Source organism: Panicum virgatum, chromosome 2N (assembly GCF_016808335.1).
Source record: "Panicum virgatum strain AP13 chromosome 2N, P.virgatum_v5, whole genome shotgun sequence".
NCBI classification, from domain to species: Eukaryota; Viridiplantae; Streptophyta; class Magnoliopsida; order Poales; family Poaceae; genus Panicum; species Panicum virgatum.
This window is the reverse complement of record NC_053146.1, coordinates 33,996,448-34,068,536: the sequence shown is the minus strand read 5'-3', so window position 1 is coordinate 34,068,536 and position 72,089 is coordinate 33,996,448. Positions and strand designations below refer to the sequence as shown.

The following is a 72,089-nucleotide window of genomic DNA, read 5'->3' as shown; positions in this document are numbered from 1 at the left end:
ATTTCTGTTGTTTGTTGGTTGTCGCAAGAAGCTTGGTAGCCATTGTTGAGCTCCACCCAACCTCTTTTTGTGAGATTGCCTAACCTTGATAGATCCTCATGTTGGATTTGAGAGAGTGACTGCTTGAGAGCACCAAAGAGCACAGAAACCTTGAGCACTTGAGTTTGGCCGAAATCATGTGATTCACATTTGTTACTTTTGGATCTTGGCTCCTAGACGACTAGGTGATGCCCGGTGAACACCCAAGGTTGTGGGTTGTCGCATGAAGTTTGTGCAGGTTGCACTTCGCCTCCGCAAGGGAAGAAGCAAGCTTAGTGAAGTGGGGAAGTGGTTAATAAAAGATCCGACTCGGTGGAAGTGAGGTGAAATAGACTCACATCCTAAAGAGTAGTAGGCTTCACTGTGCTTTAGAAGCAGTTGGTCTTAAGCAGTGAATCCAAACTTCGGTAAAACAAATCTTTGTATCCCTCGCTATCTTACTTCTCATTACACTCACTATGGTATTTGTGTTTTTGCGTAATCTACTTGGTTGGAAGCGTTTTTGTGTGCATGGACTTTGTGAACTTGCTCAAGAAGCTTCACTGAGCCTACTCTACATTTGGAGTTTTAACTTGCATTGCTGTTTATTTTGTTAAACCCGGAAGTTCTGAGTTCACTTATTGTTCTACTAAAATCCGGAGGGTTGCAAAACCAGAAGTTTCAATTTTGGCAGACAGTAAATTTTATCCGCTGCATTTGAGTAAAAATTTGTAGGTGCATCTATTCACCTCCTTCTAGGCGACATCACGATCCTTGCGTGTAGATGTGCAGGATGCAGGGAGCAGCCATCGCTGGAGTAGGAGCCTATTCGGATCCATGTGCTAATTTTTATGATTTAAACAAGAGGATTAAAGGTTTGTTGAAGTATAAGTATATTGTCCACCTCTACCCATCTGCTTGAGCTTTTGGGTTAAATTAGTTGGTGCATGCAACTGGTATCAAAGGAGAAGGTCTCGAATTCCGGGTGCGATTAAATAAAAATAATTATAGCTGACTGTGTTGAAGTATAAGTGAATTGTCCAGCTATTCCCGTTTAGGTTAAGCTTTTAGGTGGAATTGGGTACTTATTCCCGTCGAGCCGCCGAGCCCACGCCGCCCCTCTGTTAGATTTCTTGCCCGTCTCGGTGGGGTTTTCAAAAAGATTTGGTTAATGCTTTTTTGTAGTATTGGGATCCACGTGCATAATTTTTATTTTAGGTGATGATATATTTCCCATGACCATAGGGTCGTTATATATGTTTTTGCCGTACTCAAAAGAGACCTCCAACTGCAATATCGCATTATTATATATAGCACGACGGAGACAGGTTCAGAAAAGTAGCGACAACATATGAATCTCTAGATGTGCACCCCCAACTACTCCGTACAGGACATTGGACAATGCATTTAATGACGATTATTAGCCCTAGCTGTGGAATTAGTAGTCGACCTTTTCATCATTAATCCCAGGGCGGCATATCCAAATGGTTTTTCAATCAAAGGCACGTTGTCCAGCTTTATTGAAATTAAAGCTTACTCCCTCCGTTCTAAAATATAAGTCATTTTGCTTTGTCCTAAGTCAATTAGTCTAAATTTGACTAAATTTATAGAGAAAAATATTAACATCTAACACATCAAATAAATAAATTAAGAAAATATAATTTATAATGGATCTAATTATTCTCATTTGGCATTCAAAATATTATTACTTTTTTCTATAAATTTGGTCAAATTTGGAACAGTTTGACTTAGGACAAACTAAAATGCCTTATATTTCCGGACGGAGGGAGTAACTTATAGCAGCTGTTACAATTGGCCGATGCTTTGCAGGGAAGCCAGGTATCATTACAGGTTCAAACAAATGCACATGGGACGATGCTAAAAACATCATCCCGGAAAATAACTCAGTTCTACACCCTCCATCTTGAAATGTATGTCATTCTAAAGTCTTTAGAACAGATTATGAATGTGTAGAAAAGACTCTCCTACATTTAATTATTAAGCATTGGGACTCTATTTTTGCCACTAAATATGTGCTAATTAAAATAGCATTTTCCATGCACTCCCCACATGCACTCCCCTACATGATTATATGCATATCTTTCTGTTAGGAAAGACCCGAAAACGATGCACAATTAAGATTGTTGAAGAATCCACTCTCACCCTAGAATACCTTATATTTGTGCACAAATTTTGAATCCTAAAATACCCTACCATTTCATGGTGGAGGGAGTACTCATCAACTAGCTCTCATCAACTTATCTCCAGGTTCACACCACACACTAGGAGTCCAAATTGTTATCATGCATGATAATAGCATATTCTTATCATCTTATATGACGATGGCCTATTTTTGGCCACCGATGAAGCAAATAATATACATCCACGTAGTTATACGAACAATCTAACAATCTATAGATTACATTGTCTCTAAATCCAGGGCTCCGCAGTTTGCATCAGTCGCGGATGGAAAAGGGACAATGCAAAAATAATGACTTTGGAGGGGAATTATATAATAAGCATTAGCAGCAGCGACAGATTAACCACCCAATCTCTAAAGAATCTGGTCATAGTGGTCACCAAATAGCCATTACTAGGCCGGCCAACATTCTGATTGCATTAGCGACACGTACGTCATTGAAGGTCCCAGATTTCATTTTGTAGTTGAAAAATGCCTTTATTATCTCCTTTCGGGAATGACATGCGTACCTGAAAGAAAAATGATGTCTTAAGGATGCAAATGGGTAACTAATGTGTTTTCTGGATCAGCTAATTAATTACAATGGCATGGCACTCTAGTTCATTTTTCCTCCCAAATTATTTACGTATAATGTCATTCTAGCTCATTTTTTAATTTTTTTGGGTCGACCCAATGACTCAAAAATTATCTATCTTACATCCCTATGTCTTAGGGATGGGACAAGAGGTGGTGACTCTACCCGGGTCGGTATGATTTGTTATGGTGGAACCAATTCATCGAGATTCGGGTCATCGATATATTTTTTCAGGATTTAACCGTCAATCTTGAGATCTGTTGTCAAGGCGCCTGTAGTGACTTTACCAATCTCGAAATCTAAAGATCGTAGAGTTGTTAGAGCGAACAACATTCTGTAATTGGGAAATTTTATTCATTTCAAGCACAATACATCAAGGTGATACATTGTCATGAAAATTCCCGACCTCTGCCCAAACAGCACACATCCCATGAAACAGCCTAACACACTAATGGCTGTCAATCCTAAGACTAGACCGCCACCCATGTGCCCGGGCAAAAAAAATCCTTGGCCACCTGCGCCAAGAAGTGAGATCCCGCTACAAGCGTGTCCGGCAAATAATGCTGTTGAAGGATAGCCCACGAACGGAGCCAATGCGTTGTCAAGTAGTTAATCTTCAAAAAGGAAGCTTTTTTGTTATCAAACACCACCGAATTTCTGCATAGCCAAACAGACCAACACAAGACCGACGCGCCCAGAAGGACTAGTGGTTTAAGATCTTTAGGAATTCCATTAAGCCAGCTCCCGAACATATTAGACATGTTGTGAGGTTTTGATATGAAGTCGCATAGATTGAAGCCCATACCATTCTCGTGAATCGGCACTAAAAACAGATATTGTATCGTTTCATTTTTATGACAGAAACAATATTGTTGATTCCCCTGCGAATTCCGTTTTGTAAGATTATCCTTTGTGAGAACTACACCTCATCTAAGGTACCAGAGAAATATTTTTATCTTGAGTGGTGCTTTCAACTTCCATATCCTCTTATTTAAGTTTGGAGTGTTCTGATTAATTAGACCCAGATAATGTGATTTCACCAAGAAAACACATGTCTGATCTAACTTCCATTTAAAGTTATATCTGTCTTGGCCTAGAATAATAGTTGGTAAACGTGAGACAAGGTTGTTCCACATAACAAACTTTTGGCCAATTCGATCTCTACGCCAGGAGATGTTCGGGATTTGTGTACTTAGTACAGCAGTCACCGTGTCCTGCTTCTTCCTTGTAATATTATAGGGTTGTGGATATTGCTCCCGTAAAGGCCTAGTTCCTAACCAAGTATCCTCCCAAAATCTCACTTGAGACCCATCGTTTATTATGAATGATCCGAATCTTAAAAACTCATGTTTCACCTTCATCAAGCTTACCCAAAAATGTGAATCTCGGCTATTCCAATGGACCTGTACTAATAATGTGGGCTCATGTGAGACATGATACTGAACTGACCCAACACGAGATGATGACTTCTCATTACACAATATGTACGCTGTCTCCTAAGACCTGAGATCGTCGTATGTACTCAAGATGTTAACTAACTTACTTAGAAGCCATCAAACGCTGCACCATAACAGGGTAGTCATAAAGGTGGCTTTCGGGTCTGTCAAAAAGCATGCTGTGAGACATAGTCGGTCAAGATGGGATTTGCCCCTCTCTACAAGAGAGATATCTCTGGGCCCCTTGAGTGATTCGGATCAGGAAATGCATGGCCATGCTGGGGTTAAGAGTTAATCAATGATTCCGAATCACAGGATCGAGAAAGAGTGGTCGGCTTTAAGCTAGACCAAATATCGTGAGGCAAAGGGAATAGCATGTATATGATATTGTGGCGGCTCATCTAATATGATCTTTGTGTGTGTGTGTGTGCGTATAAGATTTGACATGTCTTGCTAGAGGCCACTGTCTACTATTGGGCCGAGTAAGAGTACTCGGGCCATATCTATTCGAATGTGAGCCCATAAGGTCACACACTTAAGGAAAAGAAGCCTGATAAGGATGAGATCCGAATTAGACTGGGCTTAGGTGCACTAATGGGCCATTTAGGCCCAAAAGGGGGCACCCAAGGCAGCCCACCTAAGGGGCTAAATAAACAGAGGAGGGGGCACCTAAAAACCCTAATCCTAGCTACTGTTCACGTGTGTTAACAGTACTTGCTACAGTAGCAGCCCCCTTTTCTGGCCGCCCCTCCTGTGCGCCAAGCCCTAGGTCGCCCTCGCGGACCTAGCAGTCCGGATTGCGGCGCTTCTTCCCATACGTGTGGATTTCATGGAGGTGCTACGCTTGCTGCATAAGGACGAGCCGTTCGTGAGGTGGTTCACGCAACTGCACTGCTGGCTTCCATCTGCACTACACCGACGCGCTACAGAAGTTCCGCAACCGCGCGTCTAATGGTAATCCCGTGATCTATAACTGCAGTAATCCTGGTTTATGCGGTAGAAAATTTTTGTTTTTGCTACCCCATATTCCTATAGTGGTATCAGAGCCAGTGATGTCTCGTTATAGATTCGGATATGTGCATATGGAGATATGCGTAGTTTCAGATCGATCTATGACCTAGTTATGTAAACTAGCTGCGAAGGTTGTGCAATGACATACTCCTACCGGTCGGTTTTCCGCCATCGGAGTTAAGTGATGCACATAAACCCGGTCGCTGCGGTTGGAGATCAATGTGATTGGTCGAATCCAAACTTAGGGCATAAGCCAGATGCATAAGATGCATAGGGCAGTAGATTGGATCTACTGCGAATTCCGTTTTGTTGCAAAAGCGTGTTTTACAGTAAAACAGTCATAACTTTTGCATACGAACACATATTTAGGCGAATTTTATATCGATTTATATCTAAAGAAAAAGTTAGACTTGGTTCAAAATAGTATTTCTATTTTTGCAAAATTTAGATTTGCGAAATTCGGCCCTGAAGATAGAGTTTTCGGCGTTCTAAATTCGGACGTCGGAATCGCATAACTCTGTTTTGCAGATTTTGTGATTGGTATGACCCCTATGTGTATGTGATGTATGTGTGTAATTGTTCCATGACCTGCGTGTCGTGATTATGACAATTCTGCTGGAGCCATATGAATTGTTGCATTTGATGTAATGGCTTGCGTGCCAACCTGTGATGATCCAAGTCGTGGATGTAATTTTATTTACTAGCTATTAGGTGTAATAGCAAGTTCTAGTTCTTGGAGTTTTCATCACATGAAGGATGGTGCACATGTACATGGAGATGGAGATCAACATGGTGAACAAGTTCCATGAAGATGGAGATCTACATGGCAAACAAGTTTTATGGAGATGGAGATCACCAGAAGAACAAGGGTCATACTGATTCACAATTATGTGCTTGCCGTTCTTGATGTTTTTCTACTACGTGCGTCAGAGTAGAAGTAGAACGATCCCTCACAAATTTCGAGCTATCATGCCCTACCAACTAAACATTGCACTGTCACATGTCTTGTACGATTGGTGGTGTGTCTATGAAATTAGGGCGCCACTGGTTTTCCTTGACTAGACAGGCTATATCGGATACATTCACGCATAAAAGGTTGGTTAGCTTGACAAGGTCATCTTAACGGTTAAGGACCTAGGGGCATAAAGGTTGGGAGCGAGACATGGAGATGTCACCCAACAACAAAGAGTCATATGTAATATGATTAGCAAAGACTTGCTTACCGATCTATCTAGTCTTCTAGCGGTGATGCTAAAGCTCACTAGTCGACTTGATAGTTGTGGGTCTTGAATTGATAAGAATCAATAGAGGGATATTGATTTTAGTGGGAGTAAATTTTGTTAATTGCTTAATATCGTTTACTCCATCATGAATACGTTTGTCTTAGTATTTTGCATTAGTATTTTGTTATAGATCATGGTCCGCAATAACACCCAATCATTTTCATTGCGTTCAGTCCTTGAGAAGGACAAACTGAATGGGACTAACTATGCGGATTGGATCCGCAACCTGAGAATTGTTCTTAGGGCAGAGAAAAAGGAAGATGTTCTAGATACCCCATTACCAGAAGAGCCTGCTGATGATGCACCTGCTGAGGAAAAGACTGCTTACAGGAAGGCTTGTGACAACAACCTTGAAGTAAGCTGCTGTAATGACCCGTCCCAGGATAACGGCTAAGATCTACTCTACACGTTGAGTAAATCACACCTGCTAAATAACTCTCTTGCGCTTTCGTCCTCGCTTCGCGCAAAAGGTTCGAACCGGAGTTACTAGCTTCCCAGGGACCGGGTATTTAAGCTAGTTCGGCTCCCTCACCATTTCCAGTGTGGGACTCAAGGTCATGTGCCGCGCCGCTACAGTAGCAGTGCGCTACAGTAACCTGCGCGGCCCAGTCGGCCCGTGGGCCGTGACAGCTGCCTTATGCTCACTTGCATGGAACCTGACATACAGATGCAGTTCGAGACAAACCATGAGGCACACGATATGATCGTGGCACTTCAGGACATGTTTCAAACTCAGGCCAGGACTGAAAGGTTCAATGTGTCCAAGGCCTTTGTCGAGAGCAAGCTAGCAGAAGGCGCTGCAGTGGGTCCGCATGTAATCAAGATGGTTGGTTCCACACAGAGGTTGGAGAAGCTGGGCTTCCCACTTGGCCAAGAGTTGGCCACTGATTTTATTCTCGCCTCTTTACCGCCAAGCTTTGGGAACTTCATGTCGAACTACCATATGCATGGGGCTGAAAAGGGCCTGACTGAACTGTGTGGAATGCTCAAGATAGAAGAGAGTGACATCAAGAAGAGCACAAGCGGCGGCCATGTGATGGCTGTCCAGAACAAGCCTGCTTTAAAGAAGAAAGGTTCTTCTTGGAAGAAGAAGGGCAAGGCTAAGGTTGCGAACCCTAAGCCAAACCCTGCAACCAAGGCTAAACCTAGACCAGCTGCAGATATTGAGTGCTTTCATTGTCACGAGAAGGGACACTGGAAGAGGAATTGCAAGCTGTACCTCGCCTCGTTGAAGAACCGTTCTTCCACCTCGGGTACACTTGTTGTTCATATTACAGAAATATTTCTCGCTGACTCTTATGTTAATTCTTGGGTATTTGATACCAGATCGGTTGCTCATATATGCAATTCGATGCAGGGAATGACAAAAAAGTAGAAACGTTGAAAGAGGAGAAGTTGACTTCCGCGTCGGCAATAATGCAAGAGTTGCTGCTGTGGCCGTCGGGACGATGCAACTTCACCTACCGTCAGGATTTATCTTGGAGCTTAGTAATTGTTTTTTTGTTTCTAGTTTGAGTCAAAACATTCTGTCTCCTTCATGTTTGATGAAGGATGGTTATTCTTTTGCGAGTGAAAACAATGGTTGTGCTATCTCTAAGAATAATATGTTTGTGGCTTTTGCGTCCATTGTGAATGGGCTATTTGTTTTAAATCTTGATGATTCACCTATCTGTAATATTAATGCTAAAAGGCCTCGGCTTGCTGATTTGAATCCTACCTATATGTGGCATTGTCGTCTCGGTCATATAAGTGAGAAACGCATGAAGAAGCTCCATTCGGATGGACTTCTAACTTCGTTTGATTTTGAGTCATACGAGACATGCGAAACTTGTTTGCTAGGCAAGATGACCAAGACGGCATTCACAGGTTTTCCAGAGAGAGCATCGGACTTACTGGAACTCATACATACTGATATATGTGGACCAATGAGCTCGATTGCTAGAGGTGGATTCCAATACTTCATAACGTTCACTGATGACTTGAGTAGATATGGCTATGTCTACTTGATGAAGCATAAGTTTGAAACTTTTGAAAAATTCAAAGAATTTTAGAGTGAAGTTGAAAATTAGTGTGGCAAGAAAATTAAAGCTTTACGATCTGATCGTGGAGGTGAATATCTGGGCTACAAGTTTAGCAATTATCTAAAGAGTTGCGGAATTGTTCCACAACTTACGCCGCCTGGAACACCTCAGAGAAACGGTGTGTCTGAGCGACGTAATCAAATTCTGTTGGACATGGTTCGATCAATGATGAGCCAGTCGAACCTACCGTTATCGTTTTGGGGTTACGCTCTAGAAACAGCAGCTTTCACATTGAATAGGGTGCCATCAAAATCCGTAGATAAGACACCATATGAGATATGGACTGGCAAGACTCCCAGTTTGTCTTTTCTAAAGATTTGGGGTTGTGAAGCATTTGTCAAACGACTCCAGTCTGACAAGCTTGCACCTAAATCGGATAAGTGCATATTCATGGGATACCCAAAGGAGACCTTAGGGTATTACTTCTACAATCGATCTGAGGGCAAAGTGTTTGTCGCTCAGAACGGAGTTTTCCTAGAGAAAGAGTTTCTCAAAGGAGAGAAAAGTGGAAGAACAGTGCAACTCGAAGAAGTTCGAGATGAGCCAATAGGACAAGACTCTACAAGTGATGCTAATGTAGCTGAACAAGTTGAGATGCCTATGGCAACAGAAGCACCTCCGCAACCACGAAGGTCAGCAAGGCTCCGCGTAGCGCGGAAATTATTATTGTTAGACAATGATGAGCCTGCAACATATGCAGAGGCGATGGCAGACCCTGACTCTGAGAAATGGCAAGATGCCATGAAATCCGAAATAGAATCCATGAAGGAAAATCAAGTTTGGAACTTGATAGACCCTCCTGATGGTGTGAGAACCATCGAGTGCAAATGGATCTATAAGAAGAAGAAAGATATAGATGGAAATGTTCACATCTATAAAGCTCGACTTGTAGCAAAAGGTTTTCGACAAGTTCAAGGAGTTGACTACGACGAGACTTTTTCACCCGTGGCGATGCTTAAATTTGTTCGGATTATTCTAGCTATTGCTGCATATTTCGATTATGAAATATGGCAGATGGATGTCAAAACAGCTTTCCTTAATGGAAATCTGACTGAGGACGTGTATATGATGCAGCCCGAGGGTTTTGTCGATCCGACCAATGCTGGAAAGATATGCAAGCTTCAAAAATCCATTTATGGATTAAAGCAAGCATCTCGGAGTTGGAATATTCGTTTTGATGAAGTAGTCAAAGGGTTTGGCTTCATTAAAAACGAAGAAGAAGCTTGTGTTTATAAGAAGGAAAGTGGGAGCTATGTTGCATTTCTAATCTTGTATGTACATGACATACTGCTAATTGGAAATAATATTCCTATGCTTGAGTCCGTAAAGACTTCATTGAAAAATAGTTTTTCGATGAAGGATTTAGGAGAAGTAGCATACATACTAGGCATCAAGATCTATAGAGATAGATCAAAGAAACTTATAGGATTAAGGCAAGATACTTACATTGACAAAGTGTTGAAGCGGTTCAACATGGAAGAGGCAAAGAAAGGGTTCTTGCCTATGTCACATGGCATACATCTTAGCAAGACTCAGTGCCCTACAATGACTGATGAGCGAGAGCGCATGAGCAAAGTTCCATATGCCTCAGCAATTGGATCTATCATGTATGCAATGATAAGTACACGCCCAGATGTTTCTTATGCTCTAAGTGTTACGAGCAGATACCAGTCTGATCCGGGTGAGAGTCACTGGACAGCTGTGAAGAACATTCTTAAGTACTTAAGAAGAACTAAGAATGCATTTTTGGTCTATGGAGGTGAGGAAGAGCTCGTTGTAACGGGTTACACCGATGCTAGCTTCCAAACTGATAAAGATGATTCAAAGTCCCAATCAGGTTACGTGTTCACAATAAATGGTGGTGTTGTTAGCTGGAAGAATTCCAAGCAGGAGACGATGGCCGATTCTACGACAGAGGCTGAGTACATCGCAGCTTCGGAAGCTGCGAAGGAAGGTGTTTGGATAAGGAAGTTCCTTATTGAGCTTGGTGTGTTTCCTAATGCCTCTAGCCCGCTGGGTCTCTACTGTGACAACAGTGGAGCCATTGCGCAAGCCAAGGAGCCAAGGAATCACCAGAAGAGCAAACACGTTATGCGGCGATTTCATCTCATTCGAGAGTTCATCGATCGGGGTGAGATCAAGATATGTAAAATACACACGGACCTGAACATTTCAGATCCGTTGACAAAACCCCTTCCACAACCCAAGTATGAGAGGCACACAAGAGCAATGGGTATTAGATACATTGTGGATTGACTCTAGTGCAAGTGGGAAACTGTTGGAAATATGTCCTAGAGGCAATCATATTTCCTTGTATTCATGGTTAATAAAGTGTACCTTGAATATTCATGGATGACAACTTGTATTGATTAATGCTTATGTGAAGTATTTGTGAAACTCTATACTTGTATGAATATTTTAAAATGTTCCTAGTCGGAGTTCATGTGAGGACACACATGAATATTAGACTAGCATATGTATTAGTTGATTGACTACGTTTCACAAGTCATAGACATGGGGATGTCAAACTAATAATGTGGGCTCATGTGAGACATGAGACTGAACTGACCCAACACGAGATGATGACTTCTCATTACACAATATGTACGCTGTGTCCTAAGACCTGAGATCGTCGTATGTACTCAAGATGTGAACCGACTTACTTAGGAGCCATCAAACGCTGCACCATAATAGGGTAGTCATAAAGGTGGCTTTCGGGTCTGTCAAGAAGCATGCTGTGAGACATAGTCAGTCAAGACAGAATTTGCCCCTCTCTACAAGAGAGATATCTCTGGGCCCCTCGAGTAATTCAGATAAGGAAATGCATGGCCATGCTGGGGTTAAGAGTTAACCAAGGATTCCGAATCATAGGATCGAGAAAGAGTGGTCGGTTTTAAGCTAGACCAAATATCGTGAGGCAAAGGGAACAACATGTATATGATATTGTGGCGGCTCGTCTGATATGATCTTTGTGTGCGTATAGGATTTGACATGTCTTGCTAGAGGCCACTGTCTACTATTGGACCGAGTAAGAGTACTCGGGCCATGTCTATTCGTATGTGAGCCCATATGATCACACACTTAAGGGAAAGAAGCCTGATAAGGATAAGATCCGAATTAGACTGGGCTTAGGTACACTAATGGGCCATTTAGGCCCAAAAGGGGGCACCCAAGGTGGGGCCCAAAGCAGCCTACATAAGGGGCTATATAAACAGAGGAGGGGGCGCCTAAAAACCCTAAACCTGCGACCGAATTGACCCTGATTGTTGCCACTTTCATGAAACATTTGAAACTCACATTCAGGAGGCATATCGGTCTGTATTGATTGATTTTGCTGGCGTCTTGTGTTTTGGGCAGTAGCTTTATGACCCCAAAATTTAAGCTAAAAAGAGGAATGTCGCCCCTGTGTAGATCATGGAACATTTGCATCAGGTCGCCTTTGATTATCTCCCAAAACTGCTTATAGAACTCAGCTAGAAAGCCATATGGCCCTGGTGCTGTGTTATGATCTATCTCGAAGATTGTGTCCCGAATCTCCTTTTCTGTGAAAGGAGCCATGAGGAATTCATTCTCTGCTACACTGACATGGGGGAAATCTTATGTCCTATCACCTAGAGAAAAGTTGTTCTCCTCAGGAGGACCGAATAAATCTTTGTAAAATTGGGTGATATAACCTTTTAGGTTATGCTGACCCTCGATTTTTCCACCCTCATGTTCCAGGGAGAAGATATGTTTCTTATGATGTTTGACATTGGCAACCATATGAAAGTATTGTTATCCCCCAAAAGAATGTCATTTACCTTGGCCCTTTGATAGTACTTGAGTTCCTCCTCTCGCAAGAGTTTAATCAAGTCATCACGAGCAGTTTCTAGATGATTCCATGTGATTCCTCTCCTCATCCATGAGTAGTCTGGTTTTAGCTTGAGTGTCTAAGTTCGTTACTACCGCTTGGAGGTTTTCATTTTGTGCTTTATACACTCCATGGTGGTGGCGTGCCCACCCCCGCAAGTGCTATTTAAGCCCCCCCCCCCCCCCCCCCCATTTCCTGTTCCAGCGTTGCACTGAATTTTGCCCGCTAACCGGTTTGTTCCAAATTTCTATGACCTAATCTCTAAAGTCCTCATGGGAGAGTCAGCTAAGTTCCATTTTGAACTGCTTTGCATATCCCGCATAAGATGGGTCGCCCGTATCCAATATTAACGGGGTATGATCTGAGACGCCTCTGTCCAGCGCATACACCGTTACCATCAGGTATTTGAATTCCCATTCCGATGTCATTAGAGCTCTATCGAGCTTTTCATAGGTCGGATCCGGTAGAGAGTTTGCGAAGGTGAACTGCCTTTCGGACAAATCTATCTCCCGAAGATCAAAACTATCAATGCATTGAATAAGAACGGCCAGCGAGGGTTAAAATTATCTTTATTCTTCTCCTTACTATGCCTCATAATATTGAAATCACCCCCAATTAAGGTGTGCGACGGATTCTGCTGGCAGTTCCACCAGAAAGGCTGATTTAGACTCATTCTGTGCCGGACCATATACTGCCATCAGAATCCACTTGAAGTCATCGCATCTATTTCGGAGATGGAATTTAATAAAAAATTCCCCTTCCACAATTATGGATAAATCAAGGACTGTTGAGTTAATTCCCAATAGGATACTGCCCGACCGTCCCCTAGGCGGAAGACAATGCCAGATAAAATCCACGTCTCCTGAAAGACGGTTTAAATTTGATCTAGACATATCCTATTTCCCGGTTTCCATTACGGCAACAAAGTCGAGTTTGTGATCCCTGATTGCATCCGAAATCCACATCAGTTATATCCTTGATTAGGCGAGATAGAAGTCTGTTGTCATTTTCAGACTCCTCCTCATCACTCCAATCAAAAGGATTTATCCCCGTATATCCACTCTTTTCCCTTTAGGCTGAACCTTAACTCTATCGACTTTTATTAGTTTTAGTGCATTGAAAGAAACACTAATCTCTTTGGAGCTGGTGCCCATAGAAATTCCTATATAATTTAATTTTGCATTGCAACTGTCCATGGGTAACTTTAAATTAGGAGGAACATTACCTGAAGGAGATGTCCCTGCCGGGTTGTCCAAGTTCCGAATAGCAGCACGCCTCTTGGCTTTATCCAGAACTAGCTCATCTGCTACAGGTTACCATCAGCAGGGTATGAGTAGTTCGCGTGAGCGCTTCAGCGCTTACCATCTACGAAAACTGATCCAACACCAGAGTTATCATGCCATTCCGTACCTGTGAACGTGTTGGTAGGTGTTGTAAATGCCACCGGCGAGAATGCCCCCGGCTGCACCGACTTCAACACGTATTGCTGCTTTTCGGGAGTCGTCTCCCCCACCTTAGTAGATGCCTCCATATCGGCCACAGATATATCATATGATGATCGATCACGACAATAATTTGTGGATGGAGATGGAGAGGGAGGCTCACAGATAGGCGTTGCTGCAGTTTGGTCCCGAGCGCTGCTGCCTGATGAAGCCGACAGGGCTGGCTGCTGCTCCCCAGTGGACCTGCCCTCGTCCCTGCCCGCAGCAGCCATCACTAGCTCCTCGTGTTGCCCAGCCGACATGTCCCTGCGCTTGGCAGATGACATCGCGGCCTGCCCAGCCATGGGAGAGACGCTCCGCACAGGAGAGGGCACTGCTTGCCCATCCGGAGCCATGCAACACTGTGCAGCAGGAGCTGCAGCCGGCGCAATCTGCACAGCCATCGGAGACGACACTGCATGCCCAGCCAGCGCCTCACTACGCTGCACCACAAGAGAGGCAACGTCCTCAATAACAGGCTGCTTATCTGCATCAGAGTGAGAAAATTGTGATTTGTCAATAACATCACAACCAGAATCTGATGAAAAATAGGTATGATACTTACGAACCATACTCCCGGGACTGGCCTAAAACCATCTCTTGGTTCTGTAACCGCAATCATGGACGATTTGAAAGTACCATCGAGCACAATAGGCTTCATCAGTGGACATGGTCGAAACTTCCCCAAAGGAGTGACTGCAATTGGGCATTGCATTGGGACTGGACCTGAACCAACATTACCAGTCGTGGGAAAAGTGCTCCCAGCCTGACTAAAGCTTTTCATTTTTTTGGACAAAGCCTCCCTCTCAATATCCTCTGTGTTGCCATCACCATCCCCAAGATCATCTTGATCCATGGGATCATTATCCTTCGGTGGAACTGTGGCTGGCAAAAATAACTCATCCTCTCGTGTAAAAGTGGCGAGGTACCCTTCTGTGCCAAAAAAACAAGTCTTTCGTGTGAGGTAGTTGACTTTTATCAAGCATCCCCACCTTGACTCTGATGACTCCCTTCTTCCTATACGTGAGCATGTCCACTTCTAGAGTTGCACCGATCACCGTACCAATAGGTAGTGCCTATAAGCATGCGGCACCCCAGTTATATGCACCCAAACATCTTCTAGCTCATACTTGGGAATAATATCATGGTTGTTCTGCCAAACCAAAACCGTGAGAGTCACACTGTGATTTTTTAAATGATAACCGATGTCCACCATGCTTTGCAAAGATTCATCACTTGGGAAAGCAACGAGAAAAGACTCCTCATCATGAGGAATATGCTATAGAGAGACTGCAAAAGATGAGGTTGCAAATAAGATAGTCTTAGCTTTTCAAAAAAAATATGATAGTCTCTAAAATAAAATAAAAAAATCAAAGGATAGCCTCTAAATGTGTGCATTTAGTATATGATTCACCGACCAAGTGAATGTAGGAGATTCTACACATCATTCGGGTGATTTTATTATTTGTTACGTTGTCAATCAGTTTTTAGATCAATGAGACAGTAACACATCAAATGAAAAAGTAAAATGAAAAACTAAGTGACAGAACTATTATTTTTAAACGAAAAACTTGGAAAAAGGAATAAAAAATGAGTGATAACCAAGAAAGAAATCCTCCAGTTGGACTCGGGTGCCACTGAAGTTGGAGTCGGGTGTATCTAGAGACTTATATTATTTTTTTTGAAAGACATATCCCAAGGGATATTCCTGAAGTTTTAAGGTGCCGCACCCAGGGTTCGAACCCTGGGCTGGAGACTCCCAGCTGGTCTTTGCCACTGAGCCATGAGCTCCTTGACTATTTTATTTTATTTTATTTTTTTGTCAGGGTGAACTGACATTGGCAACATATGAGCATATTTTCTAATACCATCGTTCTATTGGAGCTGACCCCGGTACTGTTCCCAGCTGGCTTCGCCCCTGGTTGCAATCCAAGGCCCCGTTTGGGAGGGCTTCACCAGCGGCTTCACGAGCGGCTTCAGGTGAAGCCCTCCCAAACGTTTGTTTTGTAACCGGCTTCACGTGTGAAGCCGGTTCTGAAGCCATCGGCGGCTTACACAGGCAAGGTGAAGCCATGAAATCGTGGCTTCACGCGGCTTACACATCAATCTAACAAGTGAAGCTGTTTTGCCAAACATTTTCTAAAACAGCTCCAACTCCACCAGAGAAGCCGCTCCATCTGAGGAGCCAGAGCCGGAGCTGTTTTTGGAAGAGCCGGAGCCCTGCCAAACAGGCCCCAAGTAAGCTTGGAGCTTGAACTAGTTGCCAAGGGCGTCCCGCCACTCCGATCCCTCGGCAGCTGCGCCGGTGTTCGACGGTGACCAGTGGCTGAAGGCGGGTTCGTGATCGCTGGAGCGCGCTTAGGACGAGCACGTTCTAGTGCTGAGATTCATCAAGGGAGGTGCTCTCTCAGTACCCACGGCTAGAAAACTTGACATTAGTATTGAGCGGTAACTTCCGGTTAATACCGGTTACCCGTCTGGTATAGATTGATCGGTATTAAATGGCACGCCATTTAGTACCGGTCAAAATGACTGGTACTAAAGGTGCGATTTAGTACTGGTCAGTAACACCGTCGGTACAAAATGGTTTTTGTACCCATAAAGTAAAGAAAAATGAAGAACAGCTGGAAGGCCCTGCACAAGCGTATCGTCACAAGTCACAAGTCACTTGAATTTTATGCATAATATGCGCTTGCGTGTTTCCTGAGATTCCAACTCATGACATCCAGCCTCGCGCGAACCTTTCTTACCACCCCATATATGCATCACATGTGACTAGGTGGGAGATACATTCTTTTTGAAGCAACCCTTGAAGTACCATTTAGTAACAGACCAAGACACTGGCCGGTACTAAATGTCGCATTTTAGTACCGGCCGGTGTCGGGGCCCAGTACTAAATAGGCACGCCATTTTAGTACCGAGTCAAAACACTCGCTGGTACTAAAATGCGACATTAAGTACTGGTAAAACACTCGCTGGTACTCAAATGCGACATTAAGTACTGGTCAGTGTCTTGGCTTGGTACAAACGGTTTCGGGGGCTTTCAAATTTGGACAAAGTACTAAAATAGCTCCGTGCCAACTTTAATACCGGACCAAATGTTAACCTTTACTAAGTGAAGGGACGAAAACCCATTTTTCTTGTAGTGGCCGACAAGCTGCCCAAACCAGCCATAGCCGTCAAAGAAACCACATGAGGCAAAAAAAAACATCAATTATATAAATTTATGTGGTTAGATTTGTTTGGCATCACCAACAATTACAGTATACTCCCTCCGTCTTAAAATGATGGTTGTTTTAATCTTTAAATTAAATGTGTATCCCAAAAGAGTATTTGTTTAGATTGCACTAAAATCCATCTAATAAAAGCAAATACCAAGTACCAAGAAAAACAATATAAAAAATAAATCAAATGCTTAGTAAATTCTACTTTTCAAATTCCAATGCATATACATCTATTGAGCATCAAGAAAACCAAATAAACAACATGATTTTCAGTCATAATTGCTATAGTAATTAGGGGCAACAAGATCATTTCTTAAGATGAGTAATGTGTCTAAATTTTTTTAAAAGATGAAGGGAATAGGAGCTCTTACCAATACATGAAAAAAAGGGCAAGAAGAGGTCTATAAGATTAAGGGGCAAATGGAATCAAACATCAATCTGAGTTTGTGATTCTTATGTGATGTAATAAACAGTAAGCTCTAACACATCCAAAAACTGTAGGGAACTCAAAATGACCAGGAACGATGCTGTTGGCAGCCAAAATTGGCAAGGTGCTCGGCCGACCGGTCTGGCTCTGTGTAATCCGAGTCTGGTTACATTTGCTTTGTAGAATCCATTTGTAACCTGATTTGGAAGGGGTACATCTTCCCCGGCCTATAAATATAAAGGCCGCAGCCGATTGAGGTCTTCTACCCAATCGAATCAATCAATTTACACTTTTTATATTTTTTCTTCAAACCCTAGCTTTTCCAATCTTGTGCTATTCTTTGCTCGTCTCTACGGCGTTCAAGGGCGTCTTGGGTGGCCTGCCGACTCCAATACAACCCTAGATCTGCGAGCTCCGATAGGGTCCCTCCCGAGATCGTGGCCCTAGGTCTTCTCGAAGTTTCACTGTGCCCGACCGGTCTGACCAGTTGGTGCGACCGGTCTGACCGGTTGGCGCGACCGGTCTGACCGGTTGCTAGGGATCTTTGTCAGATTCTAATCGTTGCGATCTGCATGTTCTAGTGCTTGTGTGTTGGCCAAATCTGCGTCAACATACTTTTTGGCGACTCCGCTGGGGACAAATCTGCATCCATCGGTTATAATGACCGGTGACAAGGTTAACCCCACCAAGGTAGATTCCACTCCAGTTGATGTCAAGTATGAGGACATACCTGAGGAGAGACGCAAGCAATTCGAGGCTGCGCTCTAGAAGGAGCAGGAGGAAGCTAAGAAGAGATTGCTTGCATGCTATGGGAAGACTCGGCAAGGCGTATCCGAGAAGGATAAGTTCGTCATGCCTACGTTCACACCGCCACCGCCGAACCCATGTACTATGGCTACAACTGCTGCTTCATCTGCTTCCACTCCAAGCGATATAAGTTTTACATTCGATTCCATTCAGCAGTTTGCCGAAGATTTTTTGGATAGATTCGAACAGTCACAAAATCTTACACAAGATTTACTTATCAACTTGAATCTACAAAATAGGGGTAAGAAGCCTGCTAATGATTATTCTAACCTAACCCCTAACCCTAGTTTTTTGGCTCCACCAACAGAGAATTATCAGTATGGTATGCCGCCGAATTTCTTCGTGGGACAGACATCACCGCCAGGTTCAGTTCGGTCGTCCAGGGCCGAACCGGTCAGACCGGTCGCTCAGACCGGTCAGACCGGTGCCATGGTGCTCGGTTCTGCGTCACAGCCACCACTCGCGCCTCCTCCTACTTCAGCTGCTCCTATCCCGGAAGAAGAATTGGCCGAGTTTGTACCGCCGTATACCACGAAATCATACGGCGAACCTCTGTTTCCTCCACCATTGCCCAAGGATATTTTGGATGATTGGCTTAAGGCCAATCCACAATATGCCGCACAAACGATGTCCACTACTGATCCTGCGACACTTCGTTTTGGCCAAAAATCTACTGGCAACTATGAGGCTGGTCTTCTTAGGATGAGACAAGATCTGGCCAGCATGTTCAAGTCTAAACTTGGTTTAGACATGGGTAGGAGTCGGCTTTATCAAAGGCTGTATGTTGATGCTTTCGATTTGATTCCTTACCCCGCTGGTTGGCGTGTTCCCGATTTTGTCAAGTTTAGCGGTGATGATAACTGGTCCACTTGGGAGCATATCAGCCAATATATCGCTCAACTTGGGAAAGCTGGTTCTAGCAAATCCTTGCGCGTTTGTATGTTTTCTTTGTCCTTGACTGGAATGGTTTTCTCTTGGTTTTTGTCGTTAGCCCCGAATTCGATACGTTCTTGGGACGAATTAGAACAAAAGTTCCATGATCACTTTTATAGTGGGGATAACAAAACTAAGTTGATAGATTTAACATCGGTTAGACAAGGTAGAGAAGAGTCTATCCATGAATACTTTAAGAGATTTAAAGATATCAAAAACCGATGCTTTAATTTGTCAGTTTCTGAAAAGTACTTGGTCGATTTAGCTCTTGCGGGTTTGCGTTCTAATTATAGGGAGAAGCTTGATGGTTCGAGTTTTTATTCTTTAAATCGGCTTCAGGTAAGAGCTTTAGGCCAAGAGGCAAAATTTAGAAAAGAAAAGGATACTTACAAGTCCCATCGTTCAAACACGCATATTGTTGAATATGATTCCGATTCATCGGACGATGAGGATAAAGAGGTGTATGCTATTGAGTTTGTTTGGCCCACCTCGGCCAAACCATGTTCTTGTGCATCTCTCAAGCCGACTCAAAGGAATCGGCAAGAGGAGATGAAATTCACTTTTGATGTGTCCAAGTGCGATCATATTTTTGATGAGTTATTAAGACTTGGGCATTTGAAGATTACTCATGTTATACCACCGCTTGAGGAGCTGAAGCGGCGTGCTTATTGCAAATTTCATAATTCTACATCTCATGCAACTAATGATTGAAATGTGTTTCGTCGATAGGTACAATCGGCCATAAATGAAGGACAATTGACCTTTCCGGAGATGAAGATAGACAAAGCTCCGTTTCCTGTTCAAGCCGAAGGAGCAAAAGGCAAAAATGTGATCATTTGTGATGAAAGGTCGTTGACTGTTGAGAACAAGATTTGGCCAGGGAGGTGATTCCGGAGAAGGCTCCTGATGGGAGGAAGAATCTGAGGATTATACTTAAGCCTCGTACGCTCAGGGGGCAAGAGGGTTCTTCTTCTGGCGACTGATCTGCTGCTCAGCCAAGACCGATCAGATCGGTTACTCCGACCGGTCAGACCGGTCCTGGCGGCCGGTCAGACCGCCCTAGTGGTCAGCCCCGAACATTCAAGCCTAATCGTCCTGAAGTGGGTATGTGGAAGACAAATCAGCCAAAGGAGCAGGGCAAGCTTGCAAATCAGAAGCCTTCCTTTGGCCAACTACTGAACAAGTACTCAAAGGCTGTTCGAAACGATTGGCCCCTAAAAAAGAGATCGAGGTCACCTCCGCATCAAGGCGCACCTTCATCTCCTAGGGGAGAATCAAGCAAGCGCAAGGGTGATGTGGTTACCTTGTTCCCTCCTCAACAGATGCAGCCGATATATGCCATCGGATTCTCAGTTTCCCACATGGGAGAACGGGGGATTTTGGAAGCAATGCTATCCCATGCCGTATCCACCACACTTACAGGGTAGGAAAGCCCCAGAGGACCTGTGTTTGACAAGTTGAAGCAACCGGTTCATGACCGATTGGGACAAAACCAATCTGGTCAGGGGCAAAAGCCCGAACCGGTGAAACCGGTCTACCCTGACCGGTCAGACCGGTCTCAGCAGAGGCCGGCCCAAGTTCGTCCAGTGCGTCAAGAATATCACGTCAAAGAGAAGAAGGACGAACCTGAGCCAATGCAAGGTTGGTTCTGAGAAGGTTCCAGCTGTCAATGAGGTGCAAGTTGAGGATGGCAAAGGCAAGGCTCAAGATGCACAAAAGGGACCGATGATCGTTGAGAAGTCGGTCAATGTTTCTCAGAAGTTTGTGTTGGCCAATGATCATGAGGCCAGTAGTAGCAACCTCAAGGACCAAGACAAGGAGAAGTACTTTCAGCCTAGGTGGTGCCCACCGGGGTTGACACACACTCAGAAGAGGAGGTTGCAGCGTCTTCGCCGCCAAGAACAGAAGGAAAAAGAGGTGGAGAAGTTGAGGGATGAGCAATTCGAGAAGTACAGACCAAGGATCCCTCAAGGCAAGGTTGGGCAGGTCAAGATAGCTGATCAGCCCACAGGACCGGTCGGACTGCTCCAGCCGACCGGTCTGACTGGTGTCCCAGACCGGTTTGACCGCTCAGAGCAACCGGTCAGACCCTAAGCCTGAGCAGAAAGACGAAGAGATTGTTCCCACTTCGACTCCTGGCACATCAGAGGTTGCAGCAGCTCCTTCCACAGCAGAAGATGAGGAGTTGGTGGATTATGAGGCTTCTCCGGAACGCACAAACATGGAGATGTTGTGCATTTTTTGATGACATCTAGACTTTGGGCCGCGCAAAGCTATTTTTCAGAAGCCCAAGGATTCGGACAATCACTTGAAGGCTCTCTACTTGAGGGGGCATATTAACGGGAAGCCAGTTTCTCGTATGCTTGTGGAATGTGGGGTAATTGTGAACTTGATGCCCTATTCACTCTACAAGAAGCTTGGCGGGACGGACGAAGAACTAATCAAGATGAACATGACGGTCAACGGCGTTAGAGGAGGTGATCCCATTGGTGCCAAGGGGGTTGCTTCAATGGAGTTGACCGTTGGAAGCAAGACAGTTGCGACGGCGTTCTTCGTCTCCGAGGTGCAAGGTAACTTCAACATCATACTTGGACGTTATTGGATTCATGCCAATCAATGTGTACCATCTTCCTTGCACCAGTTTCTCATTCAGTGGATCGGCGATGAAGTTGAGGTTGTACATGGTGATAACTCTTCTTTCATTGGGACAGCTGATTCTGAGCTCATTGGTGCGCATGATCACATCAAATGCTTATCGGGCCTGGACTTGACCGATTATGACTTGATTAGTTGCACATTTTGTATCTGCTGTCTTAAAGCCGATGGAGAATCGGCTACATTTACTTCTATGATGCAGCAGGGCGATAGCACAGAACTGACCGGTCAGACCGCTACCTCTGACCGATCATATCGGCCAACCGGTCAGACCGGTGTACCAGACCGGTCTAGCGCAGACTGGCTGCAGCAGCGTATTGAGCACTATTGGGACAAGGTGAGTGATATGTGCGAGGCTATTGAGGACTTTGGTGATTTTGATAAGTTAGGCCAAGGTTTTATGTCGGTTGATCCTTTAGAAAAGGTAGACATTGGAGATGGTTCTATTCCTAGACCGACTTTTGTAAATGCAAACTTATCGGATGATTGTAAAGCCAATTTAATAAAGTTATTAAAAGAATATGTTGATTGCTTTGCATGGGAATACTCTGAGATGCCTGGTTTGAGTCGTGATTTGGTTGAGCATCAGCTACCGATCAAGGCCGGTTTTAGACCTTATAAACAACCTGCTAGGTGTTTTAATCATGTTATGTATGACTGAATAAAAGAAGAGATTAATCGTTTATTAGATGCTGGATTTATTCGGTCTTGTCGGTATGCGGAGTGGATCTCTAATATTGTGCTCGTTGAAAAGAAGGATTCGGGCAAGATTAGAGTTTGTATTGATTTTAGAGATCTTAATAAAACTACTCCTAAAGATGAATATCCTATGCCTATAGCCGATATGTTGATCAATTTGCTTCTGGACATCGTGTTATCAGTTTTCTTGATGGTAATGCGGGTTATAATCAAATATTTATGGCCGAAGAAGATACATCTAAAATGGCCTTTAGATGTCCTGGTTTTGTTGATTTGTTCGAGTAGATTGTTATGACTTTTGGAATTAAGAATGCTGGTGCTACTTATCAAAGAGCTATGAATTTGATCTTCCATGATTTACTTGGTATTATATTGGAGGTCTATATTGATGATATTGTGATTAAATCAGCCAGCTTGAGTCATCATTTTGGCTGATTTAAGACTTGCTCTTGAGAGAATACATCAGTATGGTTTGAAGATGAACCCGCTCAAGTGTGCTTTTGATGTATCGGCTGGTAAGTTCTTAGGCTTCATTATTCATGAGAAGGGCATAGAGATTGATCCAAAGAGAATTGAAGCCATGAAGAAAGTGGAGGCTCCTGCTTGCAAGAAAGACTTGCAAAAGTTTCTGGGCAAAGTGAATTTCTTGAGAAGGTTTATTTCTAATTAGTCCGGAAAGATAGGTGCTTTTACTCATATTATTCGGTTGAAAGATGAAGCTGAATTTACTGGGGGGCAAAACAGCAAAAGGCTTTTGAGAAGATCAAAAAATATTTATCTTCACCACCGGTTCTCAGGGCGCCTAAGAGAGATACTCCTTTTAGGCTTTATGTGGCTGCAGAAGACAAAGTTATTGGTGCTGTTTTGACTCAAGAAACCTAAGGAAAGGAATATATCATTACATATGTTGGCCGACGGCTTATTGATGCGGAAACAAGGTATACATTTATTGAGAAATTATGCTTGTCATTATATTATGCTTGTACCAAGTTGAGGCATTACCTTTTATCAAGTACTTGCATAGTTACTTGTCAAACCGATGTTATTAAGCATACGCTACAGAAGCCGATTTTAAGCGGTAGAATCGGAAAGTGGGCTTATGCACTTGTTGAATATGATTTGGCCTATGAATCTTTAAGAGTTCTTAGAGGCCAAATCGTAGCGGATTTCATAGTTGAACATCGGATTAATGATGAGTATGATTTGGAAGTCGGCTATGTTACTTGCACACCATGGAAGTTGTTCTTTGATGGATCAGCTTGTGATGATGGTCAAGGAATTGGTGTTATTTTGATTTCTCCGAATGGTACTATTTTTGAGTTCTCAAACCGATTGGAAGAGGAACGCACGAATAACCAAGTTGAGAATGAAGCACTTCTATTTGGCTTGGAATACTTGGAATCAATGGGCGTTAAACATGTGGAAGTTTATGGTGATTCACTTCTGGTGGTGCAGCAAGTATCCAAGGTATGCCAATGCTATAACGGATCTTTAAATGCATATCTTGATAGATGCCTTGATATTATCTCTTGTTTCGATGAGTTTGTAATTCGACATATTCCAAGAGATAGTAATAAGACGGTAAATGCTCTGGCTCAGTAAGCATTTGACTACAATGTTACTAAAAAATAATTTAACATGAGAAAACTGATGCGAGATCTAGCTGAGTTACTGGTTCTGGACGAACCGGTCGGACCGGATGCTTCGACCGGTCTGACCGCCCAGATCGGTCTGACCGGTCCAGAGACCGGTCTGACTAGCCGAGTTGCTAGTTCTGGACGAACCGGTCAGACCGGATCTTCCGACCGGTCTGATCGCCCAGACCGGTCTGACCGGTAAGACTGCTGAAAATAGCAATTCAGCCGATTCTTCCAATTCCAAAGGGAAGGCTGAGGTTGCTGATTGGAGGGTGCCTATTGTGATGTATTTAAAGGACCCTGGTCATGGTGCAGAGAGGAATATTCGGCGTTTGACATTTAAATATGTTTTGATCGACGATGAGCTTTATTGTCGGATCGCCGAAGATGAACTTCTCAAGTGTTTAGATTCTAATCAGGCCCGTGTTGCTATGGGGGAAGTTCATGAGGGCATCTGTGGTACACATCAGTCGGCTCCTAAAATGAAGTGGTTACTTAGGAGAGCCGGTTTCTATTGGCCAACTATGATGGCGGATTGTTTCAGATATTATAAAGAGTGTGAAGAATGTCAGCGGTTTAGTAATATTGAGTTGGTGTCTGCTGCATTATTACATCCTATTATTAAACCATGGCCGTTCAGAGGATGGGGGTTGGATTTCATCGGTCAGATTAATCCCCTTTCTTCAAAGGGACATCGCTTCGTGTTCGTTGCTACGGATTATTTCACTAAGTGGACCGAAGTAGTTCCTTTGAAGAATATGACACATCGGGAGATAATTGAGTTTATTACGGAGCATATTATTCATATATTCGGTATTTCTCAAACTTTGACAATGGATAAAGGTTCATCATTTATTTAAAATGTGATTTTTCCGAATCTTATAAGATCAACATACTCAATTCATCTCCATACTATGCTCAGGCAAATGGTCAGGCCGAGTCTAGTAATAAGATCTTGATAAAGCTTATCAATAAGAAGATAGAGGAGAATCCCAGAAGGTGGCATGAGGTTTTATCTGAGGCATTGTAGGCTCGTCCAATGTCTGGACATGATGCTACTAAACTTACTCCTTTTGAGCTTGTATATGGTCAAGAGGCCGTTTTGCCTGTTGAGGTGAATCTGGACGCTTATAGATTGGCTAAACAAAATGACCTTGCTGCTGTTGAATATTATGACTTGATGATGGATAATATTGATGAAGTAAGCGACAAGTGGTTGCAAGCTTCGAAGAAAATTGAGAAGAATAAGTTTCGGGTGGCTAGAGCTTACAATAAGAAGGTAAGAGCCAAGTTTTTTCAGGTTGGTGAGCTGGTATGGAAGACAATATTACTTTTTGGGACAAAGAGCACTAAGTTCGGCAAGTGGTCACCAAGTTGGGAAGGGCCATACAAGATCATCAATGTTATCTTCGGTAATTATTATATGGTGGAGACGATGCAAGGAGAACGTCTTTCAAGAGTTCTTAATGGAAGATACTTGAAGAAATATTATCCCAGCATGTGGCAAGACGCTTGAAGAAGAAGACGGCCGGTATAAAGTATCGCCCTTAGCATTATTTTTAGCCTCGTACTTTCTGTATAAATTCATGTATTTAGGCTAATTTCTGGTACTTTCTTTTTGGCTTGCAAAACTCACCAAAAAAAGCAGGGGGGCATATGTTGCTGCCAAAATTGGCAAGGTGCGCGGCCGACCGGTCTGACCGGTTGGGCCGACCGGTCAGACCGGTCTGGCTCTGTGTAATCCGAGTCTGGTTAGATTTGCTTTGTAGATCCGTTTGTAACCCGATTTGGAAGGAGTACGTCTTCCTTGGCCTATAAATATAAAGGTCACAGTCGATTGAGGTCTTCTACCCAATTGAATCAATCAATTTACACTTTTCATATTTTTCTTCAAACCCTAGCTTTTCCAATCTCGTGATGTTCTTTGCTCGTCTCTACAGCGTTCAAGGGAATCTTGGGTGGCCTGCCGACTCCAAGACAATCCTAGATCTACGAGCTCCGACAAGGACCTTCCCGAGCTCGTGGCTCTAGGTCCTCGCTAAGTTTCACTGCGCCCGACTGGTCTGACCGGTTGGCGTGACCGGTCTGACCGGTCGCCAGGGATCTTCATCAGATTCTGATTGTTGCGATCTGCGCACTCTAGCACTTGTGTGTTGGCCAAATCTGCGTCAACAGATGCCCACCGAAAGAAACATCTTCCCTGCTCCCTTGTATAAATATGGCAGCCAACAATACGTAGCACCCGATGAGTGAGCCTCTTATCCGTGTATGTGTATTGACAGCAGACAATACCAACCAAGCTAGCTTTGTATTCTTGTGCGCCTCTGCAGCTGTCGAGCGAGGTTGCTGGCCATGGCGGCCACCGTCCGCGAGGAGGCTCCTCCATTGACGCACACGGAGAACGAAGAGTTCCTTCGCGTCCTTAGGGACGTCAGGCAATGGTACTGTGGTGGCCGTGCATCTTTCTGAACAGAGCTATGAACTAGTTACAGAGCTCTTTCACGGCTCGGCCATGGGCTTGCAGGGTGGGGCGAGAGCCTCCGGAGAAGGTGGAGGTCGTGTTCGACGGCGTGAGCGTCGAGGCCGAGGAGCGCGTCGGTCGGAGGGCGCTGCCAACGCTCCCGAACGCCGTCTTCAACGGCGTCAAGGTACGTGAGGCAATCTGTCGTAGAGACGTAGAGTATACACGCACTTGCCAACGACACAGAGCCTCCATTTTGCACTTGCCAACGACACTTGCAAGGGTAAGAGCAGAGTTGTTGGGGAAGCAGGAGCAAGCTGGATCGACAGCAAGAGTAGAGAAGAAGGTTTGAAGGAAGAGCAGAGGAAGTGGTCGGATGTGGAAAGCACCATTCACTTGGATAAGGGAAAATTTTCATGTCAGACCGGAGCGTCCGATTCCCTAATTTATTTGGTCCATACGTACGAGGAAAATTTTCATGTCAGACCGGAACTATCAGAATTTTGAATGCTTGCATCATTTTGACACTCCGACTACATGAAAAAAATCGAATGGCAATATATGGAAGGTTAAAAATTTGCATCAAATTGTAACGGTTGCTGTCCTAAATTTGGATACCTCTTAGCATTAGTGAAAATAAAATAGTGGATAAAATAAATTGAAAAAATAGTTTTTTTTTATCTTGGCCCTATTTTAAAGTGCAATCGTGGTTTTGCCCTTATTATTTAACTTCGTGGTTTTGCATTTTACTTTTGACAAGTCAACGCGATTTTGCTCTTAGTTTGCGCATTTGCCCATATTTGACCATCGAAAATGGATAAAATAGCAATGACTTGTGAATAGTAAAGATAAAATAGCAAAGTTACAAAAGAAAAAAGTTCAAATTACTCCCTTAAAGTAAATCCAGAGTCCAGATAAATCCCTTAACTATCTCTTGGTTCAATTAGGCCCCTAAACTATGTCATTTAGTTAAATTTACTTTTTAATATAATTTATCTTTTTATTTCTTCATATACAAGTTGAATCTTAATTTAAGATTTTACAGGGTTGTAGTGAGCATCACAATTTATATTAAAACATATTATGAATTTCTATCATTATTTTTTCCATAGTTTTGTATCATAAAGATTAATTTATTATTAAATATCATACCTACAAAAATAATGATGAAGAATTCTTGATACATTCTTCCAAAATATGTTGTGATGTTCCTATCATCCTACAAATTTTAACTTAGGACTTCGCTTGCCTATATATAAATAAAAAAGATAAACCTTATTAAGGGGTTAATTTGACCAAATGACATAGTTTAATGGTAACTGAACCAAGAAATAGTTTAGCGGATCATCCGGACTTTGACAAATACTTTACGGGAGTAATTTGGACTTTAAAGTAAAGGAAAAAAATACAAATATCCGAAAAAAATAATGAAGACAAGAGCTATTACTCACAACAAAGCTTTATGTATGCATGAAAGTCAAATAGAAATGGATTTGCATCCTTAATTACTTTAGAAGTTCCAAAAACTAATTAATCACCGGGGCATTATGTATATGTGCAAAACTAAAAGCTATTTTCTTGTGCAGGCTATAGTAGATTCTGCGAACACGTGTGCAGCGCAAAAAAGGACATTCAAGATAATAAATGAAGTGAGTGGAACAATAAGACCATCTAGGTATATTTGCATGATCCACTATCAAAATTTTATTTTCAAATATAATATACGCTGTGTTTAAACATTAACATGGCACATAGCAAGAAATATTTCTGCACAGGCAAGCATAAATGTGGGTTTTATCGAAATTGATGGCAGTGAGTAATTTCTGTTCTGACCAGAATGACACTTGTTCTTGGAGCACCTGGATCTGGAAAGACGACATTCTTAAGGGCACTGGCAGGAAAATTAGATTCTTCTTTGAAGGTGAACCGAATTTTGCAGCAACTCCAGTCCTGAAAATCAGTGTAAATAGCAAAATAAGTAAGCGATGGTGACACACACACATACGCGCGTGCGCGCACACATATACACACACGCGTGCGCACACACACACACCATGTGTGCATATCATTGGTATGGTGTTATTTCATTATTACAGGTGCAGGGAAAGGTATTCTACAATGGGAAATCAATATCTTCTACACCACACTACCTTTGTTCTTATGTCAGTCAACATGATCTCCATCACGCTGAGATGACAGTGAGAGAGATAATTAATTTCTCTTCCAACCTGCTTGGATCAAACAATGAGTTTGGTATGATATTATGCTTCTTGTATTTTTTTGGTAAAATAAATGCGTACTTCCTCTTTCTAATGTAGATGGCATGACTGCATTATGAAGTTTAATCAAGTATAAAAGTGACACATAGGCCCAAACCTCAGTGTCATCTTCAAAAATTGATGAATCCATATATACTAACGGAAACGTGTTTATTGCTGCGTAGAGATACTGGGAGATGCAATAAAAAGAAATACAGATACTAACGAAGTATATCAGGAACTATTTTCCAAGGTGCTACTTAGTCATATTATTCTATGAACTTAAGCTTGTTTAGGTTTAACGATATCTAAGATGCCTTTCTTGTAGGCAACCAAGCTCGGAGACAAGGGAAGCAACCTAAAAACTAATTATATTATCAAGGTATATAAAAAAGAATTCAGTGTAACTTTGTTCATTACTGCATAAATATTTCCATGATTCTTAAAGGTTAGTTTACTGTATACAGATTCTTGGCTTGTCTGACTGCGCTGACACTATAGTAGGGGATGCCCTCCGTAGAGGAATTTCTGGGGGCCAAAAAAAGCGAACAACAATCGGTAAGTAACTTCCTTTCAGGAAAAAAAGTACTAATATTTCACCTACACATTTACTGTCACTTTATTATCAAATATTTATACGAGTTTATTAAGGCTGGGGCTAATTTTCTCATACACATGTACTCCTACATAAGTGCACTGATTCTACATAAGTGCACTGATTTCTGTGTTCCCAATACTTACTTTTTGCTACCATTGTTCAAAAAATTCAGGGGAGATGCTAGTTGGTCGTGCAAAATGTTTCTTTATGGATGATGTATCAACAGGCCTGGACAGCTCTACCACATTTGAGATTATGACATTTCTCCGACAAATGACCTATCTTATGGATCTTACAATGGTTATTTCGTTGCTCCAACCAGCTCCAGAAACGTTTGAATTATTTGATGACATAATTCTTCTATGTGAGGGTCGGATTATTTATTACGGTCCTCAGGAAAATGTTGTTAGTTTCTTCAACACCATTGGCTTTGCATGCCCTAGCAGGAAAAATGTAGCTGACTTCCTCCAAGAGGTGAGCCATTTAAACTTAAATTAGATATCATATAAAGCAATACTCTTAAATCTCACATTTTCAAAATTATTCCAATTTCCAGAAGCAAATCATGAATTTACTGAGTAGAACACTGAAATGTTGAGAAATATGATAAGGCAATTCAATTCTGGAACATTGATCTCTATATTCGTTTAAGATTTGATGTAAACCATATCAATATAACTGTAAGACATTTGAAAATAGATCCTTAATGTAAAGTTCAGTTAAAAAAGAGACGTCCTCCATTCACTAAGAAATTAGTGCCTTGAAATGTAGAATACATAATATAAGACTCACGTGACTTAAATCTAGAATCAAAGTGGAGAGCTTATAGCTTGGACCCCAATTTGCCAATATGTAAGGAGAAGTCATCTTGCTTCCTCATTGAAGTATTTTCCACAAGCGTTAATAAAAGAGGGATAGGCCTGGAATTCACACAAGGGATGTCCATATATAGGCAAGGTAACCCTAGGTTTATGGAAAAAGTGCCAATCAAGGGAATACCTTGCCTAATAGACTTGGTAGCTATCTAATCCTATCCCTAGGGCTGGCGCAACGAAGGTGGTTGGTGCGGCCAGGCGCCCATAGCCCGTGGGCCAGACTAGACCAAGCACTATCACAATAAGTAATACAATCTTCTAACATGCCCCGCAGTCTGATCGGCCGCACTGCAAACGTTTAGGCTGGACCTGAACTCACTGAAGATCGGTGAAGGAAGCCCCTTGGTGAAGATGTCGGCATACTGTGATGTGGTCGGCACATGAAGAACGCAAACATCACCACAGACGACCAGTTCTCGGACGAAGTGAAGGTCGATCTCGATGTGCTTGGTGTGCCGATGCTGGATGGGGTTGGAAGACATGTATACTATGCTGATGTTGTCGCAGTAGACCAAGACTCCACGATGAAGGGGAGCGTGAAGCTCCTGCAGAAGATGTCGTAGCCAAGATGCCTTGGCGATGGCATTGGCAACAGCGTGATACTCGGTTTCTGCGCTGGATCAGGAGATTGTGTTCTGCTGTTTGGAAGACCAGGAGACCACATTGTCGCCGAGGAACACAGCATAGCCCGAGGTGGTTTTGCGTGTGTCAGGACAGCCAGTCCAGTCTACATCAGAGTACACTACCAGCTCTACGGAAGAGGATGGTCGTAGGAGCAGCCCAAGGTGGAGAGTGCCCCGAATATAATGAATAATCCGCTTCAAAGCAACCAACTGAGGCCCCCGTGGGTCGTGCATATGAAGACAGACCGGCTGAATAGCATAGGCGATGCCTGGCCGAGTGAAGGTAAGATACTACAAGGCACCAGCGAGACTCCGGAAATCCATCGCATCCTAAACAGAAACACCATCTGCAGGAAGCTTTGGATTGCAGTCGACTGGAGTGGAGATTGGCTTGCACTCGGCCATGCCAGCCCGGTTGAGGATGTCAAGCATATACTACCGCTGAGAAAGGAAGAGACCACTGCTATTGCACTGAACTTTCATCCTTAGGAAGCGATGAAGTTCCCCAAAATCATTCATAGCAAACTCCTGCTGGGGTGTTGTGATGATACGCCTAAGAAGCTCGGTCGACGATGCAGTGAGGACAATGTCATCCACATACAGAAGAAGATAAGCGGTTTCTGAGCCGTGGTGGTAGACGAACAACAAAGTAATAGACTTTGCTTCCATGAATCCCAGAGTGAGCATATGAGCAGCAAAGTGGTTGTACCATGCACACGAGCCTGCTTGAGACCATATAAGGACTAGTTCAACCATTGAACAAAATTCGGATGAGCCTAATCCTTGAAAGATAGAGTCCCATGAAGGAAAGCATCCTTCACATCCAGCTGATGGATTGGGCACTGACGCAAGAAAGCTAGGGTGAGCATAGTGTGGACCGTGGCAGGCTTCACAACGGGACTAAAAGTCTCGTCAAAATTCACTCCGGGCCCTGTGAGAAGCCACGAAGGACCCAACATGCCTTGTATCTCTCGAGTGAGCCATCTGCACGGAACTTGTGCTTGAATATCCATTTGCCAAAAACAATGTTGGCGCGGGGTGGCCGTGGAACAAGATCCCATGTGTCATTTTGCAGCAGGGCGGCGTACTCCTCCTCCATAGTGGCCCGCCAATTGGGGTCGGTGAGGCCACTTCGGTAGATCTTCGAGGCAGGCAAGAGCTGGGTTGACAGGAGCCCCAGATTGATGGGGGCGTGGGGGCATCCAGAACCCACTCTTGGCTCGAGTTTGCATGGGATGCTGATTCACCATAGGGGTGATCGGAGCAGTGCCTGCATGGAGAAGCGCGAATCCCGGTGGAACACGGGGAGCGCGTCGAGTGTGGATGTGTTGGATGTACCATGCCGGGGGCACCCAAGCAGCCGCGCGTGGCTGTGCGGGGGCGACGGTGGTGCTGGGCGATGCTGCACTAGGGGAGGACACTGTGCACGTGGCTGTGCAGGGTGGCACTGTCGATGGAGGTGTGGGCACCGCAGGGGGTGTTGCACTCGGCGAGCTGAGAGCTCGAGCCAGCACGACCGCCAAGTGATCCTACATGGAGAAGCTATGGTAGTCCGACAGGATTCGGCACATATTCAGATGTGTCCAAAACTTAAAATGCACCAATGTAGAAACGCGAGACTACTCAGGAAAGGGAAACGTGTTCTCGTCAAACATGACATGATGGGAGATGATGACTTTGTTGGAGGCAATGTCAAGATAGCGATATCCCTTATGGTGAGTGGAGAAACCGAGGAAGATGCACAAGGTCGACCGAGGGGCGAGCTTGTGTGGTGTGATGGAAGATAAGTTGGGGTAGCACTTACAACCGAAAACACGTAGATGGTCATAGGAGGGCGGTGAACTGAAGAGGGCCGCATCGGGGGGGGTGTAGACATATCTATTGTCTTGGTGGTTAGGAGATTCAACAGATGAGTTGTTGTGTGAAGTGCTTCAACCCAAAATGAAGGAGGAGGAGCATATACCTGAAACAACAGTGAGCGTATGGAGTTGTTGACAGTACGAATCATGTGCTCAGCTTTACCATTTTGGGTGGAGGTATAGGGGCAAGACATGCGAAGGTGGATGCCACTGGTGAGGAAAAACCTGTGAGTGCTGGAGTTGTCAAACTCCTTGTTGTTGTCGCAGTAAACTACTTTGATGGTGGCGCCAAATTGGGTATGCACATAAGCAAAGAAATTGGTGAGTGTGGAATACGTATTAGATTTAAGGCATAACGGAAACGTCCACAAGTGATGCGAACAATCATCCAGAATGAGCAAATAGTATTTAAAACCTGAAATACTAAAAAAGAGGTGATGTCCACAAATCACAGTGTATGAGTTCAAAATTGCAAGACAGTCGACATGATGACATAGGAAACGGTAGACATGTATGGCACCCAAGCTGACACGCATGACAGAGGGAGGAGCCACCGTCGCTGGAGCACGTCAGAAGGACGGAGGCAAGCCTCGCGAGAGCTTCACGACCGGATGGCCGAGGCGACGGTGCCACATAGAAGCAGTGGTGGAAGCGAAGGAATGAGCAGCAAGTGGGTGCAGTGGGTACAGGGGCCCGAAGCTATTGCACCTGACGATCAGTTTCCTGGACAGGAGATCCTTCATAGAACAACCAGCAGGGTCAAATTCAATAGAACAGTTATTGTCAGTAGTGAATTGGCGAACTGAAATCAGGTTCTTAATAAGGTGTGGGGACACAAGCACATTATTAAGCTGAAAGGAACAAGATAAATCAGTAGAGCTTGTGGAAGTGACTAGTAGAAAAGAGCCATTACCGACAATAATTGATGAAGGAGTAAATGACCGAGGTGCTGATATATGTGACAAGGTATTTGAATGAGATGTCATGTGTGAGGAGGCACCTATATCAAAATACCAGTCGGTTGTCTATGGTTGGTTCAACGTCATGGTGCTGAACGTAGAAGCAAGGAAATGTTGATCCCAGCCGGCAAGAGGGTTATAAAACCCGGGTGCAGGCGGTGCCCACTGACTGGAGGAGGCCTCGCTAGGAGTTGCTGGTGCAGGAGCCTAGTGCTACTGGGGTGGAGGCGCCATGAGAACCTGTTGGTAGGTGAGCAGCGCTTGCTGGTGCTGCTGGGGAGGGCGGGTGGCCAGCCACATCTGGATAGACCATGTCCAGGGGTTCAAGAAGGTCGGCCAAGGCCCGGGTTGCCCCCTCCCCTCCCCTTTGCACCACCGACAGGCTGCTGGGAAGGCATGCCTACAGCCTTCTTGGCGACTCTTGAAGGGCTTCATCTGAGTGCCCCTGGAGCCAGAGCCATTGCTTCCCTTGGTGTTGCCGCTGCCGCCAGCATGGGGCAGCGCGGCGGTCTGAGTGGCAATGAGGGCAGCCAGTGTCGCCGCCTGATGCGTGAAGGTGAGTTCCTCTATGTGCAAGGTCCTTTGCCTCAAGGAAGGAGGGGAAGGGCTGGCTCCGCCGAAGGTGAAGGCCAACGTTGGTGAAGCACTTGTTGAGGCCCCGGATGAGGTTGAGGACGAGGGTCTGATCCGAGAGAACCTCGCTGAGCACGCCAAGATCAGTGGCCATCCGCTGGAGACGCCTATAGTAATATGTAATGGATATGTCACCTTGGGAGAAGCCGTGGAACTCGGCATCAGGGTAGAGGGTGCACGTCTCGCGATTACTGAGGAATTGTGTTTCTACGGCAATCCAGGTGTCGCACGCGGAGAGGCTGCCTGCGAAGATGGTCTCGGCAAGATCTTCGGAGATGGACCCGAGGTTCCAAGACTTCATGACGCAGTCCATGCACGCACAATCTGGATAGGCAGCGGTGATAGGAGTGACGGAGAGGATGTGGTCCTGGAGGGAGAACTTGCCGACAATGAAGAGGAACTGATCTCTCCAGCGAGCGTAGTTGCCGGAGATGTCGAGGATGACGGGGATCCGACTCTGGATGTTCTGGACACCACAGCCTGTGCATGAAGTTTTATGATAGCTGTGGCTTCATGGAGAAGCAAGGCATGGTGGAGATCTTGAGGACCGGAGTAGGTGGGGTCGTCGATGTCCTGATCGTCGTCGTCGTTGGAGAACGAGGCTTCGACACGTGAGCAGCGGCAACGTCGCGGTCCCTGGCCACCGCAGCAACTTCTTCTTTTGCCTGGGCGGCGCGGGCTAGGGCAGACTCGCACGCCGCCCGACGTTTGGCTTTTCCCGCGGTAGTATCATCGGCCGTGGCTTTGGCGGCGGCGGTCTTGGATGTTGTGTTGGCCGTGGCATTAGCACGGAGGGGGTGAGAGACCCAGGCATGGAGGGGGTGGTCGCAACACGGAGGATTCCGGCGCGAGGGCATAACCAAGGAGGCGCGCTAGGGCAGCGGAAAGGGAGATGGGCGAGGAACCCAGACTCGTGATACCATGAAAAAGAGATAGGCCGAGAATTGACGATGTATTGATGGCACACGAGGGATGTACATATATAGGCATGGTAACTCTAGGCTTATGGAAACAGTGCCAATTAAGAGAATACGTTGCCTAATAGACTTGATAGCTATCTAATCCTATCTCTAGGGCCGGCGTAGCACAGCCAAGGAGGCTGGTGCGGCCAGGCGCCCATGGCCCGTGGGCTAGACCAAGCACAATCACAAATTCACAATAGGTAATACAATATCCTAACAGTTAACATCCTCATGATCCTCCTGGACTTGATTTTGAACTCCTAATGCAAAGTACACTCTGATAAGTACACTGACATCTAATTGGAATAATCAAATTACTGGTCATTGGTCAACGGGGTAACCCATGTTTCCAATATAACCTTGTTTTACTTTACTTGTATGAGGTCTTGTATGCCCAAAAAACCTTGATACAGATCAAATGGCATTTTCATTCTAGTCTATCGACGGATCAAATGGCATGTTCATTCTAGTCTATTCCACCTTCCTTTTTCTTAACTTCACGTAACGCATGAAAATCATCTAACACATAGGCTGATATACCTCAAACCGAAAACAAAAGGCTACTCACTGCAAGCATAACCAATTGAAAAATGATAAAAGTAGAACATGCATATCTTTTTCTAAGGACATATTGATCCTTTGGCATCGAGCTCAAGTAATAAATAAAAGAAACACAAGGATACCTCTAGGTGCTTATGCCTCTTCATTGACGTCTATCTTTTGTCAAAATGATTTATTGAAATTTTCTCAAAACGTTGACCAAGTAATAGCACATTAAGTCATCAACAGTTTTCTGTATAGGATCAAGCAGTGTCCATTAATGCAGCAATGCAACCATCAGAATAACTGAATGAATCTTCTGAAATCATCAATATATATTCTTCACATTGGATAGGTAACCTCAAAAAAGGATCAGCAGCAGTATTGGGCAGGTGGAGAAAGGGAGTATCAATATCACTCCATTGAATGTTTTGAAAAGTGTTTCAGAGCCTACAGTCTCCCTCAACTTTTGGAAGGCAAACAGTGCCACACAGATAACAAACAAGACAGCAAGGCATCTGAAGTAGCTGATAGCAAAATCATTACAAAATGGAACATTTTTAAAGCTTGTTTCTTGAGAGAAGTGCTCCTAGTAAAAAGAAACTTTGCTGTTCATGTTTTCAAGGCCATACAGATCATTTTTCTCTCTTTTGTGCTTGCAACACTTTCTTTAGAACAGAGATGAACCATAATACAGTGTATGATGGGAATAAGTTTATGGGATCCCTCTTTATGGGTATTGCTGTGGTAAACTTCAATGGCATGACAGAACTTGCAATGACCGTAAAGAGGCTCCCAACATTCTATAAGCAAAGGGAGTTGCTAGGATTACCAGGCTGGGCTAGCCTATGCTCAATTTTTGTAGTCAACATACCCATGTCACTGATGGAGACAGGCCTTTGGACCTGCACAACTTACTACTCCATTGGCTATGCCCCTTCACCTATTAGGTATCATTGATTTTTTTAAAATAATGCCATTATACTGAAGTGCTCAGAAATTGAAAAATGCTAATCAAGAAAAGCCCTGATGCTTGTTGTAGGTTTTTCCAGCAGTTCCTAGTCCTATTCGCAATGCATCAAATGTCAACGAGTCTTTATCGCTTGATAGCATCCATAGGAAGAACACAGGTAATGGTAAACATGCTAGGAATTCAAGCTCTTATAGCAATTTTAATACTTGGAGGCTTCGTCATATCCAAAGGTAAGATTACTGCCATCAAATTTCTCAACAGCATAACGGTGCAAGGAGATTTTTTTTCTTTCTCGAATATGCGGGAGAGCTGAGTATTATTGCATCAAGAGGAGTGCATGGAAATTATGATTACATTAAAGTCATGAATGCAATAACACCTGCTTTCCATTTCACACTTGGCTCTCAGATGACCTCCGACCATGGCTGCACTGGGGTTATTGGGCCTCCCCATTCACCTATTCTCTTAATGCTGTCGCTCTGAATGAATTTTATGATAAGAGATGGGCTACGGTAACTTCCCATTTCTTCAACATTATCGTATTGACATTATACATTTAAGTCCTGCACATAAGCTATAGTCAATTGCATGACAGGTTTTTCATTTTGAAAACGTTAATACCACCGGAGAGGCTGTCCTAAAGGTCAGGGGATTAATAAATGAGTGGCACTGGTATTGGGTTTGTGTTGGTGTTTTATTTGGCTTCTCCTTGATCTTCAACCTCCTTAGCATATTTGCTTTGGAATTCCTGAACTGTATGTGTATCTAACAAGCTCGATCCTATCCATTTTCATAAAAGTGGGCGTGACAATTGTCCTGATTCCCAATCATTTGTAGCTCCAAAAGAACATCATCTAAAAGTCAAACCACGAAAGGTTCAGGATATAGAGTACAATGATCAAGTTTGTGGAGGTTGGAAGAACCCAACTGATGGAGGCAATCTTCCATTCCAACCCTTATCACTTGTGTTCAGTCAAATCAGCTATTTCGTTGACATGCCAAGAGTAAACTCTCTGCATTATTACTTCTAAAAAATACAAGTTTCATTTCTTTTCTATCACTTGGTCTAACAAATGCAAAAATGATGATAGGAAATGAGAAAGCATGGAGCCACTGAAGAGAGGCTTCAGCTATTACGTGATGTTAGTGGTGCATTCAGGCCAGGTGTGCTAACAGCACTGATGGGGGTCACTGGTGCTGGGAAAACAACATTGCTTGATGTTTTGGCAGGACGGAAAACTGGAGGATACATTGAAGGAACTATTAACGTAGAGGGCTACCCGAAGAGGCAAGAGATATTCTCAAGGATCTCAGGTTACTGCGAGCAGACGGACATCCACTCTCCTTACCTCACAGTATATGAGTCCCTGCAATTTTCTGCATACCTTCGCTTGCCTACAGAAGTCAATTCACACAAAAGAGATGTATGCATAATAATACTTAAACTATTTTTTGAAGAAGTAACAAGACCCAGCCCATGATGCCTGAAAATATTTCTTGCCATGTTTCAGATGTTTGTAGAAGAAGTTATGGAACTGATAGAGCTAACTGACTTGAGGAATGCTATGGTGGGCATTCCTGGAGTTACTGGGCTATCAGCTGAGCAACGAAAACGACTTACTATAGCGGTGGAACTAGTTGCTAGCCCTTCCATAATTTTTATGGATGAACCAACAACTGGTTTGGATGCCCGTGCTGCCGCAATTGTGCACAGTAAGAAAGACAGTGAACACAGGGCGCACGGTGGTTTGCACAATTCATCAGCCAAGCATTGAGATTTTTGAATCTTTCGATGAGGTATGATGTTTGTATTAAGTATATGGTCATGCAAGAATAGAATTTGAAATTTTAAAAGAGATAGCTCGATTTCTGCCACAAGTTTCTATTATGAATGTACTCAATTCACTTTCTCAGCGAAAATCCGAATCCATGTTCTGAAAAAAAACGCTTATGCATTGTTACCCTTGACTGTTAACAATCGAGTTAATTTCCTTTTATCAATTGTAGCTGCTACTTATGAAGAGAGGGGGTCAGCTCATTTATAGTGGGTCGCTAGGCCCACTTTCTAGCACCATGATAAACTACTTCGAGGTGAGACATTGTTGAGGTCACACTTTCAACATTAACATGGGGACAAAAACTAATTACTTTTTTACTATATTAGGCCATTCCAGGAGTGCCCAGCATCAAGGAAGGTCAGAACCCAGCGGCATGGGCACTAGACATCAGTTCACAAGCCATGGAATATGCCATTGGAGTGGACTATTCTGAAATTTACCGAAAATCATCACTGCATAGGTAAACCAGACACAACCATCGATGTTATCAGATAAACAGTGTATAATTAATCATGTCACTTGATTAAAATGGTATCTGCAGGGAGAACATGGATCTAGTTGCAGAATTAAGCAAGCCACGAGCAGGCACGAAATATGTGCATTTTCCACCCAGATATTGGCCGAACTTTAAGGCACAGTGCATAGCATGTCTATGGAAGCAAAATTGCTCTTTCTGGAAAAACCCTGAACTAAATGTCACCCGCTTTCTTTGCCTATTTGGTGTCTCGATCACATTTGGCATGGTCTTCTGGCAAGTTGGTTCAACAATGTGAGTATGGATGAGTCCTCAGCACTCAGCAGTGTCAATTTCATAAATGTTATTAGTTTCACCATTTTTGGTAAGAAAAAGTAAACCTTTCCTTTTTGCACAAAAAGCAAGGACGAACAGGATGTGCTCAACATACTGGGAACTGCATACGCATCGGCACTGTTCCTAGGCTACATGAACTGTGCCACTTTGCAGCCTACTATAGCAATGGAGAGAGTCGTGTTCTACCGCGAAATTTTTTCTGGAATGTACTCCTCCATGGCATATGTCATTGCTCAGGTAAAAACAATCAATTACTTATCATTCTTGGAAAGAAAAAAATAACATCGATCCATGTTGGAATCCTTTGTGCAGATAGCAGTTGAAATCCCTTAATATGTTTATCCAAGTGTTCGTTTTCTCAGCGATTGTGTACCCAATGGTTGGATTCGGACTGACTGTCACAAAGTTCTTTTGGTTCGTTCTATATATGACACTGAGCTTCATAGACTTTACACTCTTTGGGATGATGGTGGTTGCCCTTACACCAAACGAAGAGATAGCTGCTGTCCTGTCCTTCTTCATCTTCATGCTATGGAATACTTTTGCTGGCTTCATCGTCCCAAGAAAGGTAACTCATTTTTTTACATCTCCAATCCCCTCATCAGTATACATTTGGGGACTTTGGGAGGCAGCACATGAATGTTTTTTTTGTTATGAATGCAATAGAAATTCTAAACTATGATCCGTTACTATACTTGCAGATGATACCGGTTTGGTGGAGGTGGATGTACTGGGCAGACCCAGCGGCATGGACTATCTATGGGCTCATGTCGTCTCAACTTGGCGACCGCGTGGAGCTCATCCGTGTTCCAGGGCAACCAGACCAACCAGTGAGTGAGTTCATGAAGGAATACTTAGGCCTGCAAGACGACTACTTGGCCTTAGTTATAACTCTACATATTGCAATGAGTACACTTTTCGGTGTTGTGTTTTGTCTCGGCATCAAGTACCTTAAGTTCCAAAGAAGGTAGATTATTAACAGAGATGAAGAAGATGGACCAGAAGAGTATGTGGAGGGAATAAAGGGTATATATATTGCATACATCAGTGCCCCACAAGCAATTGCACAAACTCAATGTTTCAATCAGGCATAGTTAACCCGCAAAAAAAAAAAATCAGGCATAGTTAGAAAATAAAGAATTGTACAAATTTCTATCAGAAAGTTGGATTTCATGTTTCTGCAGCTAAGGGACTGTTTGATCTTAAAAGCCAGATTAATTGAATCCCTAAGTTATGTCGTGGTTGTATCGCACAGGATGAAACATCTTGTCGGATTATAAAAAGCTGGATCACAATATTGGATATTTTTAATCACAAGTTGGAATTCACAAGTTGTGTGATTGTGTCACTTTTGACACGATGCACGGGAACCATTCTGTCACCTATGTTTCTGAATGAACAAGGTAGGATATAAGTGGCCCATCTAAAATCCACTAACTCTCTAAAAAGTAAAATTTCATTATCTATGTACCCCCTCCGTCCTAAAAAAAATCATATTGGTTACCCCATTTGATACGTGCATAACTGAATATATGTGCATGTGATGGTCAATTAGCAACAAATATGGCTGATGACTTTGTTTTAGAGATGGAGAGAATAGCTAGGTGTGCATACACGCGAGATTATTGTCCCAACATGTTGGGCTGCAAATTTGACAAAAAAAAAATTGCCAATCAATTTGTCAGGCATCCCGGAGTCTGAATGGAGTGTCAAGTGCCTCACTTTTTTTTTTTTGAACACGTCAATTTTAGAGTTGAGCCGTCCATCGCATATCTAAGGGTCATCAGCATGTCCATCGCATATATAATGATCATCGGCAAACATGACGAAGCTCAACGCCTTAAACTGGTTTACTTCCATTTCCAAACCTTAAGCAATATTACTTCTTAAGTTAATTCATTCCCTATTGTAATCACTATAACCTACTTGTATTTAAGGCTTGCCTGGGAAGACATCGAAAACCCTAATCTAGTATATCATGGCCACCATAGCCGATCTGTATCTGAACTGATCTTGCGGATCTGGTGAATTATTGCCGTGTTGCTCTTGAACTTTGCTCGTTTTGTCATTCTTTCCTTCCCAATTCCTTCTTCAGTTCACCTGATCCTCACACCATTAGGCAGAGATCACTCAAAAAAGAATTTGGGCACAACGTTATTGCAAACATTCTCGAGAGCCTTGCGATATAATCAAAACAGATCCGCAAGCTTGCTGGATGCCTGGCAGCACGTAAAAACGCCAGAAGCCAATAACAAGCACCGTAAATCAAGCGTAGACTAGTGATATATACAAATAAAGCATGTCCAAGCCTTCTGAAGTCTTGCTGGCACTTCAGTCGTTCATTCTGTGCAGATGGCGCCATGCTTTACATATCATAGATTCACATTTTCGAACCCAACTGGCTGATCCTGTCAATATAGACTAATCAGAATTTATAACACGCATTCTACTTCCCCCAAGAACACTATTATAATGTGAAACAGACTGCTAAAAAAGATTTCTAACCGTGAGTGATTAAACAAGGTGGGAGCTTGAACCTTCTGTATTACCATGCCTTGAATGAAAAGGACAGCTAAAAGGCATGTCAGCAGATCCTAGGCAGCATATCCCTCGTTACCTCAAACTCTAGTTATTAGTTCCACGGCCACCACCACCATAAGAGCCAGGTCGTCCGATTGGGTACTGTTGATGCAAGGAGCTCTCCGGCCTTGTGTTGTTTCTTCCGTCTAGGGAGGGAGCATATTTATCCATAACGGAGCTCTGTGGCCCACTTGGACCTGAGAGCGCGCATGCATACTTGTCCATCACCGAGCCTCCTTGTAAGCCTGCACCTGAGAGCCCAAAAGAGGGAGTAGATGAAGCAGGCTGGCTAAATCCAGCACCAAAAGATCCATGGGAGTATGTTGCCAACGGGTAATCAGCACCAGTACCACCATGCATACTTTGTGGGCCTGTGGTTAGCCGGATCCTACTAGCTTGGCAACTGTCACCAAATTGGCCATCATATCTCATGCCCTGTCCTTGCATAGCCACATCAGCAGCTAGGCTCCTCCCAGAAGTATTAGTGTTCAAATATTCTGAGCTCGGACGCCTGTACAAGCTGCCATCATCTCTAGACTGCATGCTGTACAGACTGGCTGGTGCAGGAAAATAGGGCCTGGTTACTTCGTCGATGCTGGAGCCCCTCATCCTTGAACTATTCTCAATGTCGGGATACGTGAGTTCATCAAATAATTCATCATTGTTTGCTGAATAACCTCCCATATAAGTAGAGCTATTTGGCATAGGGTCATAAAGTTCTTTCGAGGGGCAGTAACTATCTGGGTGAACTATCCTATCAGAAGGGTGTTCAGTTGGTAAAGCAGGGGAATAGCTCCTGGATTTACTTCGAGCATTACTGCTATCAGGGGATGAGATATTCATGTCAGAATTCCCTCCATCCATGGACTTGATGTTCAGCATCCCTGCTGATGTTTGCTTATAGTTGTGCCGAGCGCTCTTGATTTCCTCTCCACAAGAACTTCTTCTATTTCCGTGGCCAGCACCTCTGTGTTCATTCTGAATACTCTCTTTCCTAGGAATAGTAACTTTTGTTTCCTCATATGCAACTTCCACTTGCTTTTCAGGAGGAAGGCTCTCTACATAATCAGGTGTCCACTTCTTTCTGTTATCAGGTCTGCTTTCGTAACTGCCATTCTCTCTCTCTTTTCCTGGGATGACTTTGCTGGTAGGTTCAGTTTCTTTCTTAACTGGAAGGTTATCTGACATATTGGCCTCTTTCACATGGACTGCAATCTTCGCTAGAGGTCCTCTCATCTCTTCAGATCTAGCTTGCTTCTTGGCAGTATGGTCATCAGGTATATTGGCCTCTCTGTCATTGCATGCAGTCTTGTCTGTCTGTCTCTCTTTCCCTGACCTGGACTCCCATTTGTTGGTAGCCTCAGCTTGTTTCCTCACCAGATCTTCAGATAGATTATCCTCTTTGCTATGGCAAGATGTCTTTCCTGTAATCTCTTTTCCTTTCCCTGATCTAGCTTTTATTATGTCAGAAGGTTCGGCTTCTTCCCTCGCAGGGTCATCTGATGGATAGTCAACATGACAAGCTATTTTCCCCGTGATGGTGTGACTATGCTCTTCAGCTATTTTCCCCGTGATGGTGTGACTATGCTCTTCAGCTATTCTCATGTGCTTCTTTGTCCAATCAGGACGACTCCACAAGTAGAGGGGTGGTGCAGATGCATTCCACCCTTCAACTGTTTTCTCATTATGATCCACAGAACCAGGCAAATAGAATGCCTGCCAATTACAAGAAAGATGTGAAGCCAAAACAACTAGAAAGCAAGAAGGCCAACGAGTTTCAATAAAATGCATCAAAGTTTATTTACCTTCCCAGCAAGACATTCACTGTCCTCCCAAATCAAATTATAAGGCGTCTTCTTTTGATCTAACCTGGATACCCAGACAATGAAAGCACAAAGGAAACAATTTTTCCCAAAAGGAAATGTGAGACGGAGATGTCAACAAAATATTCTGCCAACAGGAATATGGTGCATACCTTTCAGTTTCTTTAGGGACAATTAGTACAATGAGCTTAGGCTTGAATGACAATGCTTTGTTGATAAATTTGTTTGCAAGACTTGCTTTGACCCCAAATGGAGGATTAAGCCCCATAACCTAATCAATAAACAATGAAAAGTTATAACTAGTTAAGATACTCTAAATTGTGTCTGATAAAGTCCAATTAGATCATACTAGTCGAGATCCACAAGGCAGCTCACTCGGCTTGACAGTCATCCAATCCCTCTTTTCAAAGCCGAAGTGATTCTGCAATGTTGAAAGCACAGACAAGTTACATGAAGCTTGAAACTTTAAAGAACTAACCATGATCAACAGTAGCCTGGTCATGAAATAACAAAATGACCAATGGCAGTGCATCAACTTTGAAGTTCTATTTGATTAAAAGAAAGTAATGACATCTGATTAGATCACTGAAACAGTGATTTAAAAGGAAATTCAAACAAAGAAAAAAGGATTCAATTGTCTTAAGTTTCACCTTTGGTTGGATAAGATCATAATTCTTAAAATGGCACTTCTTCGGAACGTTGTCAAGTTTTTCTTTCATCAGCCGGCTGAAATCGTTTGCGCCACAGCAGAAATCCACTATCTGCAAGATCATTCGAGTTCAGTATTAGGAATAGCAACTCAAGATATATATATATATATATTGTCATGCCCAAAGGGCAGATATGAAGATGTACAAAGTGCATAAAGCACCATACACTAGTGAGTAAAAACACAAAGCATATACATCTAACACCCCCCTCAAACTCATGGTGGGTCTACAACACTGGGTTTGGAGAGGAAGTAGCTGTGCTGCGCCTTCGTCTGAGCCTTCGTGAAGAAATCAGCCAACTGGAACTCTGAAGGCACATAGTGAAGGGCCAAAAGATCGCATGTTGGAAGCATCAGCACCAATGTGCTTGGTAAGTTCATGCTTGACAGGATCATGAGCAATACTGATTGCACCAGTGCTGTCAGAAGAAAGAGGAGTTGGTGTCGAAGCCGTCACACCAAAATCCTCAAGTAGCCACCTGAGCTAGGTAACCTCAGCCGTCACAGTCGCATAGCCCTCAACTCCACCACAACACTTGAACGAGAAACAACTGTCTGCTTCTTGGTTTTCTAGGTAATTAAGGAAGAGCCAAGGAAGACACAATAAGCAGAGAGAGAACGGCGATCAAAATGATCGCTAGCCCAAGCCACATCAGAATATGCCTGAAGGTGGAGAGGGCTGGAGCGAGAGAAGAACAGTCGATGCCGATGAGAGATGGTTCCATGAAGATATCGAAGAAGCCGAAGAAGGTGAGTGTAGTCGAGCTGAGTAGGAGCAGCGACAAACTGACTAAGGATATGAACAAGATGAGAGATGTTAGGACGAGTGATCCCAAGGTAGACAAGGCTGCCAACAGGATGACGATAGCGAGTCAGATCAGCAAGGGGTTCACCATCAGTGGCCCGCAAGTGAACACCTAGCTCCATGGGCGTATCAACTGTATGGTGATCGTTGAGAGCGACACGAGTGAGATCCTGAATATACTTCTCCTGAGAGAGGTAAATGCCATCAAGCGTGGAAGAGACCTCAAGACCAAGTAATGAAGGGGCCTAGATCGAACATCAAGAACTTGTCACTGAGACGGTTCTTTACAAAGTCAATGAACTAAAAATCATCACCAGTGATGATCATGTCATCAACCTAGAGGAGTGTGCGCCCACGGAAAGTGTGAGGATCAATGACCACAGAGAAGTGCTCAAACCAAGCACGAGGAGTCTGCTTGAGGTCGTAAAGAGAGCGACGCAGCCGGCAAATCATAACATCCGGGACGGAGTACCCTAGAGGTGGCTGCGACCTCACGCAACTTGCCATTCAAAAAAGCATTCTTGACATTGAGCTGGGGATGAACCACTTCAAACAGAAGCAACAACAAGCAAAAACAGAGGTAGTAAAACCATGGTGTTGCTGAACAGGAATGCAGAAGTCAGGGCAACAAATCTATGGAGTTCAATAAATGAGGGAAGCCATCGGCCCTTCGGCCATCATCATGTCTGCTATAGGCAGGGCAGAAAAGGAAGAAATGAGGAAATAAAAGGAGATCACGGGAAAGAAAATAGAGGGAAGTTATGAGTCAACAAAAGAGGGAAGGAAGAGGAAGCAAATTGCGATTTGACCAAACAGGCTGGCCGAGAAGGCAGGATGGGGGGTGTGAGCTAGCTCCCAGCGCAACCTGTCACCCATTGTCGATGTCTACACTAGATAATGATAAACAATGTGCTGCTCATACTAAGAAAAGAAACATACCGTGTCGCCAGGTTCCACATACCAGTGAAGTTTATCAACAATCTGTAAGAACCAAGCAAGGTAATGATGAAGATGGAATAATATAATAAATATTCAAGGGGGTAAGGGTAACTATGGTACACACCATACTATATAGATATTAAAAATCAATAACTCCCCCCTCCCATCTCCCACCTCCATCACCTATCATCAATTCCCAATACAGATCCACGTCCCTCTGACATTGCCATAATCCAACTCATTTCTCCTCTCATCACTATATTCTGCAGGTGCATTTTAGAACAAGTTTTTTTCCTGCTATTTTTCTTTTTTAAGTATGTTTTCCTTTCGACTTCTACATGCTCTAGCTTTTTTTAATGGGTTGCATTCTTAAGAAGTTTCAAAAACTTGCGTAGTGATTAATAAGTTAGATATGAACATAACTTGGGCAGACGAATTGAATAGTCAGCAGAAATAAAAGATAACAGTACATAGAGGTTATGAATGGGAGCCATACAAAGACAATTTAGCCTCTTCTTCCATAGTTTTCTTTCATTTCAATTTTTCACATCTGCCAACTTCTTATTTTACTTGCATAATGAACATTGGAAAATGTGTACAAAGTGCATAAACAAACACAAGTACCACATTCACATTCTTATTCCAAGGTCTGCAAATTATGTTTTCTACGATGATAGCACTTCTCCATAAATTGCCCATGATCCAAATTCAAGGGAGGCAGAAAGCAAACCCAAACTGTTAAATACATTAAGGTATGTGTTTCAAGGATCCATCACGAAGTCAAGATCAAGAATTATAACAGGGATTTGTTTTGAAAGGTTAAAAAAACTCTCAAGCTTGGTTGCTCAAGTAAATTTCAATATCTCACAAGATGTATAAAATTTTACAGTTTAAAAAGTGATACAATCAACCTTTTCATATTCAACCACCTAAATATACATGCTATCTCAACATAATATGTTGATTTCAATATACCTCAACAAGCTTTTCCACTTTCGTGAAATGTCGACCAAAAGAACTGTAGCGTGTGCCATGAATGAAAGGTGATAGACATACTCTGAACTTACTCTGGTAGGAGAAAAAAATATGTTAGTGAATTGATTAGCTACTTAGTCAAAGAATATATTACTGCAAACAACTCGAAGAGAATGCTACAATGCAGAGGAGGAATTTGTGATCGCAACATATCACAAGTTTACAACCATTACTCAATTACTCAAATCTGTTCAACCATGTCTCCAATCAGAAATAATAAGTTCATAAACTTTCTTCCATTTCCATTAAAATAGAAAAGGACACTTACAACTTGCCATCCACATACCATGCACAAACATTGGGAAGATAACATTTAGATAAAATAGATATATTAATGATGATGACAACTGTAACAATGTAACAATGAAATAACAAGCTATGTACTGATTGAAACATAAGGACAATATATATTAACATAGAAAAATGAACAATTTCAGCACATTTCTAACAAATTTACTTCAATTACACAGAAAGAGTAAAGAAAAAAAATCAACGTAGGAACTGCAGTACTGCAGTATATGTCATAAAAAACAGTAGAACCAAAAAGTGGATAAATATATATTACTCCCTCTATTCTCAAATATATAACGTTTAGAGCAAATATATGATGTGTAGAACAAATATATGACGTTTAGAACAAATATATGATGTTTAGGACAAGAAAATTAGTTCAAAGATGAACTAATTTGCTTGTCCTAAACTTCATATATTTAAGGACAGAGATAGTAGCATTTACTTACATGCCATTTTGCAAGCTGCCTCAAAACATCAGGTTCACATACAGCTTTAGCATCATTGACGTTACCTCCATTTTCCAGCTTTTTTAAAGCTGCTCGTACAGCCTAAAAACCATCCTCAAGATGTCAACAAAAATAATGGCAAGCACAAAATTAAAGTTCATAATTCGTAATTATTTTATGATGAGAATATAAAAAGCACCTGAACAGAACGCTCAATCTTGCCCTGCGCAATCTTGTCTATCTGTCTGCCAGAGTATACATGAGTTGATGGCACACTGCACTTTCTTGTAACATCTTTCAGTGTCAAATTAGAGGCTTCATTTCTCAGTATAGCAATGGCTCTGCAAGTGAATTATCTCATTTAACACTCTGTGAACTTCAGACATTGTTTCATCATCTACTATAGTACTATAAATGCACATACATGAAACTAAGATAAGAAATCATCTGACACTAATCCTAAAACAGGAGAGCAATCTGTGACTAGATAAACAAACAAAATTTCAAGGCCTTGATCAGGTCTGACAGTCTTGTAGGGAACTTTTGCAGGCTCAGAAATTTTGGACACATAGTCATATAATATGTGCACTAGAGACTTTATTCCCAAGTAGCCAAGTGACTCACCTCTTTTCAGCTTCACTATCCACTATAGGAAATGAACTCAGCGGAATCTTCCTTGTAGCAGATGAAGGCAAAACAACCAACTCTTGTTCTTGCTCTTTTACAGGTTTTGGACTGCTTACAGAAGGATCCTTGGCCACACGTGGTTCTGGCTGTATTTTCTCTTTCAACAACTTGGCTTTTTTCTTTTCAGGCTTGAAAACAAGGTCCTCGGTGTAACTCTTTGTAGAAACTTCTCTGCTGGTTAGTTTGGTTTGTTCGCTTTTTTGCACATGGACCATGCCTTTCATTTTCCCAGTATTTTTCGAAGTTTGATCAAGAGCTGCCTCACTGAAAGTTCTCTTTTTCTTCTTAACTAGTAACTTATCTCCCTTATTAAAAACCCGAGCTGGTTTTTCAACCTCTGGAAACTTTATATGATCCCTTACTGGTGTGTCAATTTCACTATCAATCTCATGGTCCCTGTAACAGTTTAAGAGAACCTGAGAAGTAAATGGTCTGAACAATGTATACATGGAATTCAACGACTGGTAAGGTTACATACAGGCAGTATATCAAAATTCTTTTTGATAACTCCCAAGCCCGTGTGATGATATCCTCCTCTTCAATATCTTGAAAGGAAATTTCTCTGCAAAATAATTCCATGTATGAGAAATAAGAGACTATATACTCCATTCCGAAATGCAAGAGGTTTGACTTAGGACAAAACTATAACCTCTTACATTTTGGAATGGAGTAAGTAATAAAATTAAAACAAGATAGAGAGCATGTCCTGTAATACCACCTTGGCAAACACTTTCGATGATATGACTTCGGACAGCGTCGGCAAACAGCAAATTGCAAAGGCTCTTGTGTTCTATCCTCCAAACCTTTACAACGAAAGCACCAGTGAATGGGGCATGTAAATGAAAATCCTTCCGATATCTTCTTCTCCAATTCTGTGGCTTCATTTCTGTTGTTAGGGTGAAGTCTGTTTGCAACACATTTGGGGTGGTAAAAGTGTCCGCATGTAGCATTGTTACACAGAAATACCTGAATGGTGCAACAATTAGAAAATCTAAGGACAGAACACACATTGAAATTTGTAGAGCAATAAGTGATCTGCAGTGGTGGTTCAGGAGATGCAGTGATGCACTTCCTAACTGCTAGAACAATAACATTACTCGATTTGGAATGTTCACCAGGAAAAAAAATTATTCCTATCGTGGTTTTTAAGGCGACGACTAGGCATCCAGGCGTGCTCAGGGTGGTAGGTGTCCCCCTCGCCTTACAGGACACCTATGGCATCCTCCTCAGGCCCAAGGCGTCCACCTAGGCATCCAAAGGTCTGGGTGCCCTAGAGGATGAGGCGGGCGCCATAGATGGGTGCCGCGTGGGAAATCGAAGATGGCAACTCAAGGGACGGGCGGGAATCTGGCGAGAAATCAAGCGGCAAAAGCCCAGTCCTAGCTTAATCGAGAGAGGGTAACAGAGAAGAGAGGTGGGAGAGCAACTCACAACAGTGAGGCGGATCCACGGCAACGGCGACCCCCGCGGCCCCATTCGTGCATCTCCGCGAGGACACATGCAGCCCCATGCTGATAGTAAGGTAATCACGTTGTATTACATTGCATAACCTCCCTGAGTAACCAGGGGTACAATATATCGAGATGAGATAAGGCAACAACCACCCTGACTTATAACAACAGAATCAGGGGGGTGTCGATCTCATCCTATGTATACAGGACGTGATTAACGGGAGCCCAGCTAGGACTCAACCATGGGCTATGTTTATCAAAGGAAGGAAAATATCCCTAAGCAAGGATATATTTCTATCATGTGCATCTCTGCTTGTCCATGAGGACCCGTCCGGCCCTGCCTCCTCTGTGCCTCCACGCACCACTGCCTCTGCTGGTCCACGGCCGCGTGTACCGCCGTGCCTCCGTGCACCTCATCTACTGCTCTGTGGCCTTCAGTCTGTCACGATGGGAAGAGGAAAAGTGAACTGTGTATATATTGGTGAGAGGCCCTTTGGGCTACATATACATGAGACACACCCCAAACCCTAGAATAGAGGAAAAGACTATACTACCCTTGACTATTATACTCTAACACCCCCTCTCAAATGCAACGTGAATGCAATGACGTTGCATTTGGAGAGTTGACACTAAGCACTAGATTAAACATAAACATGAAATTGATACATCCAAAGTCCGAAATGAAAGATGTCGTCGAAGCGTGCAACTTTTGAACTTGTCGATGTAGATGAGCTCCTCCACAAGAGGGTATTGCCTTCACAAACCAGTACTTGAGCAAATATCTCGAGTCTTCACAAACCAGTACATCAACTCCTCAAACACGAGCCTTGCCTTGGAGACTTGAACTTGACAATAATAGTGAGATGTGTCAAACCAGCCAAAGGTAGAAAGCACCACTGCAAGACAGCAAGTGGCGAGACAGGAAGGTGATGACGACAAATAGACGGCCATTGATCATGACGTGGAGCAAGACGGCTCCGAAAGGGACCAAGAGGGCATTGTCGCACCACAATGACGATGTGATTAGCTAAATCGACGAGACTCAGCTAACCAAAATAAAAACAAGATATGGGCTGATTTGACAAGGAAAGGGTGGACACGCACGGCATTGACGAACTGGAAAAATATATGTGGACTTGGATTGATACTGCTAGAAGATGAGACAAACGAAAATGACTTGATATAGTAGACACTAGCAGCAGTAGGCAGATAGCAGCAGCATGCACAAGCAAAAGATGAGCAGGGCAGCACAGCCGCGCACACACCCCCTGTCCGCACTGCAGAAAATGAATCAATACCAAAGGGGCATGAAATCCGCAAGGCACAAATGCAGAGTGAACAGCAGGCGAGGGAGCAGACCCACTGCGCGAGGACGAGCGACGGGCGGTGCAGTGCAGCCGCATGGACGGACGTGCGAGCGACGGCGCGACGCGCGGATGGGGGCGCGACGACGCGGACGAGTGGGGACGGCGCCGACAGCCGCGGCGGACGAGGCGCGCAGACGGCGCGCGGGCGAAGGCCGGAGGACGATGGCGCGACGGGTGGAGCGGACGGCGGCTGCTGCTCCACGACTGGCAGAGCGGCGACGGATCCGCGACGGGCGGATATGAGGCGGCCGCGACGGCGGCCGGCGGACGGATGACGATGGGCGGCGCAACGGAGCGTACGGCGGCCGCGCGACGGGCGCGGCGGATAGGCTCCGCGCGACGGGCGCGGATGAGGACGGGTGGACGACGACGGCGACGAATCGACGCCGGAACGAGCTGCAACGGGCGGCGAAGAGGGCGGCGGCGGCGGATCCGCGACGGGCGGAGGCCGGATGAAGATGGCGGCCACCTCCAGCCGCCGGATCCGCGACGCAACTGGCGGCGCGAGGAGGACGCAGGGCACCCGACGGGGGAAAAAATGGGTAAGTGCTGCTGCTGCGACTCAATACCAAAGAAAAACTGGGTTTGGGGCTGGAGGATGCCGCCCCCAGGAGGGAAGAATCGATCCTCCCGAGGACGGCGTAGCGGGGACGAGGGTGGCGGACCGGATCTAGACCTGGAGCTCTGTTACCATGTCACATGGGAAGAGGAAAAGTGAACTGTGTATATATTGGTGAGAGGCCCTTTGGGCTACATATACATGAGACACACCCCAAACCCTAGAATAGAGGAAAAGACTATACTACCCTTGACTATTATACTCTAACACAGTCCTCTACTAGACTACAATGGTCAGGTCATTCTCCAATCTCCGGTCTTCCCTTTCCTTTTCATCTGCTCTGGTGCTCGTGCTTCCCTTCCCTAGTTCCCTTGGCTACTTGTGCTTGATCTACTCTATTCCTTTATTGCTTGCTGCTTGGGAGAAGAGAAAGGATGGCAGCACTTGGAAAGGGAAGAATGTATGGTACAACAGCTCAACAATGGCATGTATATGCTCCTAAATTTTGCTGTCATGGTAATAGGATATGTCTATGGCATCACCCCGCCACGTGCCTTATATGCCTAGGCGTTGTGAGGGGGGTAGGTCGCCACGAGTCGCCATAGCGCCTTAAGAACCATGTTTCCTATGCTTATTGTCCAAACTCACAGCCGTCAGCTTATCAAAGATCAGCATAGGGACCAATAATCCATGTGTCATTCAATAAAATCAGTAATCATCAAATTCATTTTGGAAAAATGCTACAACATTTTCTGCCCAATTTAAAAAGATCTTTTTTCTTCTGTGGCTCAATTTTGCAAAGAATTTGGATTTGATTTTTGTTCAAATTCATTTTTAAAAATGCTACAACATTTTTGCCCAATTTAAAAAGATTTTTTTTCTTCCAATGGCTCAATTTTGCAACAAATTTGGATTTGATTTTTGTTCTATAAGAGATGGCTTTGATTTCACAAACAAAACCCCATCCAGAACTCTTAGAAGCTCCTGAAAATTTTTCAAATAAACCAACTGTTTCGTGTCTAGATTTAGATTAAGAATTTTTAGGTGACCTGGGCGGAAATATGTGATGGTGACCGGCATTGGAGTCAGCTGCACAAGTGGCGGTGGTGAGAGGCAGCATGTGGCAAAGGGAAGGAGGGAAAGAGGGCTTGACAGCTACAATGGCTGTCCCTTCTAATTCTTTTACTGGTAACACAAACTACAGACTTATAGTTGTTGCTGGCTCCCTAACATGAGGGTTCTAGACTTCCCTAACCCTAAAGATGGAGTTCGTATTTAGACCTAACCTTCCTGGCTGACTCTTCTAACATGGCGACTAAGTAACTTGACAGTGAAGGGATAACCACCACTGAAGCCAGGGATTTGGAGGTGCCGCTGCCCTAATGAGCCCTTGTCTGGGGTGACCAATCCCAGCCCCTAACACAGACAAAGAAAATAGTAGCTGGTGTATGCTTTGTTGCTTAAGGATGCAGAGCAATGATTGCTGGAGCTTGCCGCGGGTGCTGAGATTGAAAGAGATGATGTTGAGCCTGCACAATGGAGCTTGATCCCAACAGAAATGTTGTGCCAGTTCCTCTGACAGATATTGTTGTAAATCAGCACCTCTAGTTGCTGTAAGGTAAGGGCTGGAACCTGGGCTCCTAAGTTCTAACAGTGGTGATGTTTTATCCTCGGCCTGCTAAGCTGCAGTACTGTGTGGATTTGTATAGCCCCAAGGATGCAGAGTTAGAAGCTGGTATAGTCTGAATTTGGCTCCATCTCAAATCAGTGGAGGAGCTAGAGGGTGGACCGTGTGGGCCATGGCTCACCCTAGAAATTTAGTCAAGATCTTTACTCCTTAATCTTTACTTTTGTTCACACTATATTCCCGTTGGTTCGTTGCCCTACTGCATCAACCATAAGCTTCTGCTTCTTCCCCATCTCTTTCTGCAGATATAGTTTTGGCATATTTTTTTCGATTTTGATCATATTGCATCCGATAAATTCTATACTTGTCTATTGGCATGTTACGATATGGTGCCAAAATAAAAATTTTGTTAAGTTGGACCACCCTATTCTGAAATGCTAGCTACGCCACTGTCTCAGCTAAATGAGCAAGATGAGCACAACCATGCCACTGACAAGAGAAGACTTTCTAACTGTAAATATGCCCGCAGGCACTTAAAATAGAGACAAGCCAGCTCCATCACATTATTGACCCATGATTGATCAGATAATTGAGTAAATTGCCAGCATCAGCATTGGTGTCAAATGGCCCAACTACAGAGTAGCCAGAGCTCAATTTTTTTGCAATTCTCCATATCATTTCAGAAAATCAATTAGAAAACATTGCTAGCCTTATATTGTAGTCCTAGGTGAAAAGAGTTAGTTTTATAGCAATTCAGCCTAAAACTGTAACTCAGTAACTGGACAAGAATCTTTACAGTTCCATAGTGTTATGATATGATAAAATCAGGATGTGTCAGCAAGGAGAACACTACTGTGAAATGAAAATTAGAGAAGCTGCCATAGTGCAGCTGGCTAGTCTCCTTGGGGAAGAGCTAGCGGACCAGTCTTCGAATCCTGCTTCCTCAAATTTGTTCAGGTGGGGTATTTATTACCTCTCCATAGCCTAGACGGAAGCTAATGAATACCGCCCTAAAGTCATAACAATCATTTTTTTAGGGATTCTGCGTAGAGCTGGCATAAATTAGGGTGCTTATGAGAACAACTAAAACAGATGTTGCATCGAGGCAACGCCACGATTTTGATGTAGTGAAAAAAAGCAGGCCAGGCATACCCATTCCAGCACAATGGTGAATGGTGAATTGAGATTTATTGTAAAAAAAGGTAAAATCATCCCCAGTGATCCACATCCACTTATGTTATGAACGTTAGTTCATTTGGGGGATAAGGAGGATAACCATTGCCAAGAAGATGGCCAGGCAAAGTTGGCGTGGAGGGAGACTAGAATATTTGGGATTTGGATTGTTTGTTCTTTCTCCATTGCTTGATTAAAAGAGATATAATCCCATCCTTATATAGATGGGCAGACTTGACCCTTAAGAAACCAATCCCTAAATTTAAGGAAATAGCAAACCAATCTAATCTAACCTTTCCTAATATACGGACCCTATTACTGTTCACGGCGTGAACAGTACTTCCTACCCATGACAACTTATTAGCCCAAGTTTTGTTGCATAATCCCTCAATCGCCGCATGCATGACTCGAGGAAACAGCTGACATCCCTAAACATCCCATACCTTGGATAGTTGGATATAGACTATTACAACGGATCCTTGCAGGTCTAAAACTGGTGAAAACTTGGTTGGTGCTTCAACTAAGACCCCGACTTGTGAAAATGTTTATGCATAAATCCCTTTCTTGTTTGCAATGCCAACATACCTTAGCTTCTTCTCCACCTGAAGGCTCCAATACTCCACATATAAAACATTGGTGCTGCTTATACTCACAGTTCTTGCAAAGGAATATTTTCATCACCTACAAAACAGAAAGACATTTCAATATAGAAAATTATAACAAGAAATTCAACCCTTAATCTTATCATCTCTCAGATGTTTAAAGGTACCTCAATTTGTGCATCAGTGTATCCCAGGGTATCACAATAGGAGTCTTCACCACTTCCTTTTTTTGCATGAAAGGAGCGCATACATGGGCCATCACAACTAATAGAAAAATAAAACAAGTTGGCCAAGGAAAGAAAAATATTAGAATATTAACAATAGGTGGCTAGAAGATTGGTAAGAACAAGTTGAACACAGATAAGAGTAGATAAGGACATGGACAACAGGGAAGACATCATAATATTGACCATGTACATAAGAACAAACACTAATTGCAGGGAACAGATAAAACCAGATTCCGCAAAGTGGTATCAAGCAATGTAATAACAATAAGAGGGACTACAAAATTTATAACACAATCACATAAGAAATTTCATTTATTCAAAAGGCTTTTTCAAGGGGCAAAAACACAAGCAATAAAATAACCACCATTCCATTCAATGAATGTTGTGACCAAGCTTCCAGTGGGTGCATGTGCCAACAGCTGACCAGCAGTGGCCAAACAGGGGCTCTTACAGCTAGAGAAACCCAGATTGAGTTGAGATAGCAACTTTGATGGGGGAACTTGTTTGATTAACCAAAGCTGCACGGCATCTAATTTATAAATAGAAGCTAGATGCCTGGACCATTGACATCTACTTTCATGGACCTTCTTCATGGTACAACTCCTAGAGGCTAATAAACTAGGTATAATAGATCTGAATATAGTAATATTGTGTTGTGACTGTTGAATCGAAGACATGAACAACTAAGAGCTAAGTGGACATCAAACTTCCAAGATTCTCAAGGAAAGAGAAGATTTTCATGTAGCTACTCAATCTTATCAAGGTTGCACCCACCATAATATGTCCCCTCCATTGTCACAAATGGCACATATCGAATCAAACAAATCTTCATCCTCTTCTTCATCAGATTCATTATTAGCATCCTCAGCGACCATCTCATCTATGTCCTCATCATCAGCAATGAATGGCTGCTTAATCTCAATATTATCTTCACCAACCTAGTTGAAATTATATTAAGAGAAGCAATTAATTTGTGATTAATGTCTCTTCAAAAACTTTCAAGAAAATGCAAAACCAGCATACCTCACTGATATTTTTCCTAGATCGTCCTTCAGCAAATACTTGCAAAATCTGTCAAATAATCATCACAGAAAAACCTTTCTAATAACCATCGTAATATTACCTTACAAATGGCATCAATCAAACACAATAAAAAGTTGCAACAATCACTTAGATTAATTAGAGAGTGGAAGGAATAAAGGCCCCATGGTTGGCATCATGTTCAACTCAACCCATTTACAAGTCATTATCATCTAAGATTATAAGCATCACAAAGCAACATCAAACAATGGCGATCCAAACCAAGGTATCAAATACTACAATTCCAATGGTACAAGAACTACAGCTGAAAGATCTCAGACATGCCAAGACAGTTATAATCTTAGATATGTTGTTTATTGCAAAACTAAGTAGAATAGTAACATAATGCAGGTCAAGGCAAGTGAGTATCCAGTTAAACCCACATAAGCGTGATTACGCAGCTAACCCCTCACAAGTGAGAATTTCTGACAATGAGGACAAGATAAATACCTCTGATTTCGCTAAGACAGGATCTTTCTCTGCAAAATGCTTCATCAGTGAGCGGTGGTTCTTGATGTCAACCTCTGAGGGTCTAACATCAAACTTGCTGCAGAATAACAAAGTCAACTCTGTAAGCCTCAAGAGTTCAGCACCTAACAAAAGGACTAACACAACATAGAGCATGCAAGGAAAGTACTCAAAAACTTTTCGAAGGTGACTCCACAAGTTTTTTTCTGGCTCATCAGGCTTCCTCCTGAGGAAATGCAGCATCTGTGCCGTGATCAGCACCTTCCTGATCACCTCCTCGTAGCTGTTCTTGGGCTTCACGAGGCGTATCCACCCATTACAATCCACGGGAAGCACTGCAATCTCAGGCTGCTTACCCTCAAGAACCAGCCTCCAGGCCACCACCTCCTTGTATACTATGACGCCCGGGTCTGCTGTACCCCGCAGCACCAGCCTCTTCTTGCATTCAGCAACATCTTTGGTTTCGCCATGCCAGAGCGGCAGGGTGGAGAAGCAGGCAGGGTGATTCTGGGAGTCAACAAGGTGGTAGTTCTCCACCGCGCTGACCTGCGGCTCCGCGTCGTCGTCGTCGGACATCAACATGGCGGCCGCTGCTGCCATGTTCTGTGCAGCCTCAGGTCAGCGTCCACGAATTTCTTGGAGAATCAACTGCCGCACCATGCGGAGATTAGCGGAGGAATCGGCGACCGACTAATGGGTCGGCAGAGAAAGAGGTAACGTGAGAATTTGTTTGGTTGGGGCCTTGGGGGGCGCAAAACCCAAATTCTTAAAGAGAGCTAGGGTTCTTCCTCACCGAGATGGGGAATCGATCCCAGGACCGGACGGACCTAATACCGCACGGTGATCACGGGGAGTGGGGGCGCAGGTGGACGGCGAAGGCGAGGAGGTGCACTGGCGACGGCGCGCACTAGCGAGGAGGCTCCTCCGGTGTAGCGCGCAAGCGTGCGGCCGTTGCGGGTGGGGGGTGGGGGCTCGCCGGCACGGGCGCCGCGCTGTCGAGGAAGAAGTGGTGGAAGGAGGGCTTGGAGTCCTGGATGGAGGTCTTGCTGACGGGCCGGTTATGGGCCGGAAAAGCGGCTCGATGGTTGCTTCGACTCGGCTTGATGGATTTTTTAACAAGCTCAGCTGTTCTTTTCCCGTTTCATTAACTGAGCTGGCTCGAGCCACCGCACGTGCTACTCGCGAGCTAACCGAGTTACAGGGTTACGGGGAAAAATTGGGTACGCCCCGGGCTCACGCACATCCAGGTGCGCCCCTGCGGCCCTGCCCGCGATGTTCTCCGTTTCGAATAGGACGCCTACGTCCTGGACTCCGGCTCCACCATCTGCTCGCCCTCGTTGTCGTCGTCCTCGTCCATATCGCCGTCACCGCACTTGACCTCCAAGGGCTTCTACCTCTCCTCGCCAAGGAGCGTCGGAGGCGACGGCGAGAGGTCCAAGGTGCTGGCGCTGTTCCCCGTCCACTCCCCTAGGAGCTCCTTTGCCTCCTAATCATTTGCTTATCTCTCGTCAAGTGAAGGGGTGCCCGGGTGATTCGACGCGGGAGCCGAGGGAGCCGAGCGCGACGAGCCGCGCGGACCCAGCAGAGCCCCATCACGGGGTCGCTTCGGGAATTTGTGGCGTCGTCGTCCGATCAGAAATGGAGCGTATCCCGCGTAGGGGCGCACCGGGGCGTATCCAATTTTTTTTCGTTACGGGAGCCGAGCTGAAACAGCCTAATCCGCTCGACTCTAAAGTATTGTTCATCTAATGTTTCTAGCTAAAACTCATGTATGTTCCCAAAAAAAATAAGCTAAAACTCATGTATTTACTGTTAGCTCCTCTTCTATAATTTTATCGTTTCAAATTGAAGTCTGATAATTAAAACAAATATAATTAGAAAACTATTGGTTGGTTCGGTTTGTGCATGCTCGATGTCCGATGAATTTTGGAAGTTTGGAATTTTATGATTGGTACATCTTTTTTATTTCACCTATGTCGAGGTGGTAATTCTAAATTTATATCTAGCTCAAAATGAGGTGGTAATTCTAAATTTATATCTAGCTCAAAATGAGTGTATATGTATCTATCAAGGGAAATATTTCCCTTTGTGCCAACCAATTTTATTTCTATAATTTTGTTGCCGCAAAATTCGGCGCGATGAATCATGCGGCATGGGAGCTTTGATTATTTCCATTGCAGATCCTGCTATTTAGGTTCGCAGCATGCCAGTTAATTTGATCTGCAATGGATAAGGAAAAAAATTAATCTATACATAACAAGCTTATATGACTAGAGATCGAGCTTACATGTTTAATTCTTAGGTAAATTCATTCTTAAGTTCTTGTCGATTATATTTAGACAATAGAAACGCGTGCACTCTTGTTTTGCTTAGAATGATGAAGTGGATAAGAGGATAAGAAGGGAAGGGAATTCACATGGACTGGATTTGGTTACAACTTCATTTGCGGACAGCAACGGAGCCATTCGCTCCGTTTTTGGAAGAATGGAGGAGGAGCGGACTGGATTTGGTTACAACTTCATTCGCGGACAGCAACGGAGCCATTCGCTCCGTTTTTGGAAGAATGGAGGAGGAGCGGACGGAGATATTCATTCTATTTCGTTTCGGACCTTTCATGGAGTAGAAATTTCAATCGATCATAACTCTTCACTCCGGAGGTGGTTTGAGGCACATGAGTACTCTTCACTCCTGAGGGCATTGGTCTTGCCCACTGAAAAGTATTTTGCTAGGAATGCATTTGAACAAACTTCCCATGTCGTGAAAGCTTCCTTGTTTGAATAGAACCACGTCTTGGCTTTCCCGAGCAGTGAGAACGGGAACAGACGAAGACGGACGATATCCAGCGTAGTTCCTTTGGGGTTGATGGTGTTGCTCACCTCCAGGAAGTTTCCGCAGAACGGACTTGCCTGGATCATGTTCACTAGTCCAGTCTCCAGCTCAAAGCCGTCATTGCCGGCTTGGTTCACGTTCAATCCAGTAGGGATATGGCTACTGGACGGGGCAGAGAACTGACGAAGAGTCTTCTGAGCCATGAATGAGGGTGCTGAAGTGGACGGTGAACTGTAGGGTCAAGTGAGTCTCTTCTGTGGTGGGACGACGCGGCGTCTCACGCTTCTCCTGATTCTTTCTGGATTCGGGTTGAAGTTACTTGGTAGGTCGAAACCGGTCATGCACTGCTCTGCATCAATCAAAAGATAGAGAGAGCAATGATAAGCCCACTAGGGTTAGCGGCGACAAACTAGTAAAGTTTATCAAACTATCTACGATATATTTAGCCAATTGCTTTCCCGGCAACAGCGCCAGAAATGCTTGTTGGTGTTTCTTATGCCCGATAAAATAGATATTCTGCAAGCGCACAGAATCACCGCTATAGCACTTCACCTTGGAGCATTCTAGGGTATCGTATTTTTCCTCAGGGAAGTACTATAGTAAAGAGTATCGTAAATCGAGTGATAACCGTACTAGCTTTATCGACCGACTAACTAGACGGAGGTAAGCCAGATAGATAAATAGATAAATGGCCAATCGATGACCGAGGGACACACGGAGGTTCAACTCCTTAGAGAGGTAGCAGCTGAGAGGACAACGAGCGAGATAAGACACCTGATATACTTCTAAACTATCGAGCTAGCCTCTCTAGATCAGACTAAACACCTAACTAGTTCTCGGGAAAGCAGAGCTTACTTCGGCGGCTGGAAGAGGAAGGCCTTCAGAAATGGATGAGAGGGGAGTCCAATGGCAACCTGCACTACTGCTATGAAAACACCCGAACGTGGTGGATGTTGACGGTCCCTAAGTGCCAAATCCGACCGTCAACTCTTGCAAATAATAGTGACAAAACAAACACCAAACTAGAGATAGGAGTTTAATACTAATCATTTCCACAAGTTTTGGTGAATCACTGTTTTCAGGAGACCATGTCTGCATACGGAGGAAAACCATGCTCAAACAAAGATAAATATACACTTCAAAGCATTGTATGAGAGCACAAGAATTGGAGGGCCACACCACAAATCAATTCAACCCCTAAGTCCAAGTAAAAAGACACTTCTGACAAATCAGAGGCAGACACAAGGATCCAAGGGCCAAATGACCTACCAAACCAAACAAAACTTCAGGGGAACACAAAGGAGAAGCACTAGGGCCCACCTATCAGTTGTCCAGAGGAAGGAGGGCCTGAGGGGGCACCATTTGGGGCCGGCCGACCCACTGGGTCACTCGACCCCCTATTGGATCCAAACAGGCCCATCTTTGGCCTGCAGACTCCCACTGCACTGCTTATACTAGCCCCGGATGGTTCCACCTCGGAAGTTGACTCAAGGATCCACCCTTGGAAGGATATATAAGGAGGAGGAGAGCCCCCCATTCAACACACAACAAGAAGAGCAAAGCTCCACTCCAAGGCGAAGCCCTACCTCCGTAGTGCTTAGAAAATGGGGAGAGAGAGTGAGAGGTAGTTCGGAGGGGCGCCGGCCTGTCGCCGTTCTTCTCCAACTTGTACCTCGATGGATGCTTCCTTTCTTAAGTAAGTATTCATGATCTTTTATGGTAGTTAGTCTTTTAGTAAAGTAAGTTCTATTCTTTATTTGCTTGCGGGATCATCGTCCGTCCTCGTGATGGGTGCTCTAGTCTAATGGCTCGAGTATTGGACGGAGTCGGGGCTAGAGTAGTAATCGCTAGCGTAGATGTGGTGTCTAGGATGGAGGTTACCGTTGTTTGCATACCTTCTCCACAGTCTGTCAGGATAGGCGGCCGGTGGTGACAGCCCTGTCCGTCCATTGTAGTCCCCCACGTGAGGGTTGGGTGTAGAGCTAATAGCCAGATACTCTTGGCAGACCAGGAGTAAGCCGGTGCCCGAAGTAAGCAAGTGGAGGTAGAACCTATCTTTGCTAGAACTCTAAGACATAGGGATCCTCTCTATCCTCGCCTACCTACCTCTTGTTTGTCCTTGGACGGACAAGTTAGAAGGCTAGTACCTCCGTTTCCTATGGAAATACGATACCCTTGAATACTCACGGGTGAAGTGCTACAACGGTATCTCCGTGCGCTTGCGGATTATTCGCTGAACGTTAAGAAATACCAACAAGCATTTCTGGCGTCGTTGCCGGGGACACCCCCGTTTCTAGTGATTGCGATAAGAAATGTCAACAAGCATTTCTGACGCCGTTGCCGGGGACACCCCCGTTCCTAGTGATTGCGCTAAGAAATGTCAACAAGTATTTCTGGCGCCATTGCTGGGGAATGGTTGCCATATTGCCTTCGAATCTAGTTCTCCCTCGTATATTTTCAAAACAAAAAAAAATATGTTTTCTTTTTCTTTACCTCTTCCTTCACCCCTGCTACCAAAATTACCCTCATATCCTTTTTCTTTTCTTTATCTCTAACTTTACCCCTGCTACCCAAGAAAGGTTATTCTTGTACACACCTTTCGACCCTTTGGGGTGAGTCTTTAGAGCCATTCTTTCTCGAACCCAATTCCTCATCTGGCTACGAGATTCATCCCTCATAGAGCTAGTTCAGGAAAGCTCCTTCTCAAGGTTTAGCTGTGAGCATCCCTATCTTCATCTATGAGAGGAGGAGAACGCTTTGAGCAACCAAGGACTATCGTCATCAGAATTCGACCTTTCATCTCGAATATATCAAAATTTTGTTGACGGTACCTCTCCTGAGCTACAAAAAAAACAACAAAAAAATCCCATCACATTCCCGTGTCAAGGTAACATCCGAGGTGTTTTTCACCAAAGAATATGCCTCGACAATGACCACTATCTCATAGTCCATAGGACTGATTCTTTTGGTCAAGGGATCACAGGGGCCAAGCTGATCGAATTGAGTGAACCAAACTCACATTCGTATCCACGATTATCTATCGATGCCAATCAAATCAAGTGATTCAAAATTCACTTCGTACTCCTTGATTTGATTGATGCCCAATAGAAGTTACAATCACACTTCATTTCAATTGAACTTCTATTGGAAGCTTAGAATGGATTACTTTGCCATGCGAAGTTTCTCTCCTAAGGAAGGGATGAGTTGAAACTCATTTCCCTCGGGACCCGAACTCAGAATCATTCATATGGCCCACAGAGTTACACATCCTCTTTCATTACGGGGCCATAAACGTTCTCGTTGCTCTGTTCGGAGTTCCCTTCTAAATTCGAGGTAAAGTTTTTTTTTGAAAATTTAGAAAATACCTCGAATTATCCTTGCCAAAACAAACCACCAGATCCAAAAATCCCTCCTGACCCTTTCAAAAAAACACTTCCTAAAGGAAACCTTGAGGGATTTAAAAACCATTTTGTGCAAAGAGTGGTCAAAAGATGTGGAGTTTTTCTTCTGAAGAAATTCATATTCGCACCCATTCTTAAACCACTCAATGCCACAACCAAGGAGCTATGGTGGATGTTTCGTGCGATCTCGTTGTTGGTGCTAATTTTCTTTCTAACCCTTTTGCTTTCACCTTATTAAGGTGACAAGCCCTTAGCACCAACTAACCTTCTTGAGCAATCTCAGAAGGGATCGAGATCAGGTGTCACCACAATCTTAGCTAAAATTACCAATGGTGATACCTCGTGGAGGTGATGTCCTTGCACCCACTGTTGTTGCCCTTTCTCCTCCAAACAGCCATCACCTCCCTCGTTAAAGCCTAAATCTCGTTCCTCTGGCCCTCAAACTCTTTCTTGATGTTCTTTAGAGAACTCAACGGCCATGAACAACCTTAGTGATCGAATCTGGAGACCCATAAAGACAAGATCCTTTTTCATGAACAAGAGAGTTCCTCTTTTATTCCAGCGTAACTCTCATGAATCTCCAGATTCATCATCCCCTTATGCTAGGATAGTGCAACAAGTACATCCTTCAGAAAAACTAGTTCATAATGCTTCTTATGAAAGGATGTAAATGCTTTTGCATATCACAACTTGTTGTACTATGGCACTAACCTTGCAGCTAGAAATGATGGAACGACAGTAGGTGATGTAGTTGGGGTTTAAATCACCTTTCCTGGTTGCAACAGGAAAACCCCCTTGGTCAAGCTTGAGACCGTAAACAAGCACTGCCGGGAGATAGCCCGGATTTCAAAAAAATAAAAAAAATACTAAACTAATAAAAGCAAGAATATGTTGTCTGGATAGTATGCACCCTCGTGTATTTTTGGTCGCTAACCATTTTCAGGTTGAGATTAAAACACGAGGGGCATGCGATGCCCGAGAACATGAGAACTGCACCAATGGTACCCTTGGTGAGGGGACACACTCTGTAGGAGACACCGGCTTCACACACTTGGCTCTAGGAGTCGTGAAATAAAAGGGAAGAAAGACTAAGTGTGGGGGTGATCGGTATGCACCTTGCAACAAATCCTTGCATACCAAGGATGGTGCTAGTTCCGCCTTGTTGGAAAAAAAAGAGAAGAGAGAGAGAGAGAGAGAGAGAGAGAGAAATAAAGCAAAGTGAGAGTGAGCTAGCAGGCCCCGTATGGACCAGAGGCTACATCATGTCCGTGCCTCCAGGCCATGGCGTTGCACTCTAGCAGACATCATCCCGGCGCCAAGCTCCACCCTGCATTGCTCTCACCTACGCATGCAAAGCCTTAGCATAATCCCTATCCACTCTCAGCTTTGCATAGCTTCAGTCTAGCAGCTCAGGCACATTCAAGCGAGAGCAACTGCTGCTCTTCCACTCTAGGCTCTTGCTGCACTACTTTAATTGGCACACGCTGGCATACAAGAAAGGAGACGTACTCTGCGTCTCCAATCCTAAAAGTCGTGTGCCACTAGATAATGCCACCAAGGCCCATGGTCCCCTACACACTTCATGCGGATAGGATCTGGCCTTGTTGTCCACCTAAGTTGGCGTGGGCATGTGCCTTCCTCCGCTTCATCCTGCATCAACACGGAGGAGTCGTTGATGCTCATTTGCGATAACGCCACCGCTGCAGCAACTTCAGGACTTCTATCACATATGCTACCGGTAAGAACACTCAGGTATGTACAAAGGAAAGATAATGTTCACCTAACATTTATTCATGTTTATCTCTTTATGAGCTTAGCTTGATCATACAAATGCATGCTTCCTTAGTCTATTTTCGTATGCTTTGGTTTGGATGTCTTTTTCATGAGAGCCATCCATAGGCTTTTTAAACTAAGCATGGTGTTTAGGTTAAAAAAGCCTTCTTTAATCAAATTTGACATGGTGTCGAGTTTGATTAATGAACCATCAAAGTTAATACAATCGTAGACTTTGGTTGCATATCTTTTGCGAACTAACCCCTGCAGGAAAAATTTTAAAAATTAAATGGGTAAGTCCTCAAGCTAAATTCGTGCTATACCAAGGCCCGGGATGAACTTCAACAAAAAAAATTGCATGACATGCAAAGGAGGCACAGATCACCTTTCAAGGATCATAATGAGTATATTATCATATACCTCTTTGTTATGTTATGCAGTTTTATCTTAGCCTTGTTTGAGCTTTTCTGAAAAGAAAAAAAATGGTGAACAATCTTTTCAAAATAAATCTCTCTCTCGAAAGAAAAAAATATAATAATGAAATAAAATGATGGCAAGCATATGAATCTTGAATTTGAACTTTCCTTAAAGCATGGATGTGAACAACAAATCCAAACATAGTCATTTATGCATATCTCGAGTATTTGTTGTCCACTAACCTTTTGTAGGAACGAAAAAAAGGGGAAGGAACAAGGACCGGCATACATAATTGCAACTCCAACACAACGCTCCTTGGTCCGACAGGAAGACAGATGCACAAGGAACCAAGCTGAACGAATGCAAAGCTTTGCTTCATGTATATGACACTGAACTTTTGCATTTTTGTTCATCGCTTGGAAAGTTCTTCCAGGTAAGTATTCCACACAACTCGTGCAACCTTGCCTCTTGTTTCCATGCTGCTTAGTTACCCATCATTTAGCTTGCCATGAAAATATATATATTGTCAGACCCGGGACAGCGGGACTGCTCACAAGCATAGAATGTTCTAGAATAAGGGATAACTCATTGATGTACCTTACCTCTTTTGTAACTACCCGAATAGATGTAGTACTAGCTGCAGTACAAGGAAACTACCCGATCGTGTTGTAAAAGGACTCCAACTGTACTCGGCTAGGACTTTTCATGTAACCCTGTCCCCCGGATATATAAGGGCGGGCAGGGACCCCCTCGAAAGACATCTACACCTAAGGCAATACAAACCACCATAGAGGACGTAGGGTATTACGCAACTCGCGGCCCGAACCTGTCTAAATCTTTGTGTTCCTTGCACCATCGAGTTCCAGAGCCGTCGATCCCCACCTACAAACCCTACTGCTAAGGGTACCCCTGAGCAGGCTTGGCTGTAAAACACCGATATATATATATATATATATATATATATATATATATATATATATAACATAAAATAAAAATACAAAATAAAATAAAATAGAAATTTAGTGCTCTAAATAAAAACATTCTTTGATTCAATAAAGTTTTGACTCCCTGGTATTCAATCCCGGCATAGTCCCTCTTGTTTCCATTTTTGTTTTCCTTTTGAATAAAGACAGGTACAAGAATAAGGGTGGGGGAGATCTCTAACATCACCAATTGCAAACTCTTTCGAGATTTCCCCCCCAAACAAGTGCACAACATCGACGATCCACACACTAAAGTGCAGGACAGAAGGAATCCAAGGAGGGATGGCTGAACCTTTGGTTCGACCAACAAACCACCTCTGACTTCCTTCGGCTCCCTCTTCATCCTCTTCAACAATGGTATGTTCAAACACACTCCTCATACTCTCTAAGTTCTTGAGTTTAAATGAATTCGTGCTAATCAATGAAAATAAACTCAATGAAACTTGTCAATCACCTTATGCACTCCAGGCATTTCCACGAACAAACTTGCACACTCTTTATTCCTTGCATTCTTTTGTAGTTCTTGTGAACAATTATTTTCATAGGGACCCCATGCTCTCTAAGTAATTGATAAATGTGATATGATTAGATGCATAGAACCATGCTCTTTCTTGCAAAGTACTTGGGATTTCTTCTAAAAAAAACAATAGCTGGCCTCCTCAAATTAATATAAATTCCTACCAGAGCCAAAGTTTGAACTTTATGCAAAACCTTATGCTTACACATCTTGTCTTTGTTTTGAGCTTTGTCAAATTCTATGACCCATGCTAGAAACTTTGCATACTCCCATGATCAAGATCACGTACACGTACACTCACATGCTATGCTTCTGCACTGGAAGATAGCAAGCATTCTCATTCACCACAAAATAAAACGCCAATTCATACCATGACCCACTTTCTCTCCAAAGTTACCAACAGGGATGTGGGCTATGCAAAAAGAAATAAAAGATGCATACCCAAAGAAGATATGCCACATGCTCACAAAGCATGTTACAAGAAGAAAGAAAGATGCATACCCAAAGAAGGTATGCCACATGCTCACAAGGCATGTCAAAAAAAATAATAAGAGAAAAAGATAGCCCACATCCAAGAAAAGGAGAGAGATGGTTCATGAGAAGGAGTTCATACACCATCCACCCAAAAAGAAAAAAAATTTATGTCACCACACACTTGCACATCTTGACCAAGGTCTATGACTTGTTTCTTCTTGGGTCTAGTCTTTGACTTAGCAACATAAGCAAAGCAAGTATGCCTCTTTACTCCTATCCTGAGCTCCAAATAAGCCTAATTAGATGATAGGAGAAAAGAAGGCAATGACTTTGCCTTGGTAAGGATCTGAAACAAAACGAGTGATTTGAGAGAATAATTTGAGGAGCAAGACTATTATTTTGTTTTAAAATATAAAACCCAAGTGTCTGAGCAGGAAGAGCTGGGAACCTGAAGTCCGCATTGTTCCATTCTTCAATTATCTAAGAAAGCACGGTAGCCACAAAAAAGTTCACAGAATTTGGAAGAAGCTTGGAATAACTTGTATGCAGGTTACATCAAAGGAGTTGCATCTACCTTAGTCCTTCAAACTTTACTCGAGGACGAGCAAAGGGCTAAGTGTGGGGGTGTTGTTGACGGTCCTTAAGTGCCAAATCTGACCGTCAACTCTTGCAAATAATAGTGACAAAACAAACACCAAACTAGAGGTAGGAATTTGACACTAATCATTTCCACAAGTTTTGGTGAATCACAATTTTCAGGAGACCATGTCTGCATACGAAGGAAAACCGTGCTCAAACAAAGATAAATGTACACTTCAAAGCATTGTATGAGAGCACAAGAATTGGAGGGCCACACCACAAATCAATTCAACCCCCAAGTCCAAGTAAAAAGACAATTCTGACAAATCAAAGGCAGACACAAGGATCCAAGGGCCAAATGACCTACCAAACCAAACAAAACTTCAGGGGAACACAAAGGAGAAGCACCAGGGCCCACCTATCAGTTGTCCAGAGGAAGGAGGGCCTGAGGGGTGCCATTTGGGGCCGGCCGACCCACTGGGCCGCCCGACCCCCTATTGGGCCCAAACAGGCCCATCTTTGGCCTGCAGACTCCCACATCACTGCTTATACTAGCCCCGGATGGTTCCACCTCGGAAGTTGACTCAAGGATCCACCCTTAGAGGGCTATATAAGGAGGAGGAGAGCCCCCCATTCAACACACAACAAGAAGAGCAAAGCTCCACTCCAAGGCGAAGCCCTACCTCCGTAGTGCTTAGAAATGGGGAGAGAGAGAGAGTGAGAGGTAGTTCTCCAACTTGTACCTCGACGGATGCTTCCTTTCTTAAGTATTCGTGATCTTTTATGGTAGTTAGTCTTTTAGTAAAGTAAGTTCTATTCTTTATTTACTTGCGGGATCATCGTCCGTCCTCGTGACAGGTGCTCTAGTCTAATGGCTCGAGTCTTGGATGGAGTCGGGGCTAGAGTTGTAATCGCTAGCGTAGACGTGGTGTCTAGACTGGAGGTTACCGTTGTTTGCATACCTTCTTCACGGTCTGTCGGGGTAGGCGGTAGGTGGTGATAGCCCTGTCCGTCCTTTGTAGTCCCCCATGTGAGGGTTGGGTGTAGAGCTAATAGCCTGATACTCTTGGCAGACCAGGAGTAAGCCGGTGCCCGAAGTAAGCAAGTGGAGGTAGAACCTATCTTTGCTAGAACTATAAGCCATAGGGATCCTCTCTATCCTCGCCTACCTACCTCTTGTTTGTCCTTGGATGGACAAGTTAGAAGGCTAGTATTTCCGTTTCCTATGGAAATATGATACCCTTGAATACTCACGGGTGAAGTGCTACAACGGTATCTCCGTACGCTTGCAGATTATTCTGTGAACGTTAAGAAATACCAACAAGCATTTCTGGCACCGTTTCTGGGGACACCCCCGTTCCTGTGATTGCGCTAAGAAATGTCAACAAGCATTTCTGGCGCCGTTGCCAGGGACACCCCCGTTCCTAGTGATTGCGTTAAGAAATGTCAACAAGCATTTCTAGCGCCGTTTTCGGGGACACCCCCATTCCTAGTGATTGCGCTAAAAAATGTCAATAGTGGACCACAAAGGATGGATAGGACTGTCACCACCTACGGACTACCACAACGGTTCCGTGGGGTGGAACACACTTTCTAGCTAACACTAAGGTCAGACACCACATCTATACTCGGTGTTAGGATTCTCTCGAGGCCTTCGAGAGAAATCCCCCTCAACCTAGAGCACTAACTTGAGATACTCTAGTCCGGACGAGAAAACCCGTAAGATAAGATCCCGATTACTAGAAAGATAACTTAGCCTTAGCTAAAGGAAAACTTTCGCGCTCGAGCCTGACACTCAGACTCGAGAAGATAAAAGGCAGCGGAAAGTAAAGCTGACTCAGAAAAGAAAAGATGATAACTTATATTGATAATGTCAAAAGAAAGATACAAGAGCTATACCAGACTTTCGACGACTCCGGAATCCCGAGCAAGCTCGACTCGACTCTAACTCCCAAGCTACTAACCTATTCTAGAAAGTACAAGTGAAGATAGAAGAGCTCCAATGGTGACTGTTACAAGTGATGGATGGTGCCTCTATTTATAGCCTTCCAGGGTCGGTTCTTGTCCGGTAATGCAATTGGCGTCAGTTGTAAGCATGTAAGGTCGGTGTGCTTGTCTTCCACACGAAGCCGGGACTTGAGGGGCTGCAAGGTGGGGCCAGCTGGCCTCCCCTAGGTCGGCTGGCTTGGGGTTGTGGCCATCTGGCTACCGCCTTCGCCTGGACGCTCCTGATCAGTCCCTGAGGTCGGTGTTCATTGCGTGGCTTCAACGCGCGAGGTTGTAGCCCGGCCGGCCTAGGGGAGGCCGGCCGGCCTACCTCTGGCCCATCTCTGCCCTCTGTTACGCCGACGTTCCCTCTGCACACCTGTGATCTTGCCACGGTGGTGGATCAGTGTCCTGGAACCAAGTTGGTACTGAGTTGTGGGTCCTTTGTTCTTTGTGCAAGCCTTTTGGTCCACTCGATCAAACCGAGACCCAATCCTAGACTCAGGGCATTATGATTGTGTCACATTGCCACTGAATCGAAGCCGGGACTCTGTCTTCAGAGGTGCCAGGCCAGCCGGCCTAGGAGAGGCCGGTCGGCTAGGATTTTTGCCTAATTTTGCCCATTTTTGGTACACCTACTCCAGAAATCATAACTCATCCAAAACTCGTGGAACTCGTTAGAAATAAACAAAATATGAATGGAACATAGTGTAAAGCTCATTTTATTCCCGAGAAGTTGACGGCTAGAATGTGATTTTATGGCCGTCAACACATGTGTCGAGCGAGACCACCCATTTACTTGATTCAAAACCTCAACTCATGTGTATCAGATTTATCCCTTGGGCAAGATCTGTGTGCTGTTTGCTTGTCCACTTGTTCTTCAATTTGCTTGCAGGTTCAAAGTTGTTCTTGGCACATCAAGAACAACACAAATCAGAGGCGGTTTAACTGTCGCTAAGACGCACCGCATCCCTTGTGGTGTTGTAGTCGGGCAGCACAACGTCGATCCTCCTCAAATCAAGGTATCCCCCACTCTCATCGAAAGATCGGGAACAAACCCCAACGGGTTCTGATCATGAATGATAAGGACATCCTCCACTATTACCTTGCTAGCAAAGACGCAACAAAGGGGCCAAGTGGCCCAGTTGTAGTCAGGCGGTGACCATGAGAGCCACTAAATAATCCCACCTTGTTTAGCTTGGGAGGAGAAAGCCACCTTAAAAGGGAGAGCCACCCTTCCCCTATTAGACTAGTCTTTTAGGGAGATTGAGCCTTTCCCCAAGTCGGTGGGCCTAAGAACTGTTGGGGCTTGGGCAACCTTAATTTATTGGGCCTCGGCCAACCCCACCTAGGCCGGATTCATTAGCTTCGTCGAGCCATCACTCCATTTGCTTGATGACCAACTTCTCCGCCTGACGAGTTTCATTGAGCCATCTCTTCGCTTGGTGGGCTTCGTTGACGGGGGTCGGGCGGTCCATGAGACCCTCCACCAGAAGGCTTCATGGCTCGAACTCTTCAGCGCTGGGTCTTCGGCCCACGTCGGCTGACACTT

The 72,089-nt window shown here is 43.9% G+C and overlaps 1 protein-coding gene and 1 pseudogene across 4 annotated transcripts; one reads left to right on the top strand and one right to left on the bottom strand.

Moving 5' to 3' along the window:
- Nucleotides 1-26,352: 26,352 nt before the first annotated feature.
- On the top strand, nucleotides 26,353-40,995 carry LOC120660233 (annotated as a pseudogene).
- A 539-nt stretch (nucleotides 40,996-41,534) lies between these two features.
- LOC120660232 (protein ENHANCED DOWNY MILDEW 2-like) lies at nucleotides 41,535-58,635 on the bottom strand. 4 transcript variants are annotated; one of them, XR_005669444.1, is made up of 21 exons: nucleotides 58,372-58,584; nucleotides 57,748-58,268; nucleotides 57,561-57,657; nucleotides 57,054-57,101; nucleotides 56,805-56,968; nucleotides 55,971-56,067; nucleotides 55,787-55,882; nucleotides 49,743-49,990; nucleotides 49,503-49,586; nucleotides 48,962-49,420; nucleotides 48,537-48,678; nucleotides 48,338-48,439; nucleotides 47,538-47,630; nucleotides 46,563-46,604; nucleotides 44,760-44,870; nucleotides 44,459-44,530; nucleotides 44,262-44,380; nucleotides 44,092-44,155; nucleotides 43,886-44,002; nucleotides 42,212-43,849; nucleotides 41,535-42,114 (listed from the first exon to the last, which is right to left on the bottom strand). XR_005669444.1 is itself a non-coding variant. In XM_039938663.1 (19 exons), the coding sequence occupies exons 2-19, from the start codon at nucleotides 58,176-58,178 to the stop codon at nucleotides 42,332-42,334; spliced, it is 4,140 nt and encodes a 1,379-aa protein (XP_039794597.1). In that variant the 5' UTR covers nucleotides 58,179-58,226; nucleotides 58,372-58,609; the 3' UTR covers nucleotides 41,535-42,331. The 4 variants fall into 4 exon arrangements, 1 of the variants encoding a protein (XP_039794597.1); XR_005669442.1 differs by having other exon boundaries at nucleotides 42,212-44,002; nucleotides 57,748-58,226; nucleotides 58,372-58,635; XR_005669441.1 differs by having other exon boundaries at nucleotides 42,212-44,002; nucleotides 58,372-58,605.
- Nucleotides 58,636-72,089: the final 13,454 nt, after the last annotated feature.

What these genes read in the sequence shown, in the direction of transcription:
- LOC120660232 (XM_039938663.1), bottom strand. Translation starts at nt 58,178, where the DNA reads ATGGCAGCAGCGGCCGCCATGTTGATGTCCGACGACGACGACGCGGAG. An exon ending in AGAATTTTGATATACTGCCT is followed by an intron (nt 49,421 to 49,502) that starts GTATGTAACCTT and finishes AAACTGTTACAG; the next exon opens with GGACCATGAGATTGATAGTG. An exon ending in GTGAATGTCTTGCTGGGAAG is followed by an intron (nt 44,003 to 44,091) that starts GTAAATAAACTT and finishes TGTAATTGGCAG; the next exon opens with GCATTCTATTTGCCTGGTTC.